The sequence below is a fragment of the Gobio gobio genome, assembly GCF_949357685.1.
Source record: "Gobio gobio genome assembly, chromosome: 3".
Classification (NCBI taxonomy): Eukaryota; Metazoa; Chordata; class Actinopteri; order Cypriniformes; family Gobionidae; genus Gobio; species Gobio gobio.
The window spans coordinates 63,033,898-63,094,845 of NC_137099.1; the positions used below are offsets into that span (position 1 = coordinate 63,033,898).

At 42.6% G+C, this 60,948-nt stretch overlaps 2 protein-coding genes across 3 annotated transcripts in view; one reads left to right on the forward strand and one right to left on the reverse strand.

Annotated features, from left to right (window-relative positions):
• LOC307124228 (uncharacterized protein) overlaps nucleotides 1-6,865 on the forward strand; it is a gene marked incomplete at both ends in the record, with an annotated part of 17,651 nt that extends 10,786 nt beyond the window's left edge. The window contains 7 exons of the mRNA XM_079813277.1: nucleotides 1,348-1,499; nucleotides 1,605-1,741; nucleotides 1,853-1,946; nucleotides 2,765-2,933; nucleotides 3,118-3,179; nucleotides 4,173-4,320; nucleotides 6,699-6,865. Coding sequence (XP_079669403.1) covers nucleotides 1,348-1,499; nucleotides 1,605-1,741; nucleotides 1,853-1,946; nucleotides 2,765-2,933; nucleotides 3,118-3,179; nucleotides 4,173-4,320; nucleotides 6,699-6,865 — 929 coding nt within the window. The remainder of the gene's footprint in view (nucleotides 1-1,347; nucleotides 1,500-1,604; nucleotides 1,742-1,852; nucleotides 1,947-2,764; nucleotides 2,934-3,117; nucleotides 3,180-4,172; nucleotides 4,321-6,698) is intronic.
• Nucleotides 6,866-26,441: 19,576 nt separating this feature from the next.
• Nucleotides 26,442-49,758, reverse strand: LOC307122993 (B-cell receptor CD22-like). 2 transcript variants are annotated; one of them, XM_079811359.1, is made up of 11 exons: nucleotides 49,714-49,758; nucleotides 33,740-33,806; nucleotides 33,303-33,650; nucleotides 32,968-33,216; nucleotides 32,631-32,888; nucleotides 32,282-32,530; nucleotides 32,121-32,199; nucleotides 27,507-27,552; nucleotides 27,284-27,349; nucleotides 27,076-27,135; nucleotides 26,442-26,914 (listed from the first exon to the last, which is right to left on the reverse strand). In XM_079811359.1, the coding sequence occupies exons 2-11, from the start codon at nucleotides 33,780-33,782 to the stop codon at nucleotides 26,903-26,905; spliced, it is 1,410 nt and encodes a 469-aa protein (XP_079667485.1). In that variant the 5' UTR covers nucleotides 33,783-33,806; nucleotides 49,714-49,758; the 3' UTR covers nucleotides 26,442-26,902. The 2 variants fall into 2 exon arrangements, with proteins under 2 accessions (XP_079667485.1, XP_079667486.1); XM_079811360.1 differs by lacking the exon at nucleotides 49,714-49,758 and adding an exon at nucleotides 48,052-48,128.
• Nucleotides 49,759-60,948: the final 11,190 nt, after the last annotated feature.

A 60,948-nucleotide genomic window follows, 5' to 3' on the forward strand; every position in this document is an offset into this window, starting at 1 on the left:
TACAATAACCCTCATGTGTACACACAACGCCTTTCCACTTATTTTTCCCAACATGAGGACAGGAGAGCTGTCAGTCAAATAAATGTGAAAAAGTAACATGCGTTACTTTTTTGAAAAAGTAACTCAGATATTTTGTTGTAAATTTGAAAAGTAATGCGTTACTTTACTAGTTACTTGAAAAAGTAATATTATTACGTAACTCAAGTTACTTGTAATGCGTTACCCCCAACACTGGTTTTAAATATGGATATTTTTCTTACACAAACACGCTACTTCACTTCAGAAGACCTTTATTAACCCCCGGACCCGTGGGGAGCAGTTATATGATGGATGGATGCACTTTTATGGACTTAAAAAACAAACCAACAAGTCACTGCCATTATAAAGTTTGGATTAGCCAGGACTTTTTTTAATATAACTCAGATTTTTTTTTCCTTTTCTGAAAGAATGTCATATACACCTAGGACGACTTGTGGGTGAGTAAACCATGGGCTAATTTTCATTTGAGTGAACTATCCCTTTAACAGTGTCAACTGCAGCTAGATATAGCAGAATCAGAACTGACAAGGGTGTATCCTTAGTTTTACTATTTGTATTGTTGTTTTAAAGGGTTTGTTCACCCAAAAATGAAACATTTAAATTAATTACTCGCCCTCATTCCTTGCAAACCTGTAAGACCTCCAACAACAGGTTTCAGACAACAACATGCATCAGAGGTCAACTTTGTTTCATTTTCTCATAATATACATTACACATCACCACATTTTTTTAATGATTCGACTCGATTTGACTTTTTCATTTGAGAGACAATAACTTTATATACGCTGCACTTTCAGATTTAAAACTTTGCAGGATGTTTTCATTTACTTAGAGCTATGTTACACACTGCATGTAAGGTAATTTTTAAAAATCCATAATAGGGGCTCTTTAATGTTACAAAGCGACGAGAATACTTTCTGTGCGCAAAAACGTACAAAAAAGACACCTTTATTCGACGATCTCTATTCTTCCACGTCATTCTCCTATGCTTTTCGCGTAGCAAGCGCAGTACAGGGCTGGGCCTTGAAAGTTGCAATGACGTTGCTGTCTATGAATAGTTCAGAAAGCTCTCAGATTTAATCCACAATATCTTAATTTGTGTTCTGAAGATGAACGAAGGTCTTATGGATTTGGAAGGAATGAGGGCGAGTAATAACAATTTTAGTTTTTGCTGAACTAACACTTTAATTTGATTTGTGATGGAAAGTTCTTGCTTCAGAAGTAAAGAACATTTAGACAATAAAGCCCTTTTTGATTTAATGCCTTTAGAGAAAACATGAAAATTATGTTTTGCTTTTCTCTCTCAAGAATTTTCACCCACAAGATGCTCAACCCCCAGCACATGCACTGATACTCTTTCACTCTCTTCAACTGACCATGAAGAGACAGAGAGAGCAGTGCAAAATCAAACAGCAATAGCCAGCAACAGTTTTAACATAGACACTGAAAAGGCAAAACGGGTACGTATACATGTTTTTCCTAATGGTTAACTTGTCCATATAATTATCTTTCACCATTTTAGCAGTCTTCAAGTGTTCACCTGTATTGTGGTCATGTTTAATCAGGTTGTCCAAGATGCATTGGGGAAAAAATCTGGTGGTGAGGAAGTGCTTGAAGAATACCAGACAACTAAAACTTTAAAGCACAGTACCAGGCGGCAGCTTATTAATATTGTTGTCAGTCACATGACAGAGATTCACGGGAAAGGCTTCAGTGCACAGATGCAAGAAATACACACAGCAGTGTCAAATGGTGTATAAAACAAGGTCAAGTTTAGCATTAACCCTTTTTTTTTTTTTTTTTACATTTATAGGAGGATCCCCACCCACAAACAGCGGGAAACTTATGCCTTGGGCATTATTTCTCTCTTTCCTAGCCTGAGAGACCCATTTTCAACAAAGGGCTATGTAAGAATCTTCTGTATTGATGTTATTGTAACACAATCTAGTTTGACATGTTTTGTGCTTCTTTTTTGTTGTGCCCAATAGCAGTTTATCTATTAAATGTAACAATGACGTCCGATTTTACAAAGTGTTCTCCTCTTTCTGACAGGAGCATTTCTACGATCCAGAAAAGGGAACCGGGTTCATCTCCTGGTGCATTAAAACTTTGTCTAGGAAGAACCCAAAACGTGTTCGCTTGGATATGACTGAAAGTGGAGGACCAAGTCGACGAAGAAGGATAGATGATGTGCAACAACTTGAAGGAGATGCATGCAGAGAGGCTATTTCTTTCCTTGTCCACACAGCTGATGAAGCTGAAGTTGTGCAAAAGATGAAGGAAACTTTTAAGCATAGACAAGAACTGGTACATAATCCTGAAAGATCAGCTGACGTCCTTGATGTCTTTCCAAGATATTTGGATGTAAAAGGATTGGTAAATACAACCATTTATTCACCTTTTCAAATATTGTTTTGTGTGTTTTAGATATATGTTTTTTTATTATTTTATACTTGTATTTTATTTAAGTGTCTTATAAGGTTACTTATGTTATAAGTTATGTTATCTTATAAGTTATGATTGCTTCTTGGACTCTTGCTTGTACATGCCTTTCATACGTAGTGATAGATTTTGAAAGAATTCAAGTAAATACTTTAATTACTGTGTTCATCTCATTTGCACAGTCATGATTTTTTAGCCTATCAAACAACATGCACACACTATCCATTTTGGTGGTAAAGGATGAAAGTCCCAAGTAACCTCTTGTAATATGCTTTGTCATTAGATAAATCAGGACTTTGCTCTGCTGTTCAATTCTGAAACATCCAATAAGTTTCTTGAGAGGTGGGAGACGGCATTCAAACAAAAGATCATCAACGAAGCCAAATCTCTTACTTCAACAGCAGAAATTCGGTGTCTTCTCAATGCAGCAGATGGACAAGGATCTGAAAATGGTTGGCATGATTTGTGAGGATGTCAATTTCATATTTGCTCTGGTTTCTTGTTACTGTGAGCACTAATGTTTGTTTTTGTTTTATCCTAAATTGCCCACCACCCCCTTAACATCTACTCCTTCAGATTGGGACAGTGACATGTCATCTGTCCTGCTGCTGCTGCATCTCCTGCCACCTCCTCCAGGGAGGAAGAAAACTAAGATCAGTCCAACAGAGGCTGTTGACCGACTTGTGCATTTCCATAAGGTAAAACTCACAATACTGTTGCAAAGTCATTGTGAACGTTTAAATTATAATTTGGGTTATAAACGCTAAAATGCAGTTGTTTTCAATCATGGTCCTTGTGACTCACCCCTCTGCACATTTTGTTTCTCTGACCTGCGACACTTAAGGGATAGTTCATCCAGAAAGTTCACCCACAGGTTGTTCCAAACCTGGATACATTTATTTGTACTGCTGAACACAATCCTTTGTGTTCAGCAGATATTTTGAAAATTTTGTAAACAAGCCGCTTTGGGCAGCCATTACCAATCATATTTTTTTTTTTCCTACTATGAAGTCAATGGCGGCCCAAAGCGGCTTGTTTAAAAACTTTCATCAAAATATCTTCCTTTGTGTTCAGCAGTACAAAGAAATGTATCCAGGTTTGGAACAACCTAAGGGTGTGTAAAATGACAATTTACATTTGAGTGAGCTCATGGAGCTCTTGCCTAATGAGGTGAAGATCTGAATCAGGTTTGTTGAATAAGGGAGACATACAACATGTGCAGAGCAGTGGGTCCACAGGACCGGGATTCAAAACCGCTGGCATAATGTGACCGTCTAAATGTACCTTTTGGACTCTAACTGATTGCACATGTGTACACTTGCATTTTATTGACCTACAGCTCTTGGATTTCCATGTACAACTCTTTGTTTGTGTTCTAATGAAGTAAGTCAGTCACATAGCTTGGTTTGTCTGAGGGTGTACCTGTAAATGTTTTTTTGTTTTTTTTGGTGGGGTGTGTGTGAAATTCCTTTTAATGACATTGTCCTTTCACTGTAATACACAAAGCATACCTACTGGTTTTGTTTGGCACATATTGGGTTAAATTGTGTTATATAGGCTTCTTCATCATCTTTTAATTTGAATGTAAGCAAGTTACCAGTACCAAGTTTAATGCATTTCACGCTATTATTATTATTATTTTTTCCCTGTTTATTTAATTTTTATCTCATTTTTGTTTTTGCTTTTTTCAGTCCTGCACCAGTATTGAAGGCCATCTCAGTGGGAGGGAGGGCCACCAGCCATTCCTACTGGGATCAGGAAGGATCAAGAGCAGGATCGACCACTTTTATGTCGTTGTAGACAAGCGCCTCATCCCTTGCGCTGGAACCAGCTCCTTGAGTGCCTTTGAACTATTCAAAGTTCACTATAGCCGCGTTTCCACCGCAGGAACTTTACCCCGGAACCAGGAACTTTGGGGGGGAACTCGGTGTGTTTCGACCGCAGGAACCAGGGTCTAAATGAAGTTCCGGGTAAATATTTCCCCCTCCAAACGGCCCTGCTTGCGAGGTGGGACTTTCAAAAGTTCGCGAACTTTCGGGGGTGGGACTTGGGCGCTGAACATGCTGATTGGTTGAGCTCTCGCAGCTATTTTTTTTTCCACCGCCATATTTACAAGTCTTTTGCGAGGTGGGTTCCGTGGGTTTTGCGTTCAGTAAATATTTTTTTTGCAACAATGGAGTTCAACAAAAAATTCGACCGATGGACCGACGACGAGGTTCAGGCTTTATTGAGCATATATGCGGAGGAGGACATCCAGCGGGAACTGGAAACGGCGACCCGCAATGAAAAGGTATACCTGAAGATATCGACTCGGTTCCAGTCACACTGGAAAACAGTGCAGAGAGAAGTTGAAGAAATTAAGACAAGATTACAAGAAATTAAAGGATCATAACAACCGGAGCGGTTCCGACCGGCGTATCAACAAGTGGTATGGCCGCCTGGACGCGTTGCTGGGACACAGACCGTCCTTTTCTAGGGCAGCGGTAACGAAAGACTCGGCTAGTGCGTTGTTGGAAACCATCCAGGAATCCGAGTGGGTTGAAGGTAAATATCTCATCTTGGTATCATCTATTAAACTCGTTGCAGTGTTTAAACACGTTGCAGTAACTTTTTTCAACGTGCTTTTCCAGACGTAACGAGTGGCCCTGATGAATCGCAGGCAACGGAGACCAGCGTGTTTTCCCCCGCGGTCACCAGTACGTTATAAAGCTGACAAAAATGTGTATATATTTAAAAACTGATGTGTAATCCTTAATGGTTTTGTTGTTTTTAATTGTAAACTTAAATTGCCCATGATAAAAATTGCACACTGGACATTGTTCAAGCTGGGCAAACAATTGTTCATTATTTGTAGTGAAAACACTTTAAATAATTAATTGATGGTTTCTATTGTTTCATGGTTGCCTTGTGTATTAATTTCCATGTGTTTGTGCAATTTTTCTACTTTTAGAGAAAAGGAAAAGGGACTGTGACTTGATGGGTCGTCCTGCAGCTTATGGACAAGAACAGCCTGACCAATATATGCAGCTGTTACTGGAGAGCCAGGCCGAGGAGAGATGAGGAGGCAAGAGTTGACATTCCACCAGTCAGAAGCAGAAGAAAGCAGACGGCAGCAGAGGGACTTTCAGACCGGGTTTCTGTCTGTTCTTGGACAGTTTGTCCAGTCGTTCAAGAAGTAGCCACAATGACCAGCCGCTTGAATGAAGCATTTGCTCTACCACATTTGTACTTTATATATTGTACGTGTTGGCACAGCTCTTGGACAGGTTACTGAAAAATACACTTTTTTATATTGTTGTTTTCACATTTTATAATTTCATTTTATTGTTCTAGTAATTTATTTGTCTTTGCACACTTATTTTAATTTTGTAAGAACTAATCTGTCTAAAATAAAGTCAAATGTGTAAAATGTCACTGTGTCTTTTTAATTTCCACATTCTAACTATATAACCACTTTCTAATTGTAGTGTTGGAAGCAGATAAAAGGGCTGCTGCTCGCAAGTCTTTCTGAATATGCACATAAACATATCTAGAAAACCCAAATATTATATTTTTAAATGTATAACTATGTGAATGTAGTATAATAACTTATAACCACAACTTAAGTGAAGCCATAAGTGTGGTCCTGCTTCATTTCAAATTTGAGGAAGAAGTCTCTAAAATTATGCATTTAATGAAGCATATTGTAATACTAGTCATGTGATTTTTTTTTTTTTGTGAATGCTAAGAGATGTTATTGTGATAAATAAATACTTGCAGTCTAGTACCTAATCTTTCAACCGCTAAATTCAGTCTATTGTTTTCATTCAATTAACTTTTCACACATCTGTCATGAATGACTGACCTCATTATCCTTTAATAGAAAATATTTTGGAATTGAGCTATTACAACACATTCAGATTTTGGATTGCCCATCATCCCATTTTGCATTAAAATGGTCAAACCAGGTGAAAGTGCACGTTTAAATAAGCTGTGTTGGTAATGTGTATGCAAAAGCAGCGCTGCTTGCATCTTCTCCACTTTATTATTGTTGCAGACAGTATCGCGCAAAAGTGATTCATGTCCGTCGGTGACTGGGAGGAGCAGCCGCGCGCATTCTCACGTCACCGGGCTAATTTGCCTAATCTCCCCGGTACTTTAGACCGCGGTGGAAACGCAGAAAGTAGCAGGTCTGGGGGAGAAAAAGTTCCTGGGAAAAAAGTTCCTGGTACAAATAGTTCCGGGTAATTTCGGTCGAAACGCGGCTTATGTCTTCAACTTGTCCTACGAGGAAGCCCTGGTCAACTTCTTTACCTTCCTCCAGACCACAGTTTACAACATAGACGTTGGTCTTTCAAGTGAGTCTCCTAGAGTAAGGGAACTGCGTGCAAAGCTTTTAAATTAGTTTAAATGTTGAAGTGTTTCATCTGTAAAAGTTTGCATGCAAACAGCCACTCTTTGATAGGTCATTTAAGAGTCACACACAGTTTCTACCCTTCGTTAAAGTTTAAGTTGTTATGTGCCCAGAGTGGTTGTAGTCGGCAGTTTTGTTCAAATTCTGGTTTTCGAAAGCATTTGAACCGTTTTCATGTTGATCCTTGTCCAGGTTTTGATTTGCCATCTGGTGAACTGTCCTCTCAAAATATTAATAATCAGTCGGGTTCCTTGTTTAACGAAGAAAGTGATCCCCAAGTTGCTCTCATAGAGAATAATGTTACCTTTTCCAGGAGAGAGACGGCAGACATATGTGCCTCAATTGTGGCCAAATTACAGTGCAATGGAGTAGCCAATAGCTTGGTATCATCAGTTGTTTCAGACCTTGAGGACCTCACCACGGAACTGCATAGCCAAACTCGTCAAGATGTGATTTCTGTCATTCCTCTTAATAACCCTGTCAGATCAGCTGTCGAAGATAGTTTGGGGCATTTTGAGAATCTCTTTTCCATGTTTAACACCGAAACTAAAAGAACTAATTATTTTGTTGACAAATGGGGTGTTGTGGAGCCTGTTGAAATTGTGCTTGGCATGAGATGCGACACAAGGAGAAACAAAAAGACTGGATGTTATGATCAGGTCCCAGTAAAAGAAACATACGTGTATGTCCCAATTTTGGAAACATTAAAATGTATGTGTCGAAATGAAGATGTATGTACACTGCTGACAGAATTTACAGGAAGGCAGAAATCACATTTTGAGGACTTCTGTGGTGGAAGCTACTTCCAGAGCCATCCGTTATTCTCAAAACATCCCAGTGCTTTACAAATTCAGGTGTACTACGATGAATTTGAAACCGCCAACCCTCTTGGTTCTAAACGTGGGGTACACAAGGTTGGTGCTCTTTATTTTGTGCTTCGAAATCTACCTCCAAAATTTAATTTAAGACTGATGAATATCAATTTGATAGCTCTATTTCATGTGCAAGACGTTAAAAAGTATGGATTTGACCCCATCTTGGAACCACTGATTCCTGACATAAAGATTCTAGAGTCAGATGGTATTGAACTACCCATATCAACGAGTAGAGTTTATGGCACAATATGTCAAGTAATTGGAGACAACTTGGGGATGCACTCAATCCTTGGGTTCACAGAATCATTTAGTGGACATTAACTTCTGTCGTCTATGTTTAACTGAAAAAGCTGATGTCCGGTTAGTTTACAATGAAGATGATTTTAGGGTTATTTTGCGTGATCGTACAATTTATGAACAGCACTGCAGTGAATTGGAATCTGACCCTCAACTCAAGTCAACACATGGCCTCAAAAGAAACTCAACACTCAATAGTCTGCAGTATTTTCATGTGTGCCACAACTATTCTCTAGATGTGATGCATGACCTCCTGGAGAGAGTTGTGCAATTTGAAATTAAACTACTGTTTGAGTATCTTTCAGAAAAAATTGTTACTCGGAGTGAAATGCTCTCCAGAATATATTCATATGATTATGGATATTTGGAGAGAAAAAAATTGCCCTACAAAGGTTAATCTAGAGCACAGTGGAAATAGCATAGGGCTCAACTCTATCCAGGCACTCTGTCTTATCAAAAATGTTCCATTACTCTTTGGTGATATTGTACCCTTAGGTGATAAACATTGGCATTTGCTCCTGCTCTTACTTCAAATTCTAAACTTGGTGTTTCCCCCCTGTATTTCTAAAGGCATGACTGTCCTCCTGAAGTATTTAACAATTGAGCACCATGAGTTATTTAAAGAGTTGTATCCACACAAAAACTTGCTGCCCAAACACCATTTTATGGTGCATTATCCAGCCTGCATTCGCATAATTGGACCGTTAGTTCACATGTGGAGCATGAGGTTCGAGGCTAAGCATAAAGTTTTTAAGAATACACTGAAAAATGTAAAAAACATCACCAAATCTCTGGCAAAAAGTCATCAGATGTCAATAGGCTATCTTTGGGAAATGACACCATTGAGTCAAGTTGAGTGTGGACCAATGAAAACATTTTGTTGGAATGATGTTGACAATGGTGAAAAATTAGCAGGAATGCCACAGAATCCCATACAGACAAGCATGCATTCCATGAATTGGGTCAATATAGATGGGACAGATTATAGACCAGACCTCATTGTATGCGATGAAATTGAGGATGAAATTCCTGTCTTCAGTCAGATTCGGAAAATACTTTTCATTGACAGCATTGTGTATTTCATTGTCGACAAACTTTTCACAGAAAAAATTTCAGAACATCACCATGCGTTTAAGGTACAGAGATTCTGTGAGTTGGGTGAACTTGTAAAAGCAAACAGCTTAAAGTTCTACAGGCCTTTTGATCTGCAGAGTTTATATGGGTCAGATGATGGTGAATACATTGTACCTTCTTCTGTGTTGGTGTAATTGTTGCATCTGTGTTGAAAATAAAATTTCTGAAGGTAAAACCAAACTGTTAGTGTGTTGACGTATTTAACTTGATGCACACATGTATTTTAGTCAAATACAGATTACACTTAATAACCTTAATCAGGGTTTGTATGAACACTATATTAGTGTGGAAATTAGTTTCTTGGTAACTTGACACAACTAGTGTAGTTTCAACACTAACTTGGTGTAAATTATTGACACAACTAGTGTAGTTTCAACACTAAGTAGTGTAGTTTCAACAAGGGCTCTGAACCGGTTCAAGGAACGAAAACGAAAACCGGAAACGAAATCAAAATCAATTTGAATTGTTCTGAACAGAAACGTTAATTTGAAATGACCATTAACCGGTTAATAACGTTATTTTATCGTTCACTTTAATATTTTAATTTGGCAGTGACCAATAATTAATTGAGTAGTACAGCATGTGACGTTGACGGATCAAGCGTGAGTGAAATGCCCGCGCACCACCAGTCATCTATGAATCTACCGGTAACGCAAGTCAGTGTAGAGCGCGCATTTTTATGCCTCAAGTACATTTCTTTCCCCACTGAGGTCTACAATGAAAGCGCAGGTATTGGAGGACATTCTTTTCGTACATTTAAATAAGTAGTACGGACTTTAAGCTCAAATAGTCTGATTTAGGCTAGTTTGTGGATTTCGTTTAAGCCTATCCAAGTAGGCTACTAGCATCTATCAAACATTTTTCCTATAGTCTTTCAGATTGCCAATACAGGTCAATGTTTTTTATATAGAAGGTTGATTCTTCGTATTAAATGGTATGTTATATTGCATTAAATTATCAAGCTTTATTAGCTGACTGACTTTGATTATGTGATGCAAGGACGTGTTGCGCAGTGTTTGTTTTGAAATTACCAGTTGACGGTGCATTAAAAGAGCAATTGTTATCCAGTTTATTTATTCTTTATTCATGCAATTTTTTAAACAAGTCGTGTTGAAAAAAAAAAGTTATGTACAAAGAATGTTATCACTCTTCTGAAAAGAATAGGCATATAGAGGGCCACTTTCCGCTCCATTAAAACAGGTCAATATTTGTCCCGCTGTTTATGCTTTGTAATTAATGCAAGTATTTCTGTTGTGGTTTTAAAAATGTTAAGAAATAAATATTCAAGTTTAATTATCATGCGTTATATTATTATTGAGTAAAATACGTCTTTATTTATACATATTTGTTTAAAGTATAGGCTAAATTAAAATAACGTCATTAACCGTTATTTTTTCAAATCAAACCGTTTTCGGAACAGTAATGTTTAATGAGGAACGCAAAAACGAAAACGTTAAAATATCGATTCTGCTCAGAGTGAACCAATTTATATTTTTTTGAGTTTTTAAGCTCTGGTTTCCACACTAACTTGGTGTAAATTATTGACACAACTAGTGTAGTTTCAACACTAACTTGGTGTAAATTATTGACACAACTAGTGGTTTCAACACTAACTTGGTGTAAATGGGGCGGGGGGTGAACACACATGGTGTTAACGGTAAACTTTTGCAGTGTTGTTTTTACTCTATGCAAGTGTTAAAAGAAGTAACACTATTTAAAGTGTTAGTTTAACTCGATTTAGTGTGGACCTATATAAACCCCGAAAAAGTGTTAATTTTCACACTGTGCGAGTTAATTTAACACTTTCAAATTTGCTGTGTATAAACACAAGGAACTCGTTAAAAGCAAAGGCAGAGAACGTCTCCGGTTACGTATGTAACCTAGGTTCCCTGAGAACAGGGAACGAGACGCTGCGTCAGCTTGACGCTACGGGGAACGCCTCCAGCGTGACAGGTGTCTGAGCTACAATCGAATCACATCAGTCCTACTGACCGGCGACAGCCGATGATGTCATCAGGGTGCGACCAGGAAGTATATAAGGGCGCCTCTGCCAACATGACACCGCCCTTCGTCTTCAGGGACTGTCCGGCAGGCAAACCCTGAGGCATGGCAAAGCGACGCAGCGTCTCGTTCCCTGTTCTCAGGGAACCTAGGTTACATACGTAACCGGAGACGTTCCATTTCGAAAGGGAACTCGCGCTGCGTCAGCTTGACGCTACGGGGAACGAAATACCAACGCCGCCATGCCGAGGGGAGTGCATGCCTACTGGCAGTGACAACTGTCAGAACAAGCAAATTCAACTGAAATGCCTGAACCACTCCCCCTCTGGTCACATAAGGCTGTCAGTGACAGCATTCCCTACGGTCATAGCCCAAGCTATAAGCCTGAGTAGGAAGCTTCGAACACTTAGAGAAGTTCTACCCAGGCCGGTCAAAGCCCTGGATCCAACCCATTCGAAAGAAGGGGGCTCCTTTAAGGGAATGTGGCTAGGGGGCCCTTGGGCGCCCCAGCCAGCCACTACCGCCACCAAGGAGGCCTGGCTTGGTGCCTTTTTTAACGGGCACTTCAGCCGGGCCATCCCTGTCTGTTCGATAACAGAGCCTCTGGACACTCGCCTGAAGAGGCATCCAGTCCCAGGGACTGCAGAATGGCAGTGGCCTCCTCGGACCGGATCTCAGAGACGGGAATCCCGGAGAGCAGCACTCAGCTTAGCGCTTTCTACCCTTGCCAGCGAGGGGAGTAATCTGCTCAATCCTAGGATCTACTGAGCTATTATCAGATAGAAACACTCAGGAGGCCAGACTGGCCTAAAAAACGGATCTAATTAGGAGGCCACCCTAGGGGCCTACGACCACCCGATCAGGCCCAGGCAGCCTTGGCTCACATATGACCTTTCCGAAAGGAGGGGAGCTTAAAGAGGGCTGCCCGGTAGGTAAACCAGGTTGCAGGCTGAAATACCCTCCTTGGGGACCAAGTAGCAGAAGCGACACCAGTCGCGCTAGGGTGACCACTAGCTGTCAGCATCATGCCAGTTAATAGTCTTTGTACTGAGAACCAAAGACCCATTAGGGAGGCCTAGTGAGGCCCAGTGTATGCCAGAGAATCTCAGGAACTCGCTTAGAGGGAGGCCTGGCGAGGCCTACTACCTGATAGCAGTTGAAGCCGACTGTCAAAGTAGCTGGAAAACGGAAACTCGTTTTCTCAGGGAGGCCTAGTGAAGGCCTACTACCTGAAGGTCAAGCTACACCAGCTAGCCGAGTATCCTGACTCGGGAACTCGCCCTCAGGGAGGCCTAGTGAGGCCTACTACCTGATAGCAAGCCTTAGGGAGGCCTGGAGGGGCCTACTACCTGATAGCAAGCTATGCTAGCTACCCGAACATCCTAACTCAGGAACTCACCCTCAAGGGAGGCCTAGTGAGGCCCACTACCTGATAGCAGGCCTGCAGGGAGGACCCGTGCGGCCTGCTAACTGCTAGCGACTCGTGCTAGCTGTTTCTCAGGTGACTGGAGCCCAGGAACATGCCCTTAGGGAGGCCCGGTGAGGACTACCACCCATCAACAGCTTAGAAGCCCATGCTAGCTGACACAGCGACTGGCGAATGGGAGCCTGCTTTCAGGGAGGCCTAATGGGGCCTACCACCTCGCAGCAGGCCTGCAGGGACGGCTTCCTGGTGACAGGAGTGAAAAACTGTGATGTTATAACCTTGGGCTGACAGTAGCTTCTCTGCTGGCTGACAAAAATTAACATCCAACTGCTGACAAGGGTTATAGTTGGGAAAAACTGCTACTTGAAAACCGACATCGTTGGGGAGTAATATATACCGCAATACACAAGGGGCCGAACTTTGCAGAGGCCTACCAAGGCTGACTACCTATGTTCAAGGTTGCAGCTAGTAATTTGCAAACCTCCCCAAACGTCGGGACTCACTCGCAAGGAGGCCTAACTCTGAGGCCTACCACTTGACCTGGAGTCTACTGCCAAGACTGCCCCAGCTGACTATCCCCAGCCAGCTGGCCTAAAAAATCATCCCAGCCTAGCTGGGTGACCCATCCCGGAGGCCTCCAATTCCTTCTGGAGCCAACTGTACAATGGTGCAGTCTTATCGGCAGCGCCTACAAACACTGGAACCTAATCACATTGTCCATAGCAGGGTACTCGGCAAACAAAACGCCTTGTACCCCCTAAGCGGGGGGAGTACCACATACGCCACCCACCTTATGAAGGTCCTAGCTTTAATAGTGCCTATCATACCGTGTGAGGCGTCAGCCATGGCAATGCTCTGGCTACAAGGGAGCTCACGACCAAACCTACATAAACCAAAAGGTTGAGAAGTGCTGCTCAACCCGAGCCATGGGTGAGGCAGAATGATACAGAGCTGGATGTGGAGGTACTCAAATCTACCCTGCTTTGTCAGGGGAGTACAACCAACTGGCCAGACAAATACAAGAAAAGCCAGCGCCTGCCAAAAAGCTGGCGGCCTCTAAAAATAGCTCTGGAGGGCCGGGCTGAACTATGCATACGGAATTTTCATACTTGCATGAAAAACGCCTTAACCCTGCCCCACGACTACTGGCTAAGTCGCTATCAATTCTGCACAGCACCAACCTGCATTACTAGCAAAGGCCCCAGAACGCAGGCAAGGGGGCGGGCCTTGGCCGGACTACTCTGCGTAAGAGGAGGCTACATTAGGGATAAATAATAAAGCTACGTTCAAAAAATGGAACAGCTACCCGGAGCGCGACCGCTTCTTGGCGTGCGACTCCGTAATCCCTAGAAAGCCTAGGCCAATCTTGATCTATACCCCTCGGTCCAAGAAAGGGCCGCTACTATTGCACCATGCAAAAGGGGCACTCGGGTAGAAGTGCCAGTCATTCAATAGATCTGGTCCTAGATCTAACTGTAGTTCTAGCATAGTCTGATCCTGCATTCTCCAGAAATTTACACTGAGAGAACAAACAGACCGCCTTACCCTGAGGCGGCTACCAGTTAGCAGTTTAATACTAGGAGAAAAATGCCTAGCCTTTCCTCAGAAAACGAGCCCCTCTTTTTTTAATTTTTTTTTTATCGCTACACACCCTCAGGAATGAGCAGCATTCCCAGCGCTAATTCTAACGCATTTTCTTAGCTTTTTAGGACTGGGAATAAAAAGGGCTGTATGGCACACACAGCGTGTAGCATATATAATGTTTGCTGGCCTCCACTAGCAATACTAGCTCAATTATACCGAGCTTAAGCAACTGGTAATCGTTCTAGCCAACCTAACAGGGGAACTACAGGCCCTTTTAGAACATATCCAGCGATCACAGAAGCCCTCAGCAGGGAGCATAAGTCAGAAAATATGAAATAATTTCCTATATATAGGGGACTTACCCGCTCTCCTGCGGCACACCATGATATCGACCCACAAGCTTTATTCCCATATGAATGCTTAGGTGTGCTACTACCACGGGGCTGAGGGAGGCGCACTCACAAACCAAGCCAGGCAGGCCGTCAGAGTCTGACGTATTCTCCGCTCATCATGGGCCCGCCCGGCCTGGTGTAAAAGCGCCTGGGGAGAAAAAACTAGGAGAAGGACGCCTCCCTAGTCTCAGCGCGCCCTAGGGGGAGGAGACCTGTCCCAGCGTGGTCTTCTTCGCTGGAACCGACCTTGCTCCCCGGCGTCCTTCCGACTTCTAGTGCGGGAGTCCCGCCTCTTTTGCGCCCTACTCCGCCACTGAGGGGGCGAACGAGAGGCGACACTGGCTCGCTGGTTCTGTCGCTGGTCCTCAGGCCATGACGGACCAGGGCCTCCCGTCTGCCTGGGTGCGGCCCCGGATCTCCGCGGAATGCATGATTTAAATGCAGCTGAGCGCGCCTTCGCCTCTCTGAATCTTTCCACCACCGCCTCGACGGAGGTGCCAAAGAGTTCAGAGGGCGAAACCGGGGCATCGAGGAGAAAGGCCTTCTCTTTCGCCCCGATGTCCGCAAGGTTCAGCCACAGATGTCTCTCCGTAGCTACCATAGCCGCCATTGCACGCCCAATGGCGTTGTAACTCCAGCCTGTTGGTGGCGCGCTCCATAACCTCCATCAACTCCGCATACACGGGGCAAGATGGCTGAGAGGGTTCGGCCTCAACCGATTCATCACCCTGCCCAGCCATCCTCTGCTCGATTGGAAGAGCATCGGCTGACGAGGAGGAGAGATCCGACTCCTCCCCCGCCAGCCGCCCCTCGTGACCTGGCTGGTCGTCTGTGAGGACTACACCCTCCCCCAGACGACGAGCCAGGTCCGTCTGGGAACCCCAGGACCTACGTCGCCGCTCAGCCTCAGCGTGAGCGGGACCGTCCCCAGACGCTGGCCCCTCTTCCCTCGAGAAGAGGGCCAGGCGAGAGCGGAGCGTTCGGATGGGAAAACGCTCGCAATTCACGCAAGAGGCTCCCTCGAGAACCTCCCGCGCGTGCTCTTCCCCCAGGCAGTACACACAGAGATTGTGCGTGTCTTCAGGCGTCAGATACCTGGGACACGGATCCGCGCACTTCCTAAAGTGCCGCGTCTTCTGTGCGCACTTCATCCTACTAACGTGATTCCTTGTTTCGTAACACCAGACAAGACAGTCACTGAAGACGTAGAAGCGGTGTCATGTTGGCAGAGGCGCCCTTATATACTTCCTGGTCGCACCCTGATGACATCATCGGCTGTCGCCGGTTAGTAGGACTGATGTGATTCGATTGTAGCTCAGACACCTGTCACGCTGGAGGCGTTCCCCGTAGCGTCAAGCTGATGCAGCGCGAGTTCCCTTTCGAAAGGGAACTACGGGGCACACATTATGGAATCAACAACCAGTTTCCACGAGAAATACTCGAAAGACGGAAAAAAATTATTCCAGTCATGAAAAGGCACAGAAACGAAGGAAAACGGGTATCACTTGTAATAGACAAGCTGTATATAAATGGACAATTATACAGAGAAACTGACACAACCCGAGTATAAATGAGACAACAACAAAAAAAACATGTCGCTTATCCAACATTACTGAAGAACAAAGAATGTCCGTCGACGTCGTATTCTTACCACAATAACGCCACTAAAACTCACTAATGTCTTGCATGTATACATTATTTATGTTCATGTTAATTGTGAAAAAGAAATCAGATATGTGTCACGAATATGTAGTATTTCAGACAAATGGGGAAGGCACGCAACTCAATCAATATATATTATAGAACGGGCAAATCTATGTAATGTATATGGATACATTGTATGTATGTTTGAATACATGTATTTGCATATATATATATATATATATATATATATATATATATATATATATATATATATATATATATATATATATATATATATATATATATATATATATATATATATATATATATATATATATATCCGCATGGAGTTTCTTACTAAATAATGTCACACATAAAATTTGTTAGTTGGAATGTGAGGGGCATTAATTCACTGATTTAAAAGAAATAAGATAGTAAACCATCTAAAAAAAACTAAAAGCTGAAATATGTATGTTACAGGAAACAAATCTACTAGAAACAGAAATAAAGAAACTACAAACCACACAATACACTCAGATCTACGGAGCGTCATACAACTAAAGAAAAAAAGGAGTCGCAATATTGATCAACAAAAACACATCAATTATAAACAGCACCGTTATATCAGATCTGGAGGGACGCTATATTATCATTAACGCATCTATAAATAATACAGACATGACAATAGCTAACATCTATGGGCCAAACACAGACAATGATGAAATATTCCATAAAATCTTCTCAATACTTTCTACATTTCCACAATCCAAATGTATTATTGGAGGAGACTTAAACACCGTCCTTAATCCTCTAATAGATAAATCAACTAATGCAAGTCTGTTTAAAACCTGGCGCTCCACTGAAACAATAAAACAATACATGAATGATTTTGGACTGGACGATAGCTGGAGACTAAACAATCCTACTACAAGAGATTACACATACTTTTCATCAGCACATAAGTCATATTCACGTATAGATTTTTTCCTAACTAGCAACTCCATCATTCCAGATATTACAGACACTAAAATTAATCCAATCATTATTTCAGATCATGCACCAATCACACTAACGCTTAACAATAAAAAACACATTAAATCCCCACAAAGATGGAGAATGAACACATCTTTACTACAAGATAAAGAATTCAACGAATTCTTCAAAAGAGAATGGGCGTCCTTCTTAGAAATAAATGATACATCAGGTATATCTGCATCTACATTATGAGAAACCGCTAAGGTAGTTTTGAGAGGAAAAATAATATCATATTCTACTTATAAACACAAGACTAACAAGAAACTAGAAGAAGAATTAGAAAATAAATTAAAAATATTAAATAACACGTACTCTCTTAACCAAAGCGATCAGACTCTAAAATAACTCAATAAAATTAAAAATCAATTGGAAGAAATTATCCTTAAAAAAAGTAGAATTCCAAAAACAGCGATTAAAATCTCACTACTTTGAACATAATGATAAATCTGGGAAACATCTTGCTAACTTACTCAAACAAAATAAAGAAAAAACATTGATAACATCATTAAAAACCCAGAGAGTAAAATAATCCATAATCCAAAAGAAATAAACAAGATATTTAGGACATTTTATCAATCGTTATATAGTAATAAACAAAAGGAAAACCCCATAAATAAAGACTTATTTTTTAAAAACATAAAAATGCCAATATTAAGTCCTAAACAAATATAAATATTAGAAGAACCACTAACAATAGATGAATTCAAGAAAGCACTATTTACACTCCCAAACAATAAAGCCCCAGGTGTGGATGGCTACCCATCAGAATTTTATAAAAAAAAATTGCCCAGTAATCTCACCACTATTCCAAAGAGCGACTACAGATATTAAACTCCAATCCACAATACCACAACATATGAACACGGCGCTAATATCAGTCTTCCTTAAACCAAATAAAGATCCAACTATATGCTCTAGTTATCGTCCAATATCACTTATAAACACAGATGTGAAAATAATTAGTAAAACATTAGCAAATCGCCAAGAATTAATCATGCCAACTCTTATCCATCCAGATCAAACAGGCTTTATCAAAGGGCGCCACTCTTCCTAACAACACACGTCGACTATTCAATATAATGAATAGTTCTGCTAAACAAAAAACACATACGGCTATTGTCTCACTTGATGCTGAAAAGGCATTCTACCATGTAAACTGGAAATTTCTCTACACTACATTAGAAAAATATGGCTTTGGTAATAATTTCATACACTGGATCAAGTTGTTATATAGTACACCAACAGCTTAAGTTATCACCAATGACATTATATCATCACCATTTAAACTGCAGAGAGGCACCAGGCAGGGATGCCCACTATCTTCGTTACTTTTTGCACTATTTATAGAACCATTGGCAATAGCTATCAGACAAAATAAAAATATTAAAGGTTATAAATCAAACAATACTGAACATAAAATATCATTATATGCAGACGACATTATACTATACATACAGAAACCAGAAAAATCATTGTCAGAAATCATTAAACTTATCAACAACTACTCAAACATATCCGACTATTCCATAAATTGGGATAAATCAGTAATACTCCCATTATATAAAGACTTTGGAAGCACCATTATCTTTAAAAATAATCAGTTTAAGATAGGTAACATTACATATTTAGGAATACACTTCTCCCCAAATATATCAGATCTGTTTGATCTCAATTTCACCCCGGCATTAAAAACGACAGAAAATGACTTAAAGAGATGGATGAACCTACCGCTATCAATTATAGGGAGAATAGCCACAATCAAAATGTCTGTATTACCGAAAATATCTTTTTACAATGATCCCTATACAACCCTCTAAAAAACGGTTTAATACATTATACAGCATAATAAACCATTTCTATTGGAAAAATCAGAAACCTAGAATTGCATTACGGACATTACTAAAACCTAAAGAACAAGGAGGATTATCAGAACCTAACTTTCAATACTACTATCTTTCAGCACAGTTACAACACCTAACCAAATGGATAAATAACGACCACCATCACAACCCATGGATACAATTAGAACAAACAGAATGCCAAGAAATCCCAATATCTGACTTACCACGTTTTAATAATACCATTAAAAAAACACAGTCTATTTCCAAACACCGCAATCCAGACTACACTAATGGCTTGGTGGAAAACTAATAAAATAACCGGTCAATCTCTATCACCGCACAATCTTTCACCATTCTGGAATAATCCGGACTTCACCATTAATAAAATCCCACTTGTCAATAAACACTGGATGGAGAAGGGCGTTATATATTTACATCATCTATATAAGGACAATACATTTATACAATTTGCAGAGCTATCAAAAAAATACAATCTAGATAAAAAACACTATTACTTTTATTTACAAATAAAGAGTGCAATTACTACTAAAATCGGTCACTACAACAGGGACCAGTACTAGACAAAATTGGGACGACTAGCCAATCATCGAAACTAATAAGGAAAATATATGATTTATTAACTTCTGCAGATAATACACACTCGGTACCAGCTAAAAAATGGGAACAGGATCTCAATATACACACAGATATCACTTTCTGGAACACAATCTGTACAAATACATTTAGCTTCAGTATAAATAAAAATATTAAATTAATCCAATACAAAGTAATACATAGAACACATTTAACTAAAAAAAAACCTTTTTAAAATGGGTATAACTGAAACAGACAAATGCATACACTGTACTCTAAACACACCGGACACATATCTTCATGCGCTATGGTTATGTCCGTCTGTCACCCTATTCTGGAAGGAAGTTATCAAGTGCTTGTAGGCGCTGCCGATAAGACTGCACCATTGTACAGTTGGCTCCAGAAGGAATTGGAGGCCTCCAGGATGGGTCACCCAGCTAGGCTGGGATGGATTGTAGGACCAGCTGGCTGTGAGTAGCCAGCTGGGGCAGTCTTGGCAGTAGACTCCAGGTCAGGTAGTAGGCCTCAGAGACAGGCCTCCTTGTGAGTGAGTCCCGACGGTTGGGGAGGTTGGCAATTTTATTAGCTGCAACCTGGAAAATAGGTAGTCAGCCTTGGTAGGCCTCTGCAATGTTCGGCCCCATGTGTATTGCGGTATATATTGCTCCCCAACGACGTCGGCTTCAAGTAGCAGAATTTCCCAACTAATAACCCTAGTTAGCAGTTGGATGTTAATTTTTGTCAGCCAGCAGAGAAGCTACTGTCAGCCCAAGGTTATAACAGCCAGTTTTCACTCCTGCCACCAGGAAGCCGTCCCTGCAGGCCTGCTATGAGGTGGTAGGCCCCATCGGGCCTCCCTGAAGGCAGGCGCCCATTCGCCAGTCGCTGTGTCAGCTAACATGGGCTGCTAAGCTGTTGATGGGTGGTAGGCTGCACCAGGCCTCCCTGAAGACTCGGCATGAGGTAGCAGGCCTCACCAGGCCTCCCTTGAGGGCGCAGGCTTGGGCTCAGTCACTTGGTGGGTTGTGATGAACCGTTGGCAGGTAGTAGGCCTCACCAGGCCTCCCTGAAGGAGGGCTCCTGTTTGTCAGTCGCCGTGTCAGCTAGCACAGGAACTGCTAGGCTGCTGCTGGGTAGTAGGCCGCACTAGGCCTCCCTGAAGACTGGTCGCAAGGTAGTAGGCCTCGCCAGGCCTCCCTGAAGGAGTGCTCCTGTTTGCCAGTCGCCGTGTCAGCTAGCACACAAACTGCTAGGCTGCTGCTAGGTAGTAGGCCGCAATAGGCCTCCCTGAAGACTGGTCGTGAGGTAGCAGGCCCCGTCGGGCCTCCCTGAAGGAGGGCTCCTGTTTGCCAGTCGTCGTGCCAGCTAGCACACAAATTGCTAGGCTGCTGCTGGGTAGTAGGCCGCACTAGGCCTTCCTGTAGACTGATTGTAAGGCTGGGCCTCTCTGAGGGCCCGTTATCAAGTTATAGGCCTTACTAGGCCAATCCAAGTCTTAGCATAAGGTAGTAGGCCTCACTAGGCCTCCCTTGAGGGCGAGTTCCTGAGTGAGGATGCTCGGGTAACTAGCTCTACAGGCCTCCCTAAAAAGCCTGGTATCGGGTGGTAGGCCTCAACAGGCCTCCCCAAGGGTGAGTTTCCCGAGTCAGAGGTGCTCGGGCAGCTGGCTTAGTTTGCTACCAGACGGTAGGTCTAAGCACTAAACCTCCCCTAAGGCTCGCTAAACAGGCCCTAAGGGCTTGCTATCAGGTAGTAGGCCTCACAATGCCTCCCTGAGGATGAGTTCCTGAGTCAGACGCTCAGGCAGTTAGCAAAGCTTGCTATCAGGTAGTAGGCCTCACAAGGCCTCCCTGAGGGCTACTTCCTGAGTCAGGATGCTCGGTTAACTGTTGTAGCTTGACTATCAGGTAGTAGGCCTCCATTAGGCCTCCCTGAGAAAACGAGTTTCCGTTTTTCAGCTACTTTGACAGTCTGCTTCAACTTCGATCAGGTAGTAGGCATCACCAGGCCTCCCTCTAAGCGAGTTCCTGAGCCTGATTTCTCAGGCTTCTCTGGCATATATTCCTATTATACAATGGGCCTCATTAGGCCTCCCTAACGGGTCTTTGGTTCTCAGTACGAGGACTGCTAACTGGCGTAACGCTGACAGCCAGTGGTGACTTGCTATCAGTGACCTGGCCCTTAGCCGGCAGCATCTGGTAAGGTCTTACCCTGGCGCGACTAGTGTCGCTTCTGCTACCTGGTTCCCATGGAGGGGATTTCAGCCTGCAACCTGGTTTACCTACCGGGCAGCCCCCTTTAAGCTCCCCTCCTTTCGGAGGGTCGTATGTGAGCCGAAGCTGCCTGGGCCTGATCGGGTGGTCGTAGGCCCCTAGGGTGGCCTCCCAAATAGATCAGTTCTTAGGCCAGTCTGGCCTCCTGAGTGTTTCTATCTGATAATAGCTCAGTAGATCCTAGGATCGAGCAGATTAACTCCCCTCGCTGGCAAGGGTAGAAGGTGCTATGCTGAGTACTGCACTCCAGGATTCCCGTCTCTGAGATCCGGTCTGAGGAGGATATTGCCATTCTGCAGTCCCTTGGACTGGATGCCTCTCCAAGAGGCGAGTACCCAGAGGCTCTGTTATCGAACAGACAGGGATGGCCCGGCTGAAGCGCCCGTTAGAAAAAAGGGGCACCAAGCTAGGCCTCCTTGGTGGCGGTAGTGGCTGGCTGGGGCGCCCTAGGGCCCCCTAGCCACATTCCCTTAAAGGAGCCCCCTTCTTTCGAATGGGTTGGATCCAGGCCTTTGAGCGGCCTGGGTAGAACTTCTCTAAGTGTTCGAAGCTTCCTACTCAGGCTTATAGCTTGGGCTATGACCGAAGGGAATGCTGTCACTGACAGCCTCTGTGACCAGAGGGGGGGTGGTTCAGACATTTCAGTTGAATTAGCTTGTTCTGACCGTTGTCACTGCCAGTGGGCATGCACTCCCCTCGGCATGGCGGCGTTGGTATTTCGTTCCCCGTAGCGTCAAGCTGACGCAGCGCGAGTTCCCTTTCGAAAGGGAACGTCTCCGGTTACGTATGTAACCTAGGTTCCCTGAGAACAGTGAAAGAGACGCTGCGTTGCTTTGCCATGCCTCAGGGTTTGCCTGCCAAACAGTCCCTGAAGACGAAGGGCGGTGTCATGTTGGCAGAGGCGCCCTTTTATACTTCCTGGTCGCATCTGGATGACGGTCAGTAGGACTGATGTGATTCGATTGTAGCTCAGACACCTGTCACGCCGAGGGCGTTCCCCCGTAGCGTCAAGCTGACGCAGCGTCTCGTTCCCTGTTCTCAGGGAACCTAGGTTACATACGTAACCGGAGACGTTTTCTCATGCTAATCAAGCAAGCATTTATTTGACCAAAAATACAGAAAAAACGAATATTTTGAAATATTATTACAATTTAAAATAATGATTTTCTATTTTAATATACTTTAAAATACATTTTATTTTGGTGATGTAAAACTGATTTTTTTTTTTTTTGCGAACAAAAGCGTTATTGATGTGACACTAGGCTATTTTACAGTAAACACTTCATAATTTGTCCAAAACAGGCCAAATAAATCTTGTCTAAACATTCTTATGACATTTGATGTAGCAGCAGGATTCATAGTTAAATAGCCTTTTTGCGGTTTAATATTCACAGACACTAACAGAATAAACTTGCCTCACAGTCCTCGGCTGGATCTATTGCTATTTGAAATTAAACAGCTTATTCCTCACCGTATCTCAAAATGATGTAAAGTACATGCACTTATATACTCGCATTGATCGCGTCAGTATTTGACTTTCAAAAGAATGTGTGCTCCGTGGGCATGGCCACATTAGTGGATAATGAGATGATCACAAATGACTGACATCTCTCTTTTCAAACAGATTACATAAACAAAGAATGTTTGTTTTCGATTTGATTTAAATTATTTAAAACCTGACATTTCAACATTTCTTTAGACATAAGTTAGGGCTGCTCGATTATGGAAAAAATCATAATCACGATTATTTTGGTCAATATTGAAATCACGATTATGTAACACGATTATTTCACATGACTTTGGGAATGTGTTGTATTTATTAAAAATACACCTTTCAACAATTCAATTGAAATTGTAACATTTGTTGTACTTTTTGAACTATTAAAATAAATAATATAACATATATTCAAATCAAAGTATAAAAGTATTCACGTAAAAATGATAACCACAAATAAATAAGATAAACAATTTGGTTCGGCTAGATATGCTTTTCAGGTACGTCTAACATTCGTTTTCAGGTACAGAAATGTATCAAATGTAAAATAACTGCATATTTGAGTGCATAAATTAAAGATTAATCCTATTAAACTTACAAAAGCTATTCAATCAAGTGCAGTGAATGATGTCCTTGTCTTTTGTTGTTTGACATGAAACAGACAGCAGTAAAGGCTACTGCCTCTTTAAGACCTAATGATCGGATATGCGTCGTCTTTATCGACTGTATAAAGTTCACTTAAGGCATATACAGACTATGTCTGCTAGGATACTCATCAAGTTGGACATGTTGACATACGTTTTGTGTGAGTTTGTCCGTTCAAGAGCAAGACTTGAAAGAGAACTCAATATTTGCGCGCTGTGAGATGATGAGCACACAGAGATACATTTTCTCACAGCGCGCGCGGCTTCTCATTCGTGTCTTCTGGCACTAAACCCGGGTGACGACGGTGAAAACGACTGGTCATATTCGAAAATATGGCAGCACTCGCATGCATTGAACAAAGTTTACAAAGAGAGAATTATTTGAAAAATATGAGGGGAAAAAAGGACGTTTACACGGCACCCCTGCTCTCGTCAGTTTTTGTTTCTTTATTAGATTGTCATAGGTCACTCTGTTTAATTTTCAAATGGTTAAACAAATTCGTGATGTTCCCTTGCGTTGCAGCCACTACCATGTAGCAAATCTTGCACGTAGCATGTTTCTGCTCGTCGTCTGATTCCTCAAAGCCAAATTGTTCCCAGACAACGGAGTTGGTTTTGCCTTTTTTGCTCACCAAACGCTGCTGTAACTGGCCTCCTTCTGCCATCTTTACTCGCGCCGAGTTTTTAAATTCCAGCAGATGATATGCACACGAGACTCACGACCTGAGAGAGTTTGTGGCTTCGGGAGGGGCGGATGAGCGCGTGCGCGTTTCATTCAGAACGCAAGACAAAATAAGAGTGTTCTTGCAAAACTGAACATGGCAAAATAATCGTTTTTTCTCGATTGTACTATTTTGGTGATCGTTGGGAGGCAAAATCGAAATCGAAATTCGATTAATTGCACAGCCCTAACATAAGTTTCATGTTACAGTTACATGTTACAGTTACTTCTGAAGAGTATCAGAATAAACTTCATTGAAAGAGAGGCTGCAGATCGTGCATCATGTTTGTTTTCTTTATTTTGCAAAAAGCACAGCATTTTGTTTTTATTGTGAGTATACACAAATAAAAGTAGAAACTTAACAGATTATAATGATGTATAACACTTGCCTGTATGTCCAAAATCAACTGAGTATTTTGAGTCTCTTTCACACTGATAAGAAAAATAGTGTGTTGGTCGACCTCTAGGGGTTAAGAAGAGGATCTATGACCTCTGGAAGCATCTCTTTCAGTAGCTTAGTCGGAATAGGGTCTAATATACATGTTGCTGATTTAGATGATTTAACGAGACAATTTCTCCTCTCCTATAGCAGTGAATGAGTGGCATTTTCCCTTAGGGACACTACAATGCACTTTCTGATGCGATAGTGTAGTAAACGTTTGCATGGTTATAATTTTCTCTCTAATATTATTAAATGTTGCAAGTAAAGAACTTCATAAAGACATTGCTGCTGTGCTGTTTGGAAACATCTGGGGTTGAAGCTATATTTCTGGTTATTGTAGCCACTGTATCAAATAAATTCCTAGGGTTGTTTGTTTTCTTCTAAGAGGGTCGAAAAATAAGCAGATCTAGCTGATTTTAAGGCCTTTCTTTTTGCAATGGTGCTGTTTTTCCATGAAATGCGGAAAACCTCTAGTTTCCCAATGCGTCTTTTTCATTATCTACATGGATATTAAAATCTCCAACAATTAGGACTTTATCTGCAGCCAGTACTACTAACTCTGATAGAAAATAAGCAAATTCTTTAATAAAGTCTGTATGGTGACCCTGGTGGCCTGTATAGAGTAGCCAGTACAAATGTCAAGCGGGATTTATCACTTACACTAGATAGCGTTGCATAAATCACCATTACTTAAAAGTAATTATATTTGAAACTAGACCTCTGAGTGATACTGAAGATATTGCTATAAATTACAGCAACACCTCCTCCTCTGCCTTTCAATAGAGGCTTGTGTTTATAACAGTAATCTTGGGGGGGGGGGGGGGGGGGGGTGGACTCATTTAAAGTAATGTAATTGACTAGATTTAGCCAGTTTTGTGTCAAACACAGCACATCTAGGTTAAGATCTGTGATTAAATAATTTACAATTAGTGGTTTTTGAAGAAAGGGATTGTATATTCAGCAAACCGAGCGTTATCATTTGTTTATCTGTATTATATGTTTTTTTATTTGTTGAACATCAATGAAATGTTTAGCCTTAAATGGGTTTGAGAGTTTTGTATTTACCAGCATCACCAGCAGGTGGTGCAAAGACAAAATCATATGAAAACTACTCAACTTCAAATAACCCCCCTATTGTAAATAATAGACCACTACAGTTAGTTTTTCTTCCAATATTAGTTTTTATTGGGCAATTATTCATTTACATAATATCTTAATCTCTATAATCTGGATACAGTTTGACTTCTAAATTATATGCATTTACCACCATTGAACATTAAGTATGTATGTTTCATAAGTCAGAGCCAACAATTTTATAGAAAAAAGTGGAATTATACAACTACTTCCTTATTTTTCTGCATTTCATTTGAAACATGAAAAATACTGATACTAAAAATATTGGTAATCTAAATAAGCTTCATACGTAATAAAACGGCATAAAGAAAAACACACTTTTGTGATTACACACTCTAACATCAATTCATTAACTGTGTACTTCCATTTTCACCATCCATCAATAAAAAGATCCCCAAATTAGTCACGTCATCACTGCACTCCTGTCAATCATCCAGGGCTCCACCCACAAAGAGATGCATAAGGGCTGTCATATATTTCCTGTGTGTTCAAAACACTACAGACTCTTCTTGATTAAGAGAGAAAGAAAGAAAAAATAAAGAATGAAGGAAAGAAAGAAAGAAAGAACATTAATAATGAAATATTTAAATAAAAGCATCAAGAACATTAGTCATGAGGAAAGGATAATAGGTTGTGTTTTCTCTCTATCTAGTGAGTATTCTTACTTACTGGAAGATTTTCATACGTAGACGAGTTCAGTTCGGGTTTATAATCATCAAGTTGTTCAGCCTTTATGAATGAAGAGACAAAGGGAAAACAGTGTGTTATTTAAATGTCCATATACTTAGTTAAAAGACTGATATTTTCTTATTGATATTGAGGAGCGGTTAATTCCTTTTGGCTAAAGGTGTAGGAAATCCTCAGTTAAAACACTTACCATTGAATTTGCATATTCATTCGATTCAACTTCACAAGCTTTGCGTCTGTCATGATGAAGAACCATCTTTGTCATTAAAGAAAACAGAAAAGAGAGAAAATAAATAGTGGCTATAAAGAACTCACTAGATACAGTAACAACCACATTCTGACTTTTAGTTCTTTTAGTTACCAGTTAATTTACCTGATCAGTAAACTACTGAAAGCCACATTATTTTTCTCACCTGAGACTCCTGTGCATCATTTCTCTTTTTCATCCACCTGCTTCCCCTTTAAAGACAATGATTTGACACAATTACAACCAATCAGAACGTATTTGATGTTTAATACAAAGTTATGAGTAAAGAGATTTCTCTATAAGATGGGCTGTTTTGAATGTAATGAAATGTGGTGTATCTTCAGGGTTTACTGCAGTAATGATATGAGCTTCAGACTTCCTCATTCAATTACTAACTGAGTAGCTGTCAGTGTGCTTTGTCAAATGTTCTTCATTGTAACGAATAATCCACTGGAGGCAAGTTGAAGTGAACCCAAGTGCAGTTTATTTACAATGTGAACAGAGACAACACAAACGATGACTTGACTTGAAACAGACTAGAACAGACTTGACTTAAACCATGACAGACACTCACCAACAGCGGGTAACAAGGAACAATACTCAACAAGGACACAAGGCAAACATGACGGTTTAAATACACAAAGACTAATGACTAAACAAGACACACCTGTGAACAATCAGGACAATGAACCAATGACAGAACTGAACTAAGAACCCACATGACTAAATTAACCAATAGGCTTGTTTGACTTCATACAGCGATGTGCAGACCGATCGGTGGCTGACTTGAAGCAGTGCATGCTGGTTAGAAATGTTGTCCGACTTGAGGCAGCACAGACGCCACGTGACAGTGACGTATGGCATCAAAGTACTGCGAGAGCGATTCGAGAGCAGTTGGCTAATATAGCCGGTGCAGTTTCTCGAGAGCAGCTGCACCAGACTGCACGGACTCTGATGACAACACAGCTGTTCCACAATTGGCCTGTCACGATTCATGAATTCACTTACTAATTCTGTGTGTGTGTGTGGTTGCGTTGGAGGCGGGGTCACTGATTATCAACGCTCATTATCATAGCCAGCTGCACCGCATTTCACCTGCCTATTTATTGTCTCATCACCCATTCCTGTTTGTCAGATCGTCATTTCCTGTCCGGAGTTCCAGTTTGTGTGTGTGTGTGTGTGTGTGTGTGTGTGTGGTTTTGGGCAGCTCTCGAGTCACTTCCCAGTTCCTGTTCCTGGATCTCATCGGCTGCGGTTTGCCCATTGCGTCCCTGCGCCACTCTGCCTCTACCTCTTTGTCTGTTCCTTGGACTACCTGCCGGATTGGACGCTTTCTCTGTTCCTGCGCTGTGGATCTCCGTGCTTTGTCCCCACGCTGTGGCTTCTGTGCTCTTTACTCTTGTGTTTTGAGAATAAATATACCTTTTGACTCATTACTGAATCCTTTGCAGTTATTACTACTCAGCCACTGACAGTACGATCTGACCAACGATGGATCCAGTGAGCTGAATTGCAGGAATATCTATCCAACGGATGGACCGGCAAGACGAGCAGGCGCTCGCTACAGCGCAGGCAGTGCAGACGCTTGTGGCGCAGGTGTCCGAGCGCTCTACCCGGATTCAACAACTGTCACCACCCACTGCACATTCCCACGCCTCAGCATTATCTGGGTGAGCCGGAATTATGCAGATCATTCCTTACCAAGTGCTCCATGTTTTTCTCCTTACAGCCACTGACGTTCGCCATGGAGGAATCCAAAGTGGCATTGGTGTTAACCCTACTCTTGGGACGCGCGGCTCAGTGGGGAACGGCGGTGTGGGAGAATAGACGACCTTGCTGCTCCTTATTCCCGGCACTCACGCAAGAGATGAGACGGGTCTTTGACCGGGCTATTGTGGGCTGCGAGGTGGCTCGCAGATTAGCGGAACTTCGTCAAGGAGACAGACCCGTCTCTGACTACACCATCGAATTTCGAACCCTAGCGGCCGAGTGCAAGTGGAATAAGGAGGCGTAGTGGGACATTTACCTGCATGGGCTGGCTGACCGTGTTCAAGGAGAGATATATACCTTGGAATTGCCCAAGAGCCTTGATGAATTGATGGAGCTGGCGATGTGCGTGGATACACGCTTACAACAACGCAATCAGCGTCCACGCACCAGACTGTTTTCGGAGTTTCCAGAGCCTTCCAGGGTGAACACGGTCAGTCCCCCATTTGATCATGAGCCCATGCAGGTGGGGAGAGCTCGGCTTTCCCGGGAGGAGAGAGAACGCCGTCGATCGAGAGGACTGGATTTACATAATGCATATCATTTGGTTCGCATAAGGGAGGGGGATGAGTTCAAGACTTTGTTTAATACTCCCAGGGGCCATTTTGAATACTTGGTCATGCCCTTTGGGCTGTCCAACTCCCCTGAGGTCTTCCAAGCACTCGTCAATGACGTGCTGAGAGACATGGTAGATCAGTTCATTTATGTCTACCTGGATGACATACTGATTTTTTCTTCTTCTCTCCTGGAACATGTTCAGCACGTCAGACGAGTGCTCCAGAGGTTGCTAGAGAATGGCCTTTTTGTCAAGGCGGAGAAATGGTCAAACAACGATTTTGGTGGCCAGGTATGGCTTGTGACATTCAGGAGTTTGTTTTGGCTTGTTCGGTTTTTGCATGTGGTAAGACTTCCAATCGTCCTCCTGATGGGTTGCTCCAAATACTGTCAGTCCCTTCGAGACCCTGGTCCCAAATTGCGATCGATTTTGTTACAGTCCTCCCAGGGCAAGACGGTTGTTTTGACCATCGTGGACCAGTTCTCGAAGGCGGCTCATTTTATACCCTTGCCCAAATTACCTTCTGCCAAGGAGACAGCGGTGACTGTTATAGACCACGTCTTTCAGATACATGGCCTCCCGATAGACGTGGTCTCCGACAGAGGGCCCCAATTTGTATCCAAATTTTGGAGGGAATTTTGTAGATTACTAGGAGTGACTGTAAGTCTGTCTTCGGGTTTCCATCCCCAGAGCAATGGTCAGACAGAACGAGCCAACCAAGATCTTGAGAGAGAGTTGTGATGTTTGGTATAAAAGAATCCTTCCTCCTGGAGCCATGGACATGGGTTGAGTACGCACATAACTCTTTGCAAGTGTCATCAATGGGTCTCTCTCCGTTTAAGTGTAGTTTAGGTTACCAGCCACCAATTTTTCCTAGTCTGGAATCCGAGGTCGCGGTCCCCTCCGCTCATGCCTTCGTCCAGAGGTGTCGTCACACATGGAGCAGGAGGATCTGCAGGTGAGACTCTGCTCCAGGTGAGGGCACGCACCAAGGCCCAACCCGATCGCCACTGGTCTAAGCCTCCCGTTTACGTCGTGGGTCAAAAGGTGTGGCTTTCATCTAAGAATATTCCTCTCCGCTCCGTATGTAATAAGCTTGCTCCTAAATTCATTGGCCTGTTTCCTGTCAGTTTTTTATAACGGTAAAACCTCTTTTCATGTAGGCGCGATGTTATATTGTCATGTTTATCAAAATAAAACTGATAAAAAAAGTGTAGACCCCACTTCATTGATAGTGTAGGCTTATATGTTGAACTTTATTATTGTACAAACATACACTGTATTAAGCAGAGCATGCAGTATTGAATGAAAATGTCTCTGAAACGTCTGTCTATTTGACAAATATTGCAATTATTTCACTTCAGCTGTGATAAAGTATGCAAACACAGCGCGAGCGTCACTGCGGGAAGCAGAAAGTGTCCGAATTCATCTCTCCATTTGCAGCTCCTCCCTGCCTGGCTAATCTCGCCGATCGGTTCCATCCAGCCGCAGCCAATGTCGAACACACCTAATAACAACATGACACAAGAGACTAGGGAAGCACATGACATGATCACATAAGGGCACAATGGAATCACATGACATGATCACATGACAAATAGGAACCCGAAAACATGACAGTGAACATGAACCTGAAGCTGGAGCCGTCTCTTGGCGCTGGTCATGGGCTGGAGCCGTCTCTGGGCGCTGGACTCTCGTGCAGATGGGGAGGAGCTGCAAACGGAGACGTGAAGTCGGACACTTTCTGCTTCCCATGTAATACTTTATGTACTGCTTAATACAGTGTGTGTTTGTACAAGAATAAAGTTCAACATATAAGCCTACACTATCAATGAAGACCCCATGTTTTTAATCAGTTTTATTTTGATAAACATGACAATATAACATTGCGACTACATGAAAGGAGGTTTTACCGTTATAAAAAACAGATTTGTGTGCATTAGTGGAGCTGAAGGTTTCAGAATAAACACAAATCACTGTCATGCGGTGAATCTGGCCAATCGTGGAACAGCTGTGTCGTCATCAGAGTCCGTGCAGCCGCTCTGGAGAAACTGCAGCGGCTGTATTAGCCGGCTGCTCTCGAATCGCTCTCGCGGCACTTTGTTGACATACGTCACAGTCACGTGGCGTCGGTGCTGCCTCAAGTCAGACAACATTTCTAACCGGCATGAACTGCTTCAAGTCAGCCGCCGATCGGTCTGCGCATCGCTGGGTGAAGTCAAACAAGTCTAATAACAACATGACACAAGAGACTAGGGAAGCACATGACATGATCACATGAGGGCACAATGGAATCACATGACATGATCACATGACAAACAGGAATACATGACAAAACCCGGGAAGCATGACAGTGAACATGAAACAAAACCAAAACACTAGACATTACAATCATCTGACTGAATTCACAGTCACTCATTAACACACACCACATAGTACCACAGACACATATCTTACCAAATCAGTGCCATCGTAATGATCCCTGCAGCTCCAAAAACCACTACAATGGATACGTATATCACTGGACGTCCTGAAACTGAGACAAAAGAATAAAACATCTGAACAGATTCATTTGCATCACTTTGGAAAGAATAAAGTAAATATATGAGCTACTCTACCTTTAACAGTCACAGTTACAGCGTCTGATCTCTGAGATCCATGTTGATTGTGAGCCTGACAGTAGAAGCGTCCACTCTGTAGTGCACTGAAACTCTGTCCAGATCCAACAGCTGAGGTTTCGTTCTCCTTAAACCAGCTGAAGTTCAGAGCAGGAGGGTTTGAATCACTGCTGCAGCTCAGAGTCACTGAATCTCCTTCCAATATTACACCAGATGGACTGATGGACACTGAGATGTTCCTGGGAGGGTCTGAAAAGGACAAATGAAAGTGTATATTAATGTTTTGTGATTGTAAACCCATTAATTTGATGGTTATAGTTACACAGTTACTGAAACATCATTAACTCACACATGACGTTTAGAGTCACAGCATCAGAGTATTTCTCTCCATGTTTATTGATGGACTTGCACTTGTATTCTCCACTGTCATCAGAGCTGATCTTTGAGATGCTGTAGATTCTTCCAGATCCTACAAATGTTCCTCCTTTAAACCAGCTGAAGTTAAGAGCAGGAGGGTTTGAATCACTGCTGCAGCTCAGAGTCACTGAATCTCCCTCCACTATTACACCAGATGGACTGATGGACACTGAGACGCTCTTTGGAGCATCTAAAAAGGACAATAATTAAATCATCTCATTCAAACACAATCTCCAATTTTTAAAAAGAACAAATTAATCTGTACTCACACGTGACATTGAGATGAACATCAGGAGAGATGTGATTGTGTCCGTGTACAGCACAGCTATATCTGCCTGCATCCTCTCTTCTGACTGACTGCAGCAGGAGTTCATTGTTTCTGTCTCTTCTCTCAGTTAATGGCTGTGAGTTTCTGTACCAGATGAATGTTGCTCTGTCAGTCAGAGTGCAGCTGCTTTTACATGTCAGACGGACTGAATCTCCCTCTGTCACTCTCTCAGGAGACTCCACCTGAAGATCTGAACACAACACACACATTATATCTAGTGCTGTCATTCACTTATTATTATTCAACATAATGCACAGAAGAAGAGATAAACCTCACCAAACTCATCTGTGACAGTAAGAGTCACTCCTGGTTTACCAGTCCATTTTTCTTTATCAGTGATGAATCTGAAATAGTACTCATTTGAATCATTCAGTGTCACATGACTCAGTCTGACGGTGCAGTTCTGCTGTTTATCTCCCAGATACTGAAGCCTCTGACTGTATTCAGGGTCCTCGGACAGATCTGGATACTCTATACCCTTTATAGAGTCTTTAATCCAGAACACTTTATTGATCTGATGTCCAGTAGGGTATGTATAAGTGCAGTTCATTATCACTGTTGAGTCCTTTAGTGCACAGATGTGTGAAGGACTGTAACTCACACCCCAACCAGCACTAGAAACCCCTGAAACACAGAAATCATCATGAACAATTTAGCAGCAACATGTGCATAAAAATGATCTTGAGTGTTTCTTAAGTGTTGCATTGACTCACCGTGAATCATGAGCAGAACGATCAGAGGAAGAGGAGGAGCCATTCTGACTGACGTCACTATCAACACCTACAACAAATGTACAGTGGATTATTTTTAAATTTTAATCTTGTTTCTGTCTCTGTTATATATTCTTATAGTTAATAGCATGTATGGGATCAGAATCCCGCCAAATTTACTGCAGTCATGCATAAAAAAATAATAAGCATGAATCAAAATTTTAAAAACAAATGTTAAAATGTAATGCAGAAAACGGAAAAAGCAATGAAAAGTTAACCAGAATCACAAACAACGCAGTCACGGAAATAAAAATAATAAGCGTAAATCAAATATTTAAACAAGTTTAAAATTATATTGCTCAAAACTGAATCATGAATTCAAAATTATGTGAATCGCTCACAAAATCATGTTTTAGGGGGGTTTCCTCACAATTAAAGCAGTAAAATGAACATGATCACTACTGGGTGCTTACTGACGCAAAACGCGTTCACTATAGGAGATGCACGGATGGGCTTTTATTTAATCCAACTGCATCACGCACCGTCCGCATCAAAGTTTTTTGACCACAGTTCAAAGCTGCATCCGCCAGCCATCCGCTGATTGTAAAGCCTTGTTGGGCGATTCAAGGCGCTGCTGACGCAAGCAATCGTAATGCAATGAACTGGCCTACATTAAACCTTTAACTAAAATAGTTATTGAACTGTTTACACTGTCATATACAATAAAAGAGCCTGCACAGCGGCAGGAAATAAAAATGAATGCAAAAAACCTGCCTACCTTAGCCTACTAGAGCATGTGACTGAAGGAGCTCATGAACCGCTCACTGGTAAAACGACGTGCGCTCAATCCCTCCAACATGACATTTCTCTGTAGCCTACTGTAGCCTACTTTACTTGTTTAGTTTCATATGTTTAAATATTATAATGTTATTTTTTTCATTTCATTTAGCCTACGTTGATTATGAAATATGATTATGATATATGTAAGAAGACATGGGGCTGCCTCCATACTGACAGCTGGGCTCCTAGCTTGCAGGTTTGCTTGGCCTACCAGGCGCTGCAACAATATTTAACAATGTAGGCATATATCTTTTTTTATTTTTAATTTTTTTGGTTGAACTACCTATGGAGACAGATTAGTCTCATTAATAATTCACGCAAAAAACAAGATGCACACATGTGTAGCCAATTTCACATGCATAAAATCAAATTCACGTGCGCAAATTAAAATCATACATTCATAAAATACATTTCACAAATGCAAAACACAATTCGTAGATTTACAACTGTGCACAAAAACTTCTGAATGTTTAAAATGTACACGGTCATCCTGTAATGTGAATGTGCAAATCGTCATTCACGTGTGAATTGTATTTGTGCGTGTGTGTATTTGAGACTTTCCTGGCAGCACTCTCCTCCCACCCGGATCAGTCGAACGCTTTAGCCAATCAGATTTAAGCTTATCAATCGGCCAATCATTATCGCGTGGGGGCGGGCCCGGGCCCACCTGCTGTTACGTCATTAGCTTTCGACCACAAGCAGAGGTAGGCTATGTGCAGTGTGATCGGTTCATTTCTGTGTTTACTGAAACGAAGAAGTTACAGATCAGTTGAAGTGATAGTTTATTAAATATTAACAGATGTAAGCAACTGCTGTGGTAATCAGATGTCCCATATGAAGAGGAAAATTATGCTTGTTGTGTTGGATTTTAGCTGCAGGTACAGAGACGGACATCTCTCTCAGTTACAATCACATAAATGAGTGCAAAACAATCATCTGAGTGGCCAATCCCACTTAGCACTAAGCTCATCGAGATTTATTTTTATGAGCACTCATTGTTTAGTGATAGATATTATGCCATTTGTGCAACAGTATACAGTGTTAAATTATTATTGTTCCCCTGTATTTTCAGTTTCTTTGTTCTCTTTTATACTTTGTATTAATGTCTTAATCTATTCAATACACATGCTATTTCATGTTCTGAGCTGTATTGTGATCTCAAGGTTTTTAATGTCACAGGAAAATGTTGTGAAGCATACATTTTACTTTGCCTGGCAAAAAAAAAGCAGTTTTTATGCTGATCAGACAAAGATCAAAGATGCAATTAACATCATGCAACTAAGATTACTCAGTAAACTATATTCAATTATTTTACCATCACTTCATCTCCTGCTTCCTGCTCTTCATCTGCCTGTACCTATTGCTGCTGACTGTTTTAAATATCAAACCAAAATCTGTTATCTGTTCTGACAGCTAGAGGTCTAGATTAAATACATTTCATTTGTTAACTTTTCACCTGATGTATTGCACTTAAATGTATCATTTGGCCATAAATATTGATTTACTTATCAATCTACTATATATATATATATATATATATATATATATATATATATATATATATATATATATATATATATATATATATATATATATATATATATATATATATATATATATACATACATATATCTGTAATACATGTTGTCCTTCTTCATACTTTTTATTCATACTTGATATTGTAAGTTCATCATTTAGTCACCCTCAAGTTGTTCCAAACCTGTATGAATTTCTTTGTTCCCTTTCGTTCAGTCACTACGACGTAACGTTAGTGACTAACGAATGGGGGTTTCGCTTAGAAGCCTATCAACTTGCCAATGCCATGGGGCATGCGGAATTTGCATACGTAGCTCCGCCTCACTGCGTGAGTATATAAGGAAGTACGAGGCAATATCGCATTATGTTTCTGCTTTCGGAGCCAAGAGTACCTACCTCTTCACTCCTACAGCCTTCTGAGACTCTGTCAGCTTCTTCGAGACGAGCAGCTTTCCAGTCGGTGTTGGTGTGACGGCGCGTTCCAGTGATCGCATACTTCCTGCCTGCTGATCTGTGCAGTGGTCCGCCTGACAGCTGGTGTGTGTTTCCCTGGGCGCTTCGGCATCGACTGCGAGGCTTTCCTCTCACAAAAAGAGCTTGCGCGTGGCACGTCTTTTTCAAGACGGCTCGCCCGTGCACTTCCGGGTGCGATCGATTTTCCGCTGCTGTCTGAGGACGCATTCACTGCTCGAGCGTGTTTGGGCTTCAGCGCGCACGGGCAGTGTTTGCGGATGTGTCACGTTTCCATTACGGGGGCGTGACCATCGCGATGTCACGGTCGAGACTCAATGATCTCCGTGAGGAGAGAGAGTCCCCTCTGCCACACCCCAATCTACCGTCCCCGAGTGAGATGGTACTTTGGCTGGTGGCCAGGGTGACCTGAGGGCGGTGCTGTGGTATTAAGAACCCCGACGTTCATTCCTCGGGCCACACCCCCCTCTTATACATCGCCTCCGCGAGTGTTGGATTGAATCTACGGCCCGTCTCTGACGCCCCGTTCGTTCAGTTCACGCTCCGGATAGCAGTGAGATGTCGATCGCCGCATCCCAAGGTGGGCTGGAGTCCTTTGGGGATGACGATTAGGTTGTGCTCCGCCTCCGGGTGTGTCAGCACTGCCTGATCTGACCTAAAGTTGACAGCCATGTTATCTCGGGCAGCCGCGAGTCTCGCGCTGGTGTGGAACTCCGCCCAGTCGTGGGTGCTCGTGGTTGCGCGATTGGTTTTTGGGGGCGGCACCCGACAGCTGTTGGGCCCCGCCCCCAATGCCTTTCGCTCCCGGGGTGCATGAGGAGATCACGCGGTCCCGAAGTCCCCGTGCTTCTCGCGACCGTTTGGTGGCCTCCTCCGCCTTCTCTGCCCTTGATGGGGCCGCGGCCTAGGGTACACTGGGCCCCCCTCCCCCCCCACTGTTGAACTCTCTGTTGCGCACTACGGTGTCCACAGAGGGCTTTGACGTGGCGTGGTGTGGCTGTCCTAAGCACCCCCCCCAAAGCCTGTGGGCTCGTCTACTTCGGTGGCGTGGTCCCGCAGTGCTACGGGCAGGCCGCCGCCCCTTTGCACATGCACAAGGGTGGAGCCGACCCAGGGCTCTTCATTGAGCTGCGTGCCGCAACTGACCCCGCCCCCGGGCGGTGAAGGTGGCCACACGCTCCCTGGGTCGGGCGATGTCCACAGCTGTGGTCCGGGAGAACACCAGGCCTTACCTGGTGATGTGGAGGACGTTGAGCGGGCCCGCCTCCTCAACTCACCTATATCCCAGGCTGGCCTCTTCGGCGGCGCGGCTGAGAACTGCGCCCAACAGTTCTCGGCCGCCCCAGAGCAGACTGAGGCTGCAACACGTACTGCCCCGGCGGCCAGCTGCTGCACCAGCCGCCGGCCCAGTCGCCTCAGTCCGCTCGCCGCCGAGGGCGCCCTCCCTCTTCCCGCCCGGCCCCAGCAGCAGCCTTCACCTGGGCCGCGCCGTGGAGGTGGTTGAGGATGTCGCCCAGTCCGCTCCCCAGACTGGTTAAACGCCAGGATGGAGGTGGACAACTCAGAGATGGGTTCCAGTTCTTCCCAGGGGATGGTAGCAGGGCCTCTCCTTCCCCCGGTGGAGGGCCGGGGGAAAATCCTTCCGCTGCTGGCCCCCGGGCTAGCAGCGCTTGGGAAGAACTCATGTTCCTGTCTCTGAGCACCCAGAGACTGGTGATGACAGTGCGCGCCACCCTCGGGTCTCGCCACTCGCATCCCTCTCTGTCGCCAGCCCCCTGGTAGAGCAGACCCCAGTGGAACGCGAGTCCTTCCCTGGTCTCCTCTGTCAGGGCGCAGCCGTTAACCGTGCTCCGACCCGGGGACGCCCAACAGCCTCCCCTGTCCGCGCCGGTAACGCTGCCTCGCTGCCCCACCCAGGGTACGTCTGTCGTCCGGATGACCCCGTTGGTGCAGTCTCTGGAAGCCTGGCTTCAGCTTCCGGGGCTGTCCCGCTGGGCTGCCCGGACCATCAGGCTCGGCTACGCGATTCAGTTAGCGCAGGCTCCTCCCCGTTACAGGGGAGTCCGCTATACCATGACCGGGGCCCATGCCCCCGTCATGCGTGTGGAGATTGCCACTCTACTGGCGAAGGGTGCGATCGAGCCTGTCCCTCCAGCCGAAATGAGGTCGGGGTTCTACAGCCCCTACTTCATTGTACCCAAGAAAACCGGTGGGTTACGGCCAATCCTGGACCTTCGCATCTTGAACCGATCCCTTCACCGGCTTCCGTTCGAGATGTTGACTGCGAAACGCCTTTTCGAATGCGTTCGTCCGTACGATTGGTTTGCAGCGATTGACCTGAAGGACGCCTACTTCCATGTCTCCATCCTTCCTCGACACAGACCGTTCCTACGGTTTGCTTTCGAGGGGCGGGCATACCAGTACGCAGTTCTCCCATTCGGGTTATCTCTGTCCCCTCGCGTCTTCACGAAGATCGCCGAGGCAGCCCTTGCGCCCCTTTGGCAGCACGGGGTCCGCATCCTGAACTACCTTGACGACTGGCTCATACTAGGCCACTCTCGAGAGCAGGTTTGCGGACACAGAGATCTGGTTCTCCACCACTTAACCCGTCTGGGCCTTCGGGTCAACTGGGAGAAGAGCAAACTTTGCCCCGTGCAGAGGATCTCTTTTCTCGGTATGGAGATCGACTCGGTCGCCATGTACGCGCAGCTTTCGAGCGAGCGCGCGCAGTCTCTGCTGACTTGCCTCCGACAAATCGAGAGCAAGAATGCGGTTCCACTGAAACTTTTTCAGAGGCTCCTGGGGCATATGGCATCTGCAGCCGCGGTAACGCCGCTCGGATTGCTTCATATGAGACCGCTTCAGCACTGGCTTCGCGATCGAGTCCCGAGATGGGCATGGCAGTCTGGCACGCTCCGGGTCCAAGTGACTCGGGCCTGCTTACAGACACTCACCCCGTGGTCGAACCTCAGCTTTCTACGGGCTGGTGTGCCCTTAGAACGAGTTTCCAGGCATGTTGTCGTATCGACGGATGCCTCTGCCACGGGCTGGGGTGCCATGTGCAATGGACAAGCAGCCGCGGGCTCCTGGACAGGACCCCAGCATCTCCTGCATGTCAATTGCCTCGAGTTGCTGGCAGTACGGTTCGCCCTGCACCGCTTCCGAGCGTTGCTGAAGGGTCAACATGTGCTTGTCCGGACAGACAACACGGCCGTAGTAGCGTACATCAACCACCAGGGCGGTCTACGCTCCCGCCGCATGTCTCAACTCGCCCGCCATCTCGTCTTATGGAGTCAGAAGCGCCTGAGGTCCCTTCGTGCTGTCCATATTCCGGGAGTCCTGAACCACGCAGCCGACGAGCTCTCGCGGTTTCAGCCTCTCCCGGGAGAATGGAGACTCCATCCCCGGACGGTTCAGCTGATTTGGGAACAGTTCGGCGACGCACAGGTAGACCTGTTTGCCTCCCACGACTCTTCCCACTGCAGCCTGTATTATTCCCTGACCGAGGGCACGCTCGGCACGGATGCACTGGCGCACAGCTGGCCGCGGGGCCTACGCAAATATGCGTTTTCCCCCAGTGAGCCTACTCGCACAGCTTCTGTGCAAAATCAGGGAGGACAAGGAGCAGGTCCTTTTGGTCGCCCCGTACTGGCACGGCCGGACCTGGTTCCCCGAACTCATTCTCCTTGCGACAGCCCCTCCCTGGCCTATTCCTCTGAGACCGGACCTCCTCACTCAGAGACGGGGCACCCATTGGCACCCGCGTCCCGACCTTTGGAACCTCCACGTGTGGCTCCTAGACGGGACCCGGCAGGTTTGAGTGGCCTACCACCTACGGTGGTCGCCACCATCACTTCCGCTAGGGCAGAGTCCACTCGGCATGCCTATGCGTTGAAGTGGAACCTCTTCGTCACCTGGTGCTCTTCCCGCCAAGAAGACCCCTGGAAATGTCCGATCGGGTCCGTGCTTGAGTTTCTCCAAGAGGGGCTGGAGCGAAGGCTGTCTCCCTCCACCCTCAAGGTATATGTGGCCGCAATATCTGCCCACCACGATCTCTTGGAGAACAAAAAGGTAAGTCAGCACGACCTGGTCATCAGGTTCCTGAGGGGAGCTAGGAGACTGAATCCTCCTCGCTCTCCTCTCGTACCCTCTTGGGACCTCGCAGTAGTACTAACTGCTCTGCAGAGACCTCCCTTTGAGCCTTTGCGGTCGGTCGATATTAAGTTTCTGTCTATGAAGACGGCTCTGCTGACCGCATTGGCCTCAGTCAAGAGGGTCGGGGACCTGCAGGCATTTTCGGTTGACGAAGCGTGCCTGGAGTTCGGGCCGGCTAACTCTCACGTGATCCTGAGACCCCGGCCTGGATATGTGCCCAAGGTTCCCACCACTCCGTTCAAGGACCAGGTGGTGAACCTGCAAGCGCTGCCTTTGGAGGAGGCAGACCCAGCCTTGGCATTGCTCTGTCCAGCACGCGCTCTCCGCGCCTACGTAGACATGACGCAGTGTTTCAGGACCTCAGACCAGCTCTTTGTCTGTTATGGTGGAGAGCGGAAGGGAAGTGCTCTCTCAAAGCAAAGGCTGTCTCACTGGATAGTGGACACCATTGCTTTGGCTTACCAGCAGCAAGGCCGACCATGTCCCCTTGGTGTGAGGGCACACTCCACCCGGAGTGTGGCTTCCTCTTGGGCTCTAGCGCATGGCGCCTCGCTAGCAGACATCTGCAGAGCTGCAGGCTGGGCGACACCCAACACATTCGCCAGATTCTACAATCTCCGAGTGGAGCCAGTGTCCGACTATGTACTCGCCCCCCCGAGGGGCCGGTGATGGGCCAGGCTCAGGTGTCTTCGCTTGCTCGCCACTCCACTCCACGGACTGGATACGTGCGATATTTTCCTCAGGTGAGCTCCCCGAGAGCCCTGAGCTCCTCCAGCACTGTCGACGCCGACATCAGTTCAGTCTGCCCTCTCGAGCCCAGACCCTCATGTCCGGCCAGGTGCCCCATGTGCATGGTTCCCTCTGGCGACCCCCACATGTGTATTTCACCGTAAGTCTCCGCAGTGAGCGGGTTTCTTCCCTTGGCGTGTCCCCGCCACCCCTAGGGTTAAAAATCCACCTTCGGCTGGTACCCTAGAGATCTTCCATATGCAACCCTCTCCGGGTCATATGTGTCTCTTAAGTCCTCCCCACGGGTAGGCATCTTGGCATTCCCTCACTGGGATATGCTTCCCAGTGTACCTTGGTAATCCTGTGTTAAGTGGGAGTCCTTCGTCCGTACTAGTCTTACGACAGGGAACTCACACTTACGCAGGGCGCTGGAAGACGGCTGAGTGGCGGGATTATATTGGGACCCCCATTCGTTAGTCACTAACGTTACGTCGTAGTGACTGAACGAAAGGGAACGTCTCGGTTACGGATGTAACCCTCGTTCCCTGAGGAGGGAACGGAGACGTAACGTCCCCTTGCCACATCAGCTGTGTTGCCTGGAACGCAGGAGTTCAGTCTTGGCTCCTCAAGCAGGTAACATAATGCGATATTGCCTCGTACTTCCTTATATACTCACGCAGTGAGGCGGAGCTACGTATGCAAATTCCGCATGCCCCATGGCATTGGCACGCCATTGGGCGTTTTCTCAAAACTCGAAGTTGATAGGCTTCTAAGCGAAACCCCCATTCGTTAGTCACTAACGTTACGTCTCCGTTCCCTCCTCAGGGAACGAGGGTTACATCCGTAACCGAGACGTTCTGCTGTACAAAAAGGAGGATATTTGGAAGAATGTTTGAAACAAAGCAGATATAGCAACCATTGATAGGATTGATAGAAGTTTTGGGTGAATTTTTTGGGTTTAATCATGGCCAAGTCATTTCATATTGGTTTTATTCCCAAAGAGTTCAGAAACTTTCAAATTAATAAAACATATACATCAACTGTAGCAAATATCTTTGAATCTTTTAATTCTGAGTTTCAAGAACGTTTAATAATGCATAGCAGGGCTTTATTCCTTGAGTGTGTACATTAATACAGTAACAATGCATGACTTTAAACCTCTTGTTGAAACAACAGTCAAAATGGATGGCTTGCAACATGAGTGTTTTGAAAGAATTACAGTAGGAATGGTAAGGTCAAGGTACTGGTTGTCTCTGCAACTTCATACATCATCTGTCTTGTAAATCTGAAACAATAAAACTGTATACATGCAGCTTAAAACAAAGCATAGATGAAACGTACATGGTCTCCAATGTATGCACTTCATTCCATAAATGATCATCATCAGTTGAATGTGTGGTGGACATGACATTCAGGTACAAACACACTGCTGTGACTGCTCTTTCCTAATTAAATAATAGAACAAGACCAAGTGAAAAATATCCAAAAACTTTATACTTTTCATAATAGTCTATTTATATACACCATCTCTCATCATTCAAACCATTGTTATGCTTTCTATGGAGAGAATCCTAGCATTGTATGGTATGCATATGAATAATTCTTTATGAAGTAAACAGAAGAATCCATCAATAGGCTACATAAATGTTTATTTTCACACAGCAGTTAATAAACTATCACTTCAACTGATCTGTAACTTCTTCGTTTCAGTAAACACAGAAATGAACCGATCACACTGCACATAGCCTACCTCTGCTTGTGGTCGAAAGCTAATGACGTAACAGCAGGTGGGCCCGGGCCCGCCCCCACGCGATAATGATTGGCCGATTGATAAGCTTAAATCTGATTGGCTAAAGCGTTCGACTGATCCGGGTGGGAGGAGAGTGCTGCCAGGAAAGTCTCAAAAACACACACGCACAAATCCAAAGCAATTCACATGTGAATGACGATTTGCACATTCACATTACAGGATGACCGTGTACATTTTAAACATTCAGAAGTTTTTGTGCACAGTTGTAAATCTACGAATTGTGTTTTGCATTTGTGAAATGTATTTTATGAATGTATAATTTTAATTTGCGCACGTGAATTTGATTTTATGCATGTGAAATTGGCTACACATGTGTGCATCTTGTTTTTTGCGTGAATTATTAATGAGACTAATCTGTCTCCATAACTACCCGCCTGAATTTAAAATCTTACAATCTTATTTTTCGTCACGTCATCCGCCCGATCCGCGGAGTCTGCGGCTGTAACTGCCAACCGCGCTTCTCTGGCCCACTGTTTGTGCATGGAAATATATTTGTTTACAATCATGAATATATTATTAAATATATCAATTTACACAATCAACATTTTAGAGAGGTTAATCAGAAATTGGTCAAATGATCATGACCCCAAATAGTTGGTTAGTGCCACTCTCATTTCAAAGAAATATTTTTTCACAGTCAGTGGTGGAATGTAACCACATATGAATTAGAACCATTATGGAGGCCTAAACATCTCGTACATACTGCCTGGGTTTTGTTTCGATATTAGTTATATATCTTAAAACAGCCAGTCATTGTAGTCACTCGGGGATAGGCATTTAAAAGAGAGGAAGCAAGAGCTAAACTTCTACAAATTCAATAACATCCACAACAGAAAACGAAAAAATAGTTGGAAAACTTTGCCCATTAATTAGACGTGCAAGGCAACGATCTCACGAAAATGCGTATAAATAATACGAGTGTGCAATCTCGTGGAATGTAGGCGTGCATATGGTACGCCGTTTTTCGCGTGCATATGATACGCACTTTATGGCGTATTATACGTACGATCCCCCCACCCCTTACCCTCACCCTACCCAAAAGCGTGTCATATATACGCCATAAAGTGTGTATCATATGCACGGCAAAACTAATTTTGGCGTATACATTCCACGAGATTGCACACTCAGTAGCCTAACGTCGCGAGGGCTGTGCCAAGTGTGCAACCGCACAGGGCCTCGCGCGAAGACGACAGCTGACTTGATGATGTAAAGCCAATAGTTAAAGTTCATGTTTTTGTCCTTCAAAATACTATAAAACATAGCTTAAAGTGTGTATCGTGATGCCTTATTATTCTGCTTGTTAAAAATTTATTATGCAGTAACTTGCAATAGCCTATTTCTCTGTACGTGAGACTGTATGTGTGACGGTGATTTAATGCGCATACATGTCAGTCATCGCGGCAGCGCACGTCAAGTTTATAGAGCTTTATTCCCAGTCCATTCAAATTTCAGATTTTGGCCACGTCTGAAATGGGTCAATCCATAGATATTACCTAAGAAGTTCAAGTAGGCCTAAATACGTTAGAAATGTGCGCTAATTCAAGGATTCATTATTTATTGCATGGACGGAGAAAGCGCACTCATTCAAGGATGCATATTTATTGCATGGACGGAGAAAGCGCGTTCATTCATGGATGCATATTTATTGCATGGACGGAGAAATGCGGGCTCATTCAAGGATGCATATTTATTGCATGGAGGGAGAAATGCGCGCTCATTCAAGGATGCATATTTATTGCATGGACGGAGAAAGCGCGGACGCCTGCATTTCATCTGACGGTATGCACAAAAGGTTTTTTATTTAACACTATTAAAGTTAAATAAGCATAACCTAACTATTAGCTACTCACCTGTCGGAGCATCAGTGAGAGCAATGGCACCGCAGAACGAGTAAAGCCTACTCTATCTCTAGACGTTTTAAACATTTTTAAATCTGAAAACTGCAAAAAGCAACGAAATTGTCAGACATCCATTTAGAGCATGTTCACAGAGGAAATAGTAGGCCAACTGAAAAACAGCGCTGGTCCTCTCAATAGGCCTACTGTCTGTTTATTTTACAGACTGAGAAATCGATTCTGATGATTCAGTGAGAGAGCAGTTCAAACGAATTCAAGTGGATTCAGGCTGTTTTGCAAACGCGTTTGACCCATTCATAATTTAGAACATAATTTTAGCGTCAAAATGTGCCCAGTTCAGTTACACAGTTTAACTTCTTGAACCTGCTGTTAAACTGAATATACGATTTTTTTTCTTAAATATCCACATAAACAACAAATTGTTCGTCACTATAGCAACAGTAGACCCCCGTTAATATACCCCCGGGCCTCGCACATCACGTTCGCACAGGGCCTCGCACCCCCCTTGCGACGGGCCTGTGCACACTTGTACTATTGATACGCATTGTCATGAGATCGTGTTGGTTGTTGCACAGTTGTGCGGTGGACTTTCAGCAAATTTCAGTGAACGAATAGAGAACCCACCGAGTCTGTTTTTCTTTAATATCGAGGCTCTATAGTTTTTCTTGTATGATTGTTAGGCCAAGACGCGCTCTCTTCCCATGCAGTCAAAATAATGGTTTAATTTCTACAGGCTAGTCCTAGTCGTCACCCTGACATGACAGTGCATAGAGTTAATTAGCCTATAGTGTGAATGACTTGTTATTTTATTATTTTTGCAATAGGCATTAATTAGTAGTAGGATAAATAGCAGCATGTTGAAATTATGTGCCAAATTGCGTTTTTTATTACAATGATAAAATTGTATAGCCTATAACGTCAGGTTAGCCGATGTGCGTTTTATTTATGGTGTTTATTTACTTTTGTCCATTGTGCGCCGATCGGTTCCCTGCTGATATTCTGGGATAGCAATATAGGCTATTCATAGCCAATAGGCTAGCAGGAGCACGGGAAGTGGAGGTGCTGCAAATTTGAGTTAATTTACATGTAGGCTAAGATCGTTTTTAGCATTTAGTAATTTATTTGTACACTTTAAGTGGCCATTAAAAAAAAGGCTTAATATTTATATGTTGAATTATGTTTTTAAAACAGACATGAGGTCATATTGTGACCTGGTGGTAATATTTCCTCCAGAGTGAGAGCGCTTTTCTGAAGATTCCATTCATTTCTAAAGCTCATGCCCTAATTGTAATGCTGGTTCTTCCCTAGTTGTTCATTTAAGCCGCTGTTCATGCAGCGCAGGAACCTCCATGCCATTGTCTGCTATATTTGCTTATTATTGATTAAATCCTCGAAATTGGTTGACAAAATATTTATTAAAATTAAGATACAATTTATACAAAACAAAACTTAACGAAACTTAAAGTGGTCGAAATAATTTTTTGACCCCCATGTCTTACATATATCATAATCATATTTCATAATCAACGTAGGCTAAATGAAATGAAAAAAATAACATTATAATATTTAAACTAGTGCTGGGAATCGATAAATTTTTTTTTACTAATTAATCAAATTTTTTTCTATTTTTTAATATTTTAATATTTAAAGTTTTTAATATTTTGATATTGTAATAATTTCAGTTACTCTCCAAATTAATGTAGAAACAATTTAAAGACAGCTTATTTTAAATATGTGTTGTAATGGCATCTTTTTATGAATGAAGGCCAGTATCACTGATACTAATGTCTCTATGAAACATTAATGACGTTACATTACAGTATAACTGAAAGCTGCCAATTTCAACATTTATTAGGCTTTAAAAAACAACTTTTAATTTAAGTGAACTTAAAACAATCTTTACATAAACCCATTATAATAAATGTTATTTTTACCTGTGGCCTTCCCTGTTAGACATATACAGAACTCTAACAGTTATGAAACATCTTTCTTAACTACATAAATAATAAATCAAATATAGATTAATCATCATTAAAGCTACAATTTTCTCTGTTCCCGTTGTTCAGGCATCATCAGTGCTCCTGTCACTTTAAGAATGGCCGCTGACGAACATCGTGGATCTCATTTCCTCACAACTCTTTAAGTTCATTTATGACGTTATTGAACTAATTTAAGACTCCTAATATGAGGAACACACACACACAGGACATTGACATACAGCGTGTTCTCTTGTGTTTTGTCGTGCTTGGAAGCATTTACATGAATAGGAGCGTGATCATGTAGCGCTAGACAAAAATGGATATAAAAACGGACGTTGCGTTATTTGCATTAAATATTTTTAATGCGTTAAACTGAAAAAAATTAATCGCCCGCATTAACGAGTTAATTTGTCCAGCCCTAATTTAAACATATGAAACTAAACAAGTAAAGTAGGCTACAGTAGGCTACAGAGAAATGTCATGTTGGAGGGATTGAGCGCACGTCGTTTTACCAGTGAGCGGTTCATGAGCTCCTTCAGTCACATGCTCTAGTAGGCTAAGGTAGGCAGGTTTTTTGCATTAATTTTTATTTCCTGTCGCTGTGCAGGCTCTTTTATTGTATATGACAGTGTAAACAGTTCAATAACTATTTTAGTTAAAGGTTTAATGTAGGCCAGTTCATTGCATTACGATTGCTTGCGTCAGCAGCGCCTTGAATCGCCCAACAAGGCTTTACAATCAGCGGATGGCTGGCGGATGCAGCTTTGAACTGTGGTCAAAAAACTTTGGTGCGGACGGTGCTGTTACAAGTAGACAGGAGGCAGACACAGATGTTAACAGGTATGGTAGTTTATTTGACCACAGTAGAGCATGGGAAGTGGAGCAGGTGAGTAAACCGGTTGATGGTAGATAGGATGGTGATATGAGAGAGAGAGTTACTGTCTTTTGTATAGAAGGTGGAATGACGCTGGAGCCTGGAGGTTTCTGGAGACTGGAGATCGCTGGAGGACAGAGGGACGGACAGGAACACACCCACACAGCAGACAGGGAACACGGAAGGAGGGAGACACGCTGGAGACAGGTAGTATCGATAGTAGAGTCCTTGAGGTAAGCATAGGTAGACGTATATGCGAACGAGACCGGACGTGGAGTGCTGTGTGTGTGTGCTTCTTATAGTGCTGGTGATGAGTGCCATGATGAGGTGCAGGTGATAGTGATCAGTACTCTGGGGATGGAGTGCGCTGTGATTGGTGGAGGGTGGAACCTGACGTGTCTGTGACAGGTGCGTGATGCGGTTGGATTAAATAAAAGCCCATCCGTGCATCTCCTATAGTGAACGCGTTTCGCGTCAGTAAGCACCCAGTAGTGATCATGTTCTTTTACTGCTTTAATTGTGAGGAAACCCCCATAAAACGTCTATCATACAAAAGAATAGAGTCCTAAGATTATATTCATAACAATACAATAATGTATTTCCTTGCAGATATAGTGATTCAGGTTACACTCGTAGCTCAACAGCGGCTGGCTGATCTGCGGCATGAGTCGCATTGGAGTGACGTAAACTTCCCTCTTCAATTGATTGGCTTGAGGATGAGCTGTCAATCTAGAACTAGTGGACCAATGGTAATGCTAAGACCCGCCCCTAATTTACATGAAACTTGAACTGCAACATTTGAAACCGCAAGCACAGAATGTGGAAACAAGAGCAAAGAAGAAAAGAGCAAGGACATGCAAAAAATGAAAATAAGAGCAGAAAACATGATTTTGTGAGCGATTCAGATAATTTTGAATTCATGATTCAGTTTTGAGCAATATAATTTTAAACTTGTTTAAATATTTGATTTACGCTTATTATTTTTATTTCCGTGACTGCGTTGTTTGTGATTCTGGTTAACTTTTCATAGATTTTTCCATTTTCTGCATTATATTTTCACATTTGTTTTTAAAATTTTGATTCATGCTTATTATTTTGTTATGCATGACTGCAGTAAATTTGGCGGGATTCTGATCCCATAGCATGCCTCATTGCATTAGATGTTTTAAATCTAATATACTATATGTGTCATACTATTCATGGACACACAGATGAAGACTCTAGCTCAACTACACATAAACCCACTGTATCTTGACTGTAGCTGCGCATTTACTAGTGTGTGGATCACCTAATGTAGCATCAGTGACCTTATTTTCCTCTTTCTTGTCAGTGTAAATTGAGCACCATCCATTTTGAGATTAAACAGAGAACAACCCACAAGAGAAATAAGCTCTAGTTATTTGCTTAATGCACACATAAATACTTTATCCAAGAATATTACAGCAACAGTCATGTTTGCACTGAATGAGTTCGGAACTGTCCAAAAGATTTTCCTGCCCACTTTTGATTGACAGCATTCTTAATTATATAGTTATCTGTTGTGTAAAATATTAAAGTGGATTAATATCAATTTGTCACTAACTAAACATATTTGTGCTGTTGGACTTTTGATTTTAAACCATATAGTTACTGAGAAACAGCCCTGTGACAACTAGCCCCAACCAATCTCCCATAAATCCCCCAAACTTAAGATATCTGACAGAACATTTATAAAATCATGCTCTTACCCGTTTCACCAACACCCGTGACCAGCGACAGCACTACAAATGATCAGGCTGGAAGCAGTATGGGTGTTTTAACACTGAATGACACGTGATTAACACATATTTCAATATGAACTTATGCCACCTCAACTATAGTGCAGATCGAGCGGAAGAAGAGTTTTGGCTGACAGAGTTAAACTGAGGATAAAAGTTAAACTGAGATCAACTTTACGTCAGTCCATACAGATGCTCATGTAATAATATTTTCAAACTTGGGATTTTTTTAAACTACATTTTTAATGAATTTTGAGGTTATGTGTAACAAAATGCCCTCCTCTGTGTTTAGGTTTGATTGTAGTAAAAAAAAAAAAACACTAAAACTTTTTGAGAACGTCTAAGAATAAATCCAAATCCACAACTTAACTCTAAAATAAGTATTTATGTCTAAAAACACTAGATAATTTATAAGCCACTTCATATAGAATTATATAGGAATCGCTTAGGTAACCGCCATTTCCTGAAGGAGGGAATGGAGATGTTTTGTTGGACTGACGTTGTGGGGTTTTGCCTGGGAGCCCAATCACCTCCAGGTGGTAACTAAACAAGCCTATGGATATTGGCCAGTGAGTTTTGCATGCCGAGTCATACCCACCCCGACATCCGGGTATAAATACGACCGCCATTAGGGACCCCATGACGTCACATGGACACACAGCACTGCCAGTAACTCCAGGCATATGCCAGTGCAGTTGAGGTCCCTTCCAGGAGCCGAAGCTAAATGCCCAGTGCACAAAGCACCCCAACCAGTTCTGGAGGCATCTGTTGTAACACTCTGGCACTCCGGCCCGTAGAAGGGCAAGGTTGGACCACGGACTGAATGTTTGGCAACAGTTCAGTGTGATCACCACACGAAGCGTGTCATGGCACCATGCCCATCTTGGGACGTGGCTGTGTAAAAGTTGTTTTACATGTTCAAAGCATTTCATTAAGACGTGTGTGATTTTAACATGCAATGGAACTTTTTATTTCTTCACAGACAGGATTGTTCACAGATAATGAGTTCACAAATGCAACCGTGGTCAGTTTTTCTTGAGTTTGATGGGACTTTATAAGATCATCTTTACTAAACCCTTAGTCTCTCTTCCTCTTTTGTGTGTTTATAAGAGGTCTGCGAACTGCATTAAACTTGTATGCAAATCCTGACCTGACAGAAGATGTGTCCTGTACAACACAGACACTCACTTTTCCTTGTTCCACAAAGCTTTAAGAGAACCACAACATTACCACTAGGCATGTGCCGGTATCAAATTTTCATGTTGCGATTAACTGCTGAAGCTTTTATCACGGTATACGGTATTATCACGATATTTATAAAAAAAGTTGCAAAAAAAGTGTTGTCATTGAGCGTCAGCGTCAGTTCTGGCAGGCCAAGTAGTCAAGACGCTGCTAACGCTATTGGTAACAACACTGTCTCATCAGCTGATTTGCATCAGCTGTTTCAACTCCCCTCGTTACTAATGGCTACGCTAAAAGCAGGGCGCCTATTTAAAGCAGATCAAGTTCGCTCTTACTACTAGCTGCTCGCTGCTTTGCAACCAGGATAAGAATTTATTGGTTTTCCTTTGCTTATCACTATGCATTTTGTGCGGTCTGCTTTAACAAATCATCGAACATACACAAGGCTCTTTTAAAGTGCATTGCCTTTCACTCTGTGTTCTATTGAGTGAGATAAGTATGTGTTGGCTAATGATTCAATCATGCAATGTGAGTATTATTTTTGCAAATAATGTATTCAATATTACATACAAACGCCAGCAGCTGCATTTTCAGCAGAATTATATCAGGACATATACTATAACTATGGGAGCAGCAACAATTATGACCATGTGTTGGCTACTTTCGTCAGCTTATTTCTAGACTAAATGCTGTCTCGTAAGAATTTTTTTTTTTCTAGCTTATCCGAGTGTGCCGGTTCAAGTTCTAACATTACAAGCTATTTTCTCAACGAAAGCAACCCCGCTTGATGAGCCTGTAATTTTTGGCAAACGTTTCACTGGGTTCTGTGTCTCGGGCTCTGGGATACGTGTTCCATTTGCAGTGTGTTTAGCAGCGATGGGCGGCGGCCGATCGTCACAGACGTGATCCTGAGAGGTGGCCGTCAGCGAGGTATTATTAGTTAAAATCACTCACTGCCTAAATGCATGTTTTGCTTTAATACAAGATTTGTCAGTAGCTAATTAAATGTTGAATTCGGCAGGCAAAACAGAATCATATCACAAGGATTTGTGCAGTGCGAAATATAGCGAGCAATTCACCCCCACACGGTTCACCTCACATTCATTCAGGTTGTAAACTTGAACTTGCGATTTTGTCGCATGGTTCATAAACTGTCTAATTTGGAGTTTGCATCGCTGCATTATTTTCATGGACTCTCTGAAGTTATACTTAAAACTTAATGTGACTGACTCAAGAAAAATTTCAGAGAAATCTGCACTCCACAAGGTAAGTATATCAAGCATATGTCTCAGCTGGCAATTTTCACTCTCATTCATCTCTGTGTCTTCATGAAGCTAACTTCGTTTTAAAACCCTGTTAAAAATTATCAGGTAATTGGCAACGTAATTGACAATGGTATCTGCATGGCTTAAGCTAGTCGTTTTCAGTAAATGCTAGGCTTATGGATATTGTTTTTATCTCTATAGTGGTATTTGTAAATGTGTAACTTGTTTTAAGCTAAAGTTGCTATTGGATATTGTCTTAAGCTATAGTTGAGATCTGAAGTGCTCGTTATTAAAGCTATAATTAATATTGGAAGCGTTGTATTAAAAAGCTAATATTGGAAATGCTTGTTCTTTAAGCTATAGCTAATACTGAAATGCTTGTTCTTAAAGCTTTAGCTAATATTGAAATGCTTGTTCTCAAAGCTTTAGCTAATATTGAAGTGCTTGTTCTCAAAGCTTTAGCTAATATTGAAATGCTTGTTCTCAAAGCTTTAGCTAATATTGAAATGCTTGTTCTTAAAGCTTTAGCTAATATTGAAATGCTTGTTCTTAAAGCTTAAGCTTTATATTGAAATGCTTGTTCTTAAAGCTTTAGCTTTATATTGAAATGCTTGTTCTTAAAGCTATAGCTAATATCGGAAATGCTTGTTCTTAAAGCTATAATTAATATTGGACGCGCTGGTTCTTGAAGCTATAGCTAATATCGGAAATGCTCGTTCTTAAAACTATAATTAATATCGGAAATGCTTGTTCTTAAAACTATAATTAATATTGGAAATGCTTGTTCTTAAAACGAAAGCTAATATTGGAAATGCTTGCTCTTAAAGCTATAGCTAATATTGAAATGCTCGTTCTCAAAGCTTTAGCTGATATTGAAATGCTTGTTCTCAAAGCTTTAGCTGATATTGAAAGGTTTGTTCTTAAAGCTTTAGCTAATATTGGAAGTGCTTGTTCTTAAAGCTATAATATTGGACACGCTGGTTCTTGAAGCTATAGCTAATATCGGAAATGCTCGTTCTTAAAACTATAATTAATATCGGAAATGTTTGTTCTTAAAACTAAAGCTAATATTGGAAATGCTTGTTCTTAAAGCTATAGCTAATATCGAAAGTGCTTGTTATTAAAGCTATAATTAATATTGGAAGCGCTGGTTCTTAATGCTATAGCTACTATTGGAAGTGCTAGTTCTTATGTTCTAATTAAAAGTGAAAGGCTTGTTCTTAAAGCTATAGTAATATTGAAAATCGCATGTTCTTAAAACTATAATCAATATTAAAGCTATAACTAATATTGGAAGTGCTCGTTTTTAAAGCTATAATTAATATTGGAAGTGCTTGTCGTTTAATTAATAGTTGATATCGGGAACATGCTTGTTTAAAGCTATAATAAATATTGGAAATTGCTTGTTGTTAAAGCTATAGTGTCTGATGCATGCTTGGCTTAAAGCGATATAGCTACTGGAAAACTACTTTTTCTTAAGCTATAGATGTTGGAAACGTGCTTGTCTTAAAGTGATATCGTAAGCTATAGTAGAGCTTGGAAACATGCTTGTTTTAAAAAGCTGTAGGTACTATTAGAAACACACTTGTTCTTAAGTTATAACGAACTTTTAAGTTAGAAGTTACTTTTCAGAATTGTTTAAAGATTCTTTCAGGAATCTTTCTTCAAGCTAAAGTCGCTATTGGAAATTTGGAAATATGCGTTTTCTTAAAGCTATAGGCACTATTGGGAATATGCTTTTCTTAAAGCTATAGGCGCTATGGGAATTTGATATTATTAAAGCTGATAGAGGCGTTTTGGGCCTTATCCTGATATATTGCTAAGATACGTTTTACTTGCGGTCACATGGCCTCACATTTCTTATGTATCAATTTGTTCCTAGCACTTCAGCATAATTCTAAGCGCACTAAACTGATAGGAAAGGGGATGAATGGCGTTTTATCTCTGAATCTGACTCTGCTTTTATGTCATCTATGTTAGCCTACCTGAGGAGTCATCCACAAGCTGGTCAGCAGGATCCATTATTTGCCTTGGAGTGCGGAAAGCTCGTGTCCAGAGCCTGGCTTGCCTCCTGTCTCCGCCGCTATGCATACCGCAAGCTTCCCTCAGGGCGTTATACAGCCCATTCTCTGTGCATTATGGCTGCTACAACTGCAGCTTCCTCCACTCTTGTCTCTACATTTGAAGGCCATTCATGCGATTGTCTTCATCTGCTTATGAACGTTTTATCTGGCCCGATGCTCGAGCCATCCATTAGAAAAGCTATGAGTGCTGCTCTCTGATCGTTGCATGGGAAATTTAATATTATAGCTTCAGTAGCTGTCGACGTATATAAATTACTTCTATCAATTAGCTGGTTACATTCATCATGCTAGCTTCACGTAGATCGATTGGATCTTACAATTAAATTCAGTTCGATTGCCTTCTCTCGAAACACTCTTTTGGATCCTCCGTGGCTCTTCGATTTAGAAGGAAGAGCCTGGGAGGATTGCCTGGGTATGGTCTATTGGGGGGATTTATGCTACTCTCCAGTCTATAAAATAGGATGATTGCCCCTAGAAGCTGCTGCTGTTCCCTGTTTTGGATTTCGTGGAGCTCCCCATGATAATGAAGGGGATTTTAGAATAGAGCCATATCACCTATTTACTATTTATTTACTCGTATCAATAACTGTAGCTACATCCTCGTGCTAGATTAAATTGCTTTTTATCCTCTGCTGTCTCTTCAGTTAGCTGAAAGAGCCAGGGGGGATTGCCTGGTATGGTTTGGGGGGGGGGGGGGGATAGTTCAGCTCCCCTAGTCCTAATTCATATGAGCGTCCACTAACGCTGCTGCTGTCCCCTGACTCAATGCTATTTCATGGTGCTCATGAAAGGTCAGGAGACTCATCTGAACAAAACCACATTGCACTAATTCGTAATTTAGTCATAAGACGTCTAAGAATTTTAATTGTCTAATTCCATCCTCTTGTTTTATTCTCAAGAGGATTGCCAGGTGTGGTTTGTTTGGGGGGACTAGTTAAGCTCCCCTAGTCCTAATTCACGTGAGCGTCCACTAATGCTGCTTCTGTCCCCTGACTCTCTGCTATTTCATGGTGCTCATGAAAGGTAAGGAGACTCATCTAATGTTGCTGCTGTCCCCTGACTCACTGCTATTTCATGGTGCTCATGAAAGGTCAGGAGACTCATCTAATGCTGCTTCTGTCCCCTGACTCTCTGCTATTTCATGGTGCTCATGAAAGGTCAGGAGACTCATCTAATGCTGCTGCTGTCCCCTGACTCTCTGCTATTTCATGGTGCTCATGAAAGGTCAGGAGACTCATCTAATGCTGCTGCTGTCCCCTGACTCACTGCTAATTCATGGTCTCATGAATGGTCAGGAGACTCATTCGAACAGAACCATATTGCACCAATTAGTAATTCATTCATAAAATTCATAAGCATTTTTCTACACCATCCTCTTGTGTCATTCTCAAGAGGATTGCCAGGTATGGTTTGTTTGGGGGGAATAGTTAAGCTCTCCCAGTCCTAAACTGGTAAGCGTTCCCTGATGCTGCTGCTGTCCTCTGACTCTCTGCTATTTCATGGTGCTCATGAAAGGTCAGAGGACTCCCTGAACAGAGCCATACCGCCAAAAACAAATTTAATTCAGAATTCATCAACTAATTGCAATTCAATAAAAATTTCTAAATCATTTTTTTGTCATGTGTGTTCTTGACTTAATGGACCTGACAGAAATTGAGCGTCAGCGTCAGTTCTGGCAGGCCAAGTAGTCAAGACGCTGCTAACGCTATTGGTAACAACACTGTCTCATCAGCTGATTTGCATCAGCTGTTTCAACTCCCCTCGTTACTAATGGCTACGCTAAAATCAGGGCGCCTATTTAAAGCAGATCAAGTTCGCTCTTACTACTAGCTGCTCGCTGCTTTGCAACCCGCCACCTCCCCACCTCCTCCTGTCGTGTATAACGTGGCATTTGTTTATGTCATCGTTGCTGCTCTGTTCATAGGGGGAATAGTTAAGCTCTCCCAGTCCTAAACTGGTAAGCGTTCCCTGATGCTGCTGCTGTCCTCTGACTCTCTGCTATTTCATGGTGCTCATGAAAGGTCAGAGGACTCCCTGAACAGAGCCATACCGCCAAAAACAAATTTAATTCAGAATTCATCAACTGATTGCAATTCAATAAAAATTTCTAAATCATTTTTATTGTCATGTGTGTTCTTGACTTAATGGACCTGACAGAAATACTATAACAGGTTTAAAAACTTTCTTATAACAAAAGAACCAAACATTTAAATACAATAAAGCAATACACAAAAATGTATAAAGTAAACAAATATTTGAAACAGATTAAAGTGCTAAAGAATTATAAAGAACAATAGGTAACACTTTACAATAATGTCTCGCCAGTTAATGCATTAACATTAACAAAGAGCGAATAGCTACATTTTTACAGAAGTTATTCTTCTTTGATAATGTTAGTTTAAAAAAGCAACTGCTAGTTAGAGTAAGCTCAGGTCCATTAAATAATACAGTTACAACTTTTGATTTTAATAATGTGTTATTAAATGCTGAAATGTACATTTAACTAAGATTAATACATGCTTTAGAAGTATTTTTCATTGTCAGTTTTTTAATGAATGAACTAATGTTAAATAATGGAGCCATATTGTAAAGTGTGTGATTGAACAACAGTCAGAACATATTCAAACAATATCTAGGGCATGTAATTTAAAAAAAAAAAAAAAAAAATTAAGTTTGAAAATGACTTTAATTCTTTAAGTTTTAGGTTATGTGATGACGAGCACCGGATTATGGTTACTGGGGAAACGGCTGTATTTCTGCTGTTCCATCAGCGCCCTCTGCTGTCTGAAAGTGAATGTGCACTTCAGTGCGTCTTCACGACTTCCGCCATGTGCTCGACTCATGAACGGTCTGTTTACATCAGTGCGCGTTCCTCTTTGACACTTTGTTCATTTTAAACGGTTGATGGGTAAAGTATTCTTAAAATACATTCTAAAAATCGGAATAATTCGTAATAAATAATTATTCACTGTATTTTGAAGTGCCCACGATAACAAAATTGTGCATGTTCATTATTGCGGTATATCGTATTACCGTTTACCGGCACATGTCTAATTACCACTTTATAATTCATGAAAACCAAGGAGTGGATTGGTTGCAAGAGGGAATGGGATTTTGCGAATATGTAGGCATATTACTGCTGGAAGGTACACTCTCAGAAAAAAAGGGACAGTGGAGGTACAATTTTGTTCCTTGGTGAACAAAACGTATAACTGTACCTTTAAAGGTGCACAATTGGTCCTTATGGTACAATTACCCCTTCAATTAACAAGGCAAGTTCGGTCCTATTGAGTCGCTGTCCTGCAGAGTTTGGCTCCAACCCTGAAAGACATCTATAGAAGCTCTTATTGAGAATTAACTGAGGTTTAGATGTTGATGTTTTATTGAAAATATTTGGTCACCATAATGTGATCAGTCATTATTCATCAGCATTAGTTCATAAACAATTGCCTGGCCTAAATGTGCGCTATTCATTGATTGTGAACCGCTCTGGAGCGCTGTATTGGGGATGCGTGAGCCTGTGGGCCGTGTGTTTTCCAGCGGTTAGATCAGCACGTTCAGATCAAATGTGCGCATCTGTTACACAGGACATCAGTTCTGACTGGCTCTCTTCCCTAATCGTCCCTCCCTAACATTTTCGTCTCGTTTTTATTTGTTGACGAAAATGACAGTTGATTTTCGTCATAGTTTTTGTCATCCAACACTAGTTTTTATTTAGTTATCGTCTCATTTTCGTCAGTGAAAAAAGGTTGCTGACGAAAAGTGTGACAAAAAATATTTGTCAACGAAATTAACACTGGTTATATGTTAATACAACCTAATCTCAGTTTCACTTTTTACAAAAGCTTTGAAGGCAACATTCTTGCAATTCTTTTAGTAAAATAATTCAGGTTTAGAGCATACACTGAACAGCTTCCTAAACAGATCAGATGTGCTCCAACAGTAGCCACTTTCAAATCCAGACTCAAAACACATCTGTTTAGCTGTGCATTTACTGAATGAGCTGTGCCACTGTACGTCCGACTGATTGCACCTTATCTTATGCATTTACTCAATGAGCTCTGTGCTTTGTCCGAAACTGCTTGCACTTTAATTATGTGTTTCATTTTAACCCTGTTTTATTTTTAGTTTTTAATTATACTTTTTAATTTTAATTATTTTTTCTTTATTTTTATTTCCTTTTACTTTCCTTTTAATTCCTATTATAACTGTTATACTATATATATTTTTATTTTATTCACTTATAACTATTTTAACTTCATTTCTGTGTAAAGCACTTTGAATTGCCACTGTGTATGAAATGTGCTATACAAATAAACTTGCCTTGCCTTGCCTTGCCTTACACACAACTGAAGAATAATTTTGCCTTTCTCTGGTCCTCTCTTTTTAGTGTGCCAGGAACATCGAAGGAGAAAGAGCCTTCAAATTGTTGGTGGCCCTGCTTAACCCCTCCTAGATTGGCTAATGTAAGGCTTTATCAACTCTCCTAATTTGACCCCAGCACAAAAGTAATTTGTACCTTAGCTCAGTCCTTGCAATTGCTTTGGGTATCCTTAAGCCAAGATGAAGGGTGCTTATACTTCAAGTTCACACCAGCTTGCCGGCATACAAATTCTTTTGCCAAAAAGAAGCATATTTCTGTAATAGAAACTGGGTGGAGGAACCATAGACCGTAAAAAAATACGGACATAGTGTCCGTGGCATCACCCATAGGTTTCCGAAGAGCGTTTCTGAAGCCTAAAGTGCGGTCGTTGCCATCTTAACTTAAATCCGTCACCCAGATACCTTAAATTCATCACTGCGGATAACTTAAATTCATCACCGCGAATAACTTAAATCCGTCACTCCCTTAAGGCCATTGCCGATGAAAAGGGGTCTGTGGAGCGCTTGACAAGCCGTCAGTTTCAGGCTTTCTGTGATCGCTGCGCGCCGCCCCCCCAGATGATTTTTCACTACCCAACGACCGCACAGAGCCCAAGGGGGGGCCCGGCTGGGCGGGACAGAGGTGTCGACTCGGGCCCCATGGAACGCCGACAAAGTTCCCCCTTTTTTCACCACCCTCACTTGCAATCTGAGGCTCGGCCACAGGGTGGCGAGCTCACGACCGCAGGCAATCTTTTCGAAACGCGTCAAACAGGGTGGTCGTCCAAGCAACGCCTAAACCTCCCCCTTGCTGCCTATTGGACACACAGGCCAAACCCACCGCCCACTAACGGCCTGTTCATCCACCTAACTACCTGCACGATCACAAAATGCATATTTGTCCACCGGCAATCTGAGCAACTGCCCGGGGCCCCTCCCACCAATTCACGAACGGCCTATTCGTCCAGCTAACCGCCTGCACGATCATAAAATGCATATTTGTCCACCGGCAATTTGAGGAACTGCCCAGGACCCCTCCCACCACCACGAACGGCCTATTCGTCCACCTAACCGCCTGCACGATCACAAAATGCATATTTGTCCACCGGCCATCTGAGCAACTGTCCGGGGCCCCTCCCACCCACCACAAACGGCCTATTTATCCACCTAACCGCCTATGTACCTAATTTTGGATAATTAACAGCTGTAATGTACATCATTGCGTTGTATTGTGTCCACTGTGTGGTGTACAGTAGGTTTTACCACCAAAAAAAAACACTTTAATTATGAAATATTACCCATTGATGGACTGACAACAGACAGCCTACAGGAACAAGTTACAGGTGGGCCCTTTACCACATTTGTTGAAGTTTCCTAGAAAACCTTTCCAAGAAATCACCTGCTCCAAAAAAACTAAGCCCAAAACAGCATACCACCTGTGATCTATTTTTCAGGGCCCCTATAAGCAATCCTTGCACAGTTAAATTTTAGGCTAATTATACGTAATTAATAGCTGTAATATACATCATTGTGTTGTATTGTGTCCCTTGTCCCAGCCAGCACAGTCATGTGGGGCCCATATGGGTGTCACCTGGGCTGTCTAACTGGGGCCCAGCCAGTTTTGTCCTCAGTCTCCATGTAGGCCCCACATGGGCTAGCCCAGATGAACTGAACACTGCTCAGTGTGCATACTACAGGCTGTTAAATGTAACTGAATCAGTGTTGGAGTTAATGAGATAATTAAGTGATTAATAGAGTAACGACTGAATATTACTGAAGACTCCTGATGATAACAAGCAGAATCACTGAAGGACAGAGAAACACAACAGACTTCAGACACAACTTCACAAAAGCATTATCAGCTTCCCTTTTTACCTATTACATTGACTTTCTGTTATCTTAGTTTTTATTGATAATTCCCACTGAGCAAAGGTGTACGTTGAAAAGACGTCCACTGAGGAGCCAGAATGAAAGTTTTTATGACGTCTGTTTTTGACGTGTTCTGCACGTCCGATATAGACGTTCATGGAACCTCAAGGTTAAAAACTAGTAATGTGCTCATTGTGGACATATTTTCCATTTGTAATTGCAAAGCAACTCACAGACAGTGTGTGTTTGTCCAGAAATCATGAAAATAAAAGAAACTTAGCTCACACCTTTAGACACTTTAGAAAACTTATCATCTGTAATTCACACATCTTTGGATCGTGAGAGAATCGTGGGATTCAATCCAGGATCTTCTTGCTGTGAGGAGACAGTGTTTCCCACTGAGACACTGGTGCTGCCCTTAATCACAGACATAAGACACACTT

Coding starts and splice junctions, on each gene's coding strand:
- LOC307122993 (XM_079811359.1), bottom strand. CDS start 33,782: ATGGCTCCTCCTCTTCCTCTGATCGTTCTGCTCATGATTCACG. Junction 32,889..32,967: donor TGTTCATCTCAATGTCACGT/GTGAGTACAGAT, acceptor TGTCCTTTTTAG/ATGCTCCAAAGAGCGTCTCA. Junction 27,553..32,120: donor ATTACGATGGCACTGATTTG/GTAAGATATGTG, acceptor TTGTCTTTAAAG/GGGAAGCAGGTGGATGAAAA.